Source organism: Nicotiana tabacum, chromosome 21 (assembly GCF_000715075.1).
Source record: "Nicotiana tabacum cultivar K326 chromosome 21, ASM71507v2, whole genome shotgun sequence".
Classification (NCBI taxonomy): Eukaryota; Viridiplantae; Streptophyta; class Magnoliopsida; order Solanales; family Solanaceae; genus Nicotiana; species Nicotiana tabacum.
Genome location: NC_134100.1, coordinates 82,801,851 through 82,873,939, shown reverse-complemented (window position 1 = coordinate 82,873,939; position 72,089 = coordinate 82,801,851). Strand labels below are relative to the sequence as shown.

Below are 72,089 nucleotides of genomic sequence, written 5' to 3'. Positions count from 1 at the left end.
ACCTGTCTTTCCTTAACTGGTACTTAGGTTGCATTGTAAAAATTTGTGCCATAACTATTGAATTATATTGTTTTCATTGCATATTTACTTTGGGACTATGGAACGGTATTCCGGGAGATCCTCTTGTACTGCATATTTACTTTGGGACTACGGAACGATATTCCGGGAGATCCCATGTACTGCATATTTACTTTGGGACTACGGAACGGTATTTCGGGAGATCCTCCTGTACTGCATATTTACTTTGGGACTACAGAACCCTATTCCAGGAGATTCTCATGTACTGCATATTTACTTTGGGACTATGGAACGGTATTCCGAGAGATCCTCTTGTACTGCATATTTACTTTGGGACTACGGAATGATATTCCGGGAGATCCCCATGTACTCCATATTTACTTTGGGACTATGGAACGGTATTCCGGGAGATCCCCATGTATTGCATATTTACGTTTGGAACTACGAGACGGTATCTCCGGAGATCCCATGTTGTGTCTCTGTGTACTGAGCTGTTACCTTCTATGATTTCATTGTTGTTAAATTTCAGCCTTTATTGCAGTATTACACTCTATCTTGTTTTATTATATATTTACCAGTAGGGCCCTGACCTGACCTCGTCACTACTCGACTAAGGTTAGGCTTGGCACTTACTGGGTACCGATTGTGGTGTACTCATGCTACTCTCTGCACTATTAGTGAGTCGGGACAGCTTTGGAGACTTCAAGGTATATATGTCGCGTCCGCAGACCTCGTAGTCGCCTTCTACTCTTCCCCATGTCCATTATCTTCTGTGGTTTTCCTTTGTTAGACTCTGATGTATAGAGACACTAGATTTTCCTTTTGTAGATTGTGATTCACGATGTTCCGGGTGTTGGGATTGTTGTGTATTTTTGAATAGTTGGTTGAATTTATATTTTTATTTTATTATTCCGCAAAAATATTAGGCTTACCTAATTGTAGAGACTAGGTGCCACCACAACGTCACATGGAAGGGAAATTGGGTCGTGACAAGAACCCTTTACAAAACATACGACCATTCCTATAACAACTCCATCGTTCTCGTTCACCGTTGGATCCAGAACTACATACGGCCTGATTCCCATAACACCAAGGATATGTAGGCAACTCAAGAACCAGGGTCCGACCCCCATTTTTATTTCAAATCACATCATCCCTCACTCAATTCGACCAAAATTGGTCATCATATTCTTTACCCGACAAGTCTTTCATCATTTTTGAGTTATCCACAATAGTTGTTGATACCCAATTTTACCCTCATATTTTTTCAAAATATATACATGCCTTCAAAATAGCATTTTATGCATAATTATTTAGTTTACAAATCTATACAAGCATTTCCTATAATTTTCCATATTTTTAGAGCTCTTAAATTAATTTTCTTGTATTTAAATTATATAAATATCTAGTAATTATCCCTTTAAATTATTATTGATGACTTAGTTACCTAATTATTATTTTGCACCTATAATATATGTCTGAAATATTTTTATTTTATTTCATATAATTACATTAGCATTGTTTAAGCGATTTATCTAATTTTGCAATAATGACCTATATTCATACACAATTGCTCTTTATTTTATATTATTTGTGTCAAAATAACATATTTATATTTTTATAATACAAAGTCATTATTCTTAATCATTTTAGTGCATAAAAAATATTTCACTCATTTACTAAATATTTTTATAAATTATGTTTGCTAAATTACATGTGTTTAAAAGGCTGACCCAATTTTTAAGTGATTGTTCGGACTAAATTAGCCCAGTACCTTAGCCCAATAACCCCAGCCCAAATCAAACAACCTTTCTAACCCAACCCGGTCGTGACCCGTCTAATTAACCAGCCCCAATCCCTTTTTAAATCTTGGCCGTTGATCTCAAAGATCAACGGCCCACAACCCTACCCTTTTATTTGCCCAACCCCTAATCCCTATTTCCCTCTCACCCGCCGCCCTGGAACCCTTCCCCTTCTTTGAAGAACCCTAAATCGCCTCTCCTAATCCCTCTCATAATGGGATTCTCCTCTCATTTACTTGACATATCTGTGCTTTTCCGCTACTGGTTGTTCCTCAATGGTATCACTTAGTACTTGCCTAAACATGGCAAGTACTATCTCTCTGATCCTGCCCATTCAATTTCAATCATTTGAATCTGGGCCATAACTCGTCTGCATACGTTCAATACTATATTGTGTGAGTCCGATTTCGTTTGGATTTCTGCTGATTTACACTTTTCCTAAAAAAACTAGGGTTTACCGAATTTCTCTCTTATATCGATTTCAAATTGATTTTCATGTTTTCTTTCCTTATTTGTTGTTTAATTTACTCGGTTTCCTTATGTGTTTGTTTGATTTTTTACTGCTATATAAACCCCCTCATTTTCCCTTCTGGGGGGAGGCTTTAAAACAAATCGATTCTTACTAAAATTTGGGGTTTTTGCTACTCTCTTGCTTGGTATTCTGTACTGGCTAGCTGAAAGCCAAGGCCATTAGCATTTTGTTACATGTTCTTGGTACGAGCATTGCCCTGAGTTCATTGAAGCTCTTGAAAACTTTGACGCATCGAGGTTTCTGGGTTCTTGTGGATCTTTTGTTCTTTATTGTTGTCCGTTAACAGGTAAGCTACTTGACTTTTGCAATTTCATCCCTATGTGCCTTTTATTTGCATGTGTTCTAGCCTTTGAAATTCCTGGCTTAATATGTTTTTCTGGATTACTTTTGTGCACAATTTTGTTAATTCTACTTTGTTCTAAGTCTTTTAGCATCTAACTTCTTCCTAATGCTACTAGTTTTGAGTATGCCTAAGTCCAACTTGTATAATCTGATCCTCTTAAGTGTATGGGTGTCTGGATGTTCCCTAATACATGCTTACTTGCTTTGTCCTTAATCTCTATAATGAATGCTTCATACTTGTGTTAGAACTTCTTCTGTTAATTGTGACATGTTCACCTGTTCTTTTGTCACTCGGCATGATCCCCCAACCCCATTAGTGATTGACTAAGATCTTACCAATTATCTCAACTTGATCTCTCTACCTTGTTTGAACTATTTTGCTTTATGACATAACTTAGATCTTCTCTAGTAGATTAGTCTATTATATCAATCCCAGAATACCTACATGTGTTTGCTATCACACACTGTCCTGAATCTCTGCAATGTCTGTCTTGCATGTACAATGTGTTGCAATTTGTATTAAAACCATTTTCTATCGACTATGATCTTGCTTCCATGCTAATATGTTTCCAGTCTATCTTTTGTTCATTTGATACCCTGTCTCTTCCACTCCTGATGAGAATTAACATGTTTGGTCTTATGATACTAAGATGCATGCTTAGCTTAATCTGAACCTCTTAGGTCTCAATTGGTTTAATGTCATGAATGATAATCTATGTATATCTTGCAAACCTGTTTCTTCCCCAATTTCTTTCAATATGAGGCTATCTATGTGGTGCTTTGCTGTCCTGCTGAACCTACTGGCCTATTTGATTAATTACTCTATATGCTCAATTTGGATATGTCTACTTTAGGATATGAATGTATCTCCTAGCTTCTGTCCATTTTCCTCATTAGCAACTTATGCTATTCTGAACTCTTCATTCTTAGCCGGCTGAAAGCCAAGGCTACCTAGGTTCTATTATTGACCCCCCTAGTGTGAGCATTGCTCGGGGTCCAATTGAGACCTTGTGAACTATGGCACACTAGGGCTTGGTCCTTAGTCACTCCCTCAATCTCAAATTGTTCCTATTCACTCTACTTCACCCTGTTATGTGTTGTGTACTTGAATTGGCTGATTTAAAATGGTGCAACACTTAGTGTCATGGTTGAGTAAACTAGTACTAGACTCCTCTATGGATCCCTGAGTCGTGTATTGAATGTGGCTCTTTGTTGAAGGCCTGGGTATGCTATGTAAGAGCTATTGAAGGCCCAGTCAATGTTGGGTATTTATTAGGCTTGTTATGGGCCTCTTATCATTGTTATGTAACACTGTTACGTTTACTCATTATTGGGCATATAATAACCTTTGTATAAACAATTGGGGTGTTAGTAAAAAGGGAATGGGTAGAATTTAATATCTATGTGCAAAGTGGGTAGATGACATGCCTATAGGACTTGATAATGTGTTTGCTATATGTGTTGTTCAATTACATGAGCATCGTAGAGATCATGACATTAGGAGAAGCGCACACACACTACCTGTTTACCACTAAACATTAGTTCAAATGCTATGTTTACTGCTACGTGTTTATAGACAGCATGCCTATAGGAAGTGAGCACTCTTTCAATTTGCATGACTGCTTTCAACCGCATTAGAAACCTGCCTATAGGAACAAATTAATTTTCCTTCAATTCACTTCAGTTATTCACTAAAAATCATGCCTATATGATTTTGATCACTTCATTTGCTATTGTATCACATTGTTCACTAGAAATCTTGTTTATAGGACTAAGTATAAATAAAACAAGCTCTAACGTACTATGCGTTAGAGATCCTGCCGATAGGAAATAATTGCTCGCTATAATTGGTTAATGCTAGACCATTCAAACACTGCTTCATGTACGTCGTATGAATAATACTAGGACTTTTTCCCTAGTAGATTTTTTTATACCCAACTACGTAGATCACCTAGATATGCCACATATAGGATTGGTAACTTAAAACTGTTAATAATTAGCTTATAATCCTGTATTATCCCGCCTATAAGCAATATCCTGCATCTGAAATTTACCTCCATACTTTGATCGCCTAGAAAACATGTCTATAGGTTTAAGATTCTCGACTATGCCAATTCCTAATTGATATATGTGTTTGTGTGCACTTGCTGCCTAAGTGTGAAGGTCAGTGTGAGCCTTTAATTGCATCCATGTGAAGTCTTTAGATGTTTTGTTTGTCGCCTAGTTTTTTACATTTTTGAGCATCCAAGATAAGGTCTAGAACCATCCAAATAGAGGTCCAAAACCTCCTGGACCATAGGTATGGGATGGGTAGTGCACGCATAGGGCACGGCTTAGGATTGAATTAGAGCATTTTTAGGTAAACAACTTCAACATAGTAATCGGGTAGCAGGAGATGATAGTCTGTGCTCGCTGAATAATATGAGTAACACCCCATCTCGAGGAAGTTAAGAAATATTATTTATATTGCACGGGGTGATCCTTTAGGCTAAAAAACTTAGGACCCCCCCCCCCTATTTTCTTTATTTTTTATTAATAGTTGTACCCTTTTTGTTCAAAAAACTTTTTTTATAATTCTTAAATTGTGTGCTCTCTCTTTGCTTACTTGATCACATAGACTAATCCATATGATTTAAGTTTGGTCGGGACCCACAGTTGTGGACCTCGAGGAGTGCCTAATACCTTCTGCTTGAGGTAACTTGAGCCCTTACCCGATTTTTGGTGATGTAAACTAGTTAAAACACAGTTATTTGCAAATAGGCGCCCTAACGCACCTTAAAATCATTAGGTGGCGACTCTCCTATTTTAATACCTCCTTAAAAGAGTTGTCACACGTCGAAACCCGATTTCACGAGAAAAAGGGGCGCGACACCACTGTGCCGCACTGTGTCCCTAAGGATATACAAATGAGGTTCGTCATACTGTCGATCTCTAATACGCTCAGTCAAAGAAGACTGAGCGATTGTGCAAGCTAGAACACAATTGGGCTCTAAAATATCCAACCTCACAAACCGGTTGGCCAATGTCTGAACATCGGACGCTAGTGGCCTCTCACCGATTGGAATGAATGCAAGGCTGCCCATACTCGCTGCCTTCCTACTCAATGCGTCGACCACCACATTGGCTTTCTTGGGATGGTACAAGATGGTGATATCATAGTATTTCAATTTCTCCAACCACCTCTTCTGCCTCAAATTGATATCTTTTTACTTGAACAAATACTGAAGGTTGTGATGATCCGTGAAAACCTCACACGACACGCCATAAAGATAGTGCCTCCAAATCTTCAACGCATGAACAATGGATGCCAACTCTAAATCATGGACATGGTAATTCTTCTCATGAACCTTCAACTACCGAGACGCATATGCAATCACCCTACCCTCCTGCATCAATACTGCACCGAGCCAAACATGGGAAGCATCACAATATACCGTGTAGGATCCTGAACCTGAGGGCAACACCAGCATCGACATTGTAGTCAAAGTTGTCTTGAGCTTCTGAAAGCTCGCCTCACACTCGTCTGACTATCTGAACGGGGCACCCTTCTGGGTCAACGGGGCTGCTATAGATGAGAACCCCTTCACAAATCGACGGTAATAGCCCGCCAAACCCAATAAACTTCAGATCTCCGTGGCTGAAGTGGGTCTAAGCCAGTTCTGGACTGCCTCAATCTTCTTAGGATCTACCTGAATGCCCTCCGTTGATACAACGTGGCCCAAGAAAGCACCTGAATCCAACAAAAACTGGCACTTCAAAAATTTAGCATATAATTGGTTGTCTCTCAGAGTCTGAAGCACAATCCTAAGGTGATGCTCATGCTCCTCTCGACTGTGGGAGTAGATCAAGATGTCATCAATAAACACAATCATAAATGAGTCCAAATAAGGCTTGAACACTCGGTTCATCAAATCCATAAATGTTGTTCGGGCATTTGTCAACCCTAAAGACATCACTAGAAACTCATAATGCCCGTACCGAGTCCGAAAAGCTGTCTTAGGGACATCGGATGCCCTAATCCTCAACTGATGATAACCCGATCTCAAATCAATCTCCCAAAACACCTTGGCACCCTGAAGCTGATCAAATAAGTCATTAATCATCGGCAATGGATACTTGTTCTGGATGGTGACTTTGTTCAACTGCCGATAATCTATACACATTCTCATAGACCCATTTTTCTTATTCACAAACAACACTGGTGCACCCCAGGGTGAGACACTAGGTCTAATGAAGCCCTTATCAAGCAAATCCTGATAAATGTTCCTTTAATTATTTCAACTCTGGTGTGGCCATCCGGTATGGCGGAATGGAAATAGGTTGAGTGCCCGCTGCTAAATTAATACATAAATCAATATCCCTGTCGGGCAGCATCCCCGGCAGGTCTGTAGGAAATACCTCTGGAAAGTCACGAACAACTGGCACGGAATTCATGGAAGGAACCTCTACACTATAATCACGAACATAAGCCAAATAAGCTAAACACCCCTTATCGACCATACGCCGAGCCTTCATATAAGAGATAACCCTACTGGTAGAATGGCCAGGAGTCCCTCTCCACTCTAATAGAGGCAACCCGGCAAGGCTAAGTTCAATGTCTTTGCGTGACAGTCCAATATAGTGTGATAAGGTGACATCCAATCCATGCCCAATATAACATCAAAATCAACCATATCGAGGAGTAGAAGATCTACACTAGTCTCAAGACTCCCAATAGTGACCACATACGAATGAAATAGACGATCTACAAAAATAGCATCCATCACGGGTGTGGACACATATACAAGGGAACTCAAAGAATCATGAGGCACAACCAAATATGAAGCAAAATAAGATAACACATAGGAGTAAGTAGGCCCCGGATCAAATAAAACTGAAGCATCTCTACTACAAACTAAAATAGTACCTGTAATAACAGCATCTGATGACTCAGCCTCAGGCCTGGCTGGAAAGCATAACATCGGGAATGAGGCCCACCACCCTTAACCATATCTCTGGGATGACCTCTAGCTGGCGGGCCTTCACCTCTAACGGCATGACCTCCACCTCTAACAGTCTGGCCCCTACCTCTAGCTGCCTGACCCCTGCCTCTAGCTGGCTGAGCATGAGGTGCAGCAACTGGTGTCGGAACCATGGCACAAGAATCTTGATGTTGTGGCGGAACGCCCAATAATCTCGGATAGGTCCTCTTGATATGCCCATAACCACCACACTCGAAACATCCATCCTGATACTGTGGCTGTGGGAACTAAGGACTGACCCGAACGGGCTGACTGACCATGGTAATAACTCTGAATAGGAGATGCACTGATGGGAGCTAGTGATGCATTGTAGGCTGGCTGCCCAGAAAGAGGCATATAAGGACCATGACTCCCTGAAGCACTGTAGGATACCTCAAGCATTGAATGGAACGGCCTGGGAGGATGGCCTCTACCAAAAGTACCCCTACCTCCAGATGAGGTGTCGCTGAACCCACCGGTATGACGAGGTCTCTTGTCAAACCACTGACCTCCCTATGAAAGAACCATCTCGACTCGCCTGGAGACACTAGCAGTTGCCTGAAAAGAAATCTCGACTCACCGGTATGACCAGGTCTCTTATCGGCCTTGAACTCTACCCCTCGTAGGAGCAGCTATTGGAGGCTCTAGTTGCTGCTCAGTTTAAGAAGCGGTACACATTCTCTCCATCTGCGAGAGAATAAGAGTAGGAGAGTTCAATCAGTATTGAGAAAACAAGGTCGCACGATAGAGATGAATAAAAGTGAATTTTTTCCTAAACTTTATAGCCTATGGGAGATAAGTACAGACGTCTCCATATCGATCCCCCAGACTCTACTAAGCTCGTTCATGAATTGTGAGTCCTAGGAAACCTAGTGCTTTGATACTAACTTGTCACGACCCGGAATCCCCACCATCGGGACCGTAATGGCACCTAACATTACACTTGCTAGGCAACCCAACGTGAGAGATTTATTAGCCAATTCTCTTACATTTAGGTGATTATCAGTAAACAAACTATAATAAGTCGAAATGAATGCGGAAATATAAAAATAACAACTTTGAATATATACTATTAATGCCCAGAATCCGGAGTCACAATTCACGAACATACTAAGATTTTACTACAAGTATTTGCCCGAAAGAAAAATACAACTATTTGCGAAATAAGGAAAACAGTAAAGTATGGGGGTATAGGAGGGGACGCCAGAGCCTGCGGACGCCAATAAGAAGCCTACAGCCAACCTTGGGTCTCCTAGTAGTGAAGCCTACAGCCAACTTCTCAATCAGCCCGAACCTGCTCCAAAATCTGCACAGGAGGTGCAGAATGTAGTATCAGTACAACCGACCCCATGTGCTGGTAAGTGCTGAGCCTAACCTTGATGAAGGAGTGACGAGGCTATGGCGGGACACTCATAATGTAATTTGCATACGGTATATAATAAAATCAAAAAAGAAGACAAAATAAAGTAAAGTAGTAACTTGCAAGAAGTAAATACAGTACTCAAAGTATTTCATCAGTGTTCAGCTATTACCAATCCTTAAGTGCAAATTAAGACTACCATACAGCTAACACAGTCAAGGAAAAGTATAAACATATAGATTGTTGCGACGCGCAACCCGATCTCACCATACATATAATATTCCTCCCTTATTTCCTCTCAATAACATAAACATCAGAATATAAATAAAAGTGTTGCGAGGTGCAACCCAATCCCACCATATCACAATAATCACAATCACGTTTCACCCTTATTACACCTGTTGCGGCGTGCAACCCGATCCCACCGTACAATATCAATTCACCCTTATTCCTCCTTAATATATCACCCTTATTTCACTTGTTGCGGCTCACAACCCGATCCCACCATATCAGTATCAATTACTCAGTAAGTACAGAAATTTCACAATTCAACACAAAACCCTTCACGATACTTAACTTCAAATGAAAGCAAATGGAAAGCTTGTGCAGTACGAACTTCACACAAATAATACTACTCAGCGAGACCAATACAGAATATATCATAAAAGCACTAATGAGATAGCTTAAGAAAATAATAAGAGAAAATGAACCCACGGGATAAATAATACCTTCAACAAGGAGAAACAATGTCTAACAAGTAGCAATTAGGCATGGAAATATAAGTAAAGCATGTAACAGTTAAGACGGGAAAAGAAACAGTATAAGAATAACGGGAAAGAAACAAGAAAAACAGATAACTTGGCAGCGCATAAGTACTCGTCACATCACATATACGCCGCTCACATGAATTTCATATAGCAAATAGGTCGAGGGTTCCTAATCCCCCAAATCAAAGTTAAACACAACACTTACCTCGCTACACATGCCACTCAATGCTCAATTACCACTTTTCCTCTAGTATCCACCTCCGAACCACTCGTATCTAGCCACAATTAACTTAATAATATCAATTATTGCTAAAGGAATCAATTATAATACATAAATTTTGATTTCCCAAACTTTTCCCCCAAAAGTCAAAAATCGACCCCAGGCCCGCTTGGTCAAAACTCGAGGTTCAGACCAAAACCCATTCACCCCCGAGCCCGATTATGCAATTAGTTTTGAAATCTGACCTCAATTTGAGTTCTAAATCCCAATTTCTCAAAAATCCCTAATTCTACCCAAACCCCCAATTTCTACCATGGAAATCCTAGATTTTGGGTTGGTCATTCATGAAATGTGATGGGAAATTGAAAAAAAGTAGGTTAGGATCACTTACCAAAGTTTTGGGGAATAATTGGTCTTGGAAGAATCACCTCTAGGGTTCTAGGATTTGAAGAGTTGAGAAATGAACCAAAACTCCCGTCCAAAAATCATTTTTATCAGTTGCAGGTGTCGCATTTGTGACCTGGGGTTCGCAATTGCGAGCCCCGCAAATGCGAAGAACCTATCGCAAATGTGAAGGTCTCCCATTCCTGCTACCTTCACAATTGCGAAGAAAATCTCGCAAATACGAGCCTGATCATTTCGCAAATGCGACCATTTGATCGCAAATGTGACCATTTGATCGCAAATGCGATCACTATCTCCCCCTTCCCAGTTCGTAAATGCGAAGAGCTTGTTTGCAAATGCGAAAACTATGAGGCCAGCCATTCTTCGCAAATGCGAGAAATAGCTCGCAAATGCGAAACCTGCAGGGGTCGCAATTGTGATGCCTGATCTCGCAAATGCGAGATCAGAGGCCTGCACCAGATATTGCAACACCAGCTATGTTCTAAGTCCAAATTCCACTCTGTAGCCTATCTGAAACTCACCCCAGCTCTCGGGGCTCCAAACCAAATATGCACACAAGTCTAAAAACATCATACAAACTTGCTCGCGTGATCAAATTGGCAAAATAACACCTAAAACTACGAATTTAACCCCAAATCACATGAAACTTTCAAGAAAACTATGAAATTTCTATTTTCCCAACCGGACGTCCGAATCACGTCACATCAACTCCGTTTTTCACCAAATCTCACAGACAAGTCATAATTATGGTATTGGACATATACCAGGTATCGAAACCAAAATACAGTCCCGTTATCCAAAAAGTCAAACTTTGGTCAAACATTTCAATTTCATTAAGCTTTCAACTTTCGAATTCCGACATAATCCGATATCTCGGGCTAGGGACTTCCAATTTCGATTTCGGGCATACGCCCAAGTCCCAAATCACGATATGGACCCATCGGGATCGTCAAAACATCAATACGGGTCCGTTTACCAAAAATATTGACCGAAGTCAACTCAAATGAAGTTATTAGGCAAAGTTTCTTATTTTTATCAGTTTTTAACATAAAAGCTTTCCGAAAAGATGCCCGAACTATGCACGCAAATCGAGAAAGGCTAAAACATAACTTTTTAAGATTTTGGATCATAGAATTAGGTTTAAATAATAAGATGACCTATCGGGTCATCACACAGAGACTGATATATAATATGCAAATGAATAAATATGACTGAGTATGTAATTTAAGCAAATAACTCACAACAACAATGACCTCAGTCGGTCTCAACAAATTAAGTATATAGCCTAAACATGATTTCTAACATGGATCACATCTCAATTACTCTAACACGTAGGAAATTCATGGATAAAAACAAGATAGTTAACTACATAGTATCATAGAATCAACCGAGTCCTAATTCACACGGTACACGCCCACACGCCCGTCACCTAGCATGTGTGTTACCTCAACACCAACACATAACACATATATATTTGGGGATTCAGACCTACAACACCAAGTTTAGAAGTGTTACTTACCTCGAACAAGCTGAATCCAATACCAAGCAAGCCAAACAATACTCTAGAAATGACATCCCATGCATACCAACCTCTGGACGACTCGAAACTAGCTAAAAGCAACTCAAGAACATCAATAATGCCAAAGAAAATAAACTCAATCAATAAAGGAGGAATCTTTAATCAAAAGCCCAAAGTCAACCAAAACGTCAAACCCGGGCCACCTCGAAATCCGAAGAAACTCACAAAATCCGATAACTCATTCAATTACGAGTCTAACCATACTAGTTTCACTCAAATCCCACTTCGAATCGATGTTCGAAACTAAAAAATTCACTTTGTGAAATTTTAGACTAAACCCCACAAATTTTACTTTGAAATCATCAATCAAATGCCAAAAACAAAGATGGATTCATGAAATATAACCAAAACCGAGTATAGAACACTTATCTCAATCCATATGGTGAAAATCGCCTCCAAAATCGCCCAAATTCGAGCTCCCAACCCAAAATATGATCAAACGAACAAACCCTCAATATTATATGCTTCTGCCCAGTTGCTCTGCCTCATTTTTTGTGCCAAACGATCATGGAACTTATTTTTTATGCCTCCAATGGATTCCTTGTGAAATTGCAGTCAAGTTAGGCTTTTGAATCACTCCATTGACCTTATAATGAAGGAGATATGTTGGTTTTAATATTTGAAAATAGAGCAGATTTTTAAATACGAATTCAGTAGCAATTTTGTAATTAATCTAGAAAAAATCTAGCGACCCAATTCTTTGTAAAATGACTATAAATTCCTCATACGATGTCGAAACTAGATGATTCCAGTTGCTATGATTCCAAAATTGCGATACGGATATTATAGTTTAGTCGAAACATGAATTAAAGGTCGTTTGCTCAATATGGTAAACTTTATGATCAAATCGACGTTAAAATCGAAAACAATCACCATACAATCCAAACTTATCCAAAACTCATCGGAATTTAACCAAACTTTGTGGACATGCCCAACATCATTATACAGACTTATTAGAATAATTAAAACCTGATTCCAAGCCCGTTTACCCAAAAGTCAAACCTTGAACATCTTTTCCAACTTAAAACTTATAAAACGAGAATCATTCTTCCAAATCAATCCCGAACTACTCAAAAATCGAAACCAACCATACACGAAAGTCATAATACATAATATAAAGCTACTCAAAGTCTCAAACCACCAAATGGAATGCTAAATCTCAAAATGACTGGTCAGGTCATTACAGGATTGCCTACAATCTTCGAGGAATTTCAGTTAGGGTTCTTTCCAGTCAGTTATACCTACTTAGACTACTCGTAATACTTAGAGTGTTGTAGGTACAGGAAATAGAGGTTGAGGTGCTGGAGATCGTACTACTGTGAATCAAGGACAAGGGAATGTTGGTATAGGTCAAGCGAGAGTTTTTGTATTCACTAGACTGGATGCTCAGGCCTCGAATGTTATGGTTACATGTATTCTTTCTGTCTATACATTTGATGCACTTGTGTTAATTGATCCGGGATCTACTCATTCTTATATGTACTCATACTTTGCTTTGAGGTTATGTAGTGTAACGACCTGACCGTTTATTTTAGGTATTGTTTTCAAAACCCTAACCTCGAAAAGCGTGACCAACGCTCAACCAAGTGGACCCAGTCGAGCAAGCCTATCAGACACTTTCTACCCAACTCACTTATGATCAATAGAAGGCATGTTTTCATTAATTAGACAGTAGGAAGATCATATATACATTACTAAATCATTTCATTAGTTACATCACTGTTAAGTTTCAAAATACACACATTCTTATGATTGAGTGGAACAAGAGTCCAAAACACAACATAATCTGTTTGACATTTCTAGCAGCCATATACAACCCACATAGTGTCTACGGAGCTTCTAAAGATACAAAAGAGTGTTAAGATAGTGTCGGCGATAAGGCTCCGGCTATACCTCAAAACGTGACAACAATATGAACAAAGATACAATACATGACCCCGGGATGAAGTGGGACTCACCGAGTCCGCTGGGAAGAGGATGTACCACTATCTGTGATCAACATTGTCTGTTATGGAACCACCTGCATCCATTTAAAGATGCAGCGCCTCCGGCAAAAGGGACGTTAGTACTATCGAATAGTACTAGTATGTAAAACTAAAATACCATCTCAATAGAATAAACATTAATACAAGGGGGGAAACAATCATGAATTCAATAAGAGCTTCAAACAATTCTAAAACATCAAGTAAGGATCACATAAGTTCTCAAGTCAATTTTCATCTTATTAGGTTAGGGAATCTTTAGTGCCAAAATGCCATAAATCACAATACTACCGTGTTCTTACACGGAGTCCGATCACGACCCGATCGTCTAGGTCATTTCATTTGAGACATCAACCATAACCATAATTCCAATTATCATTTCCAGCATAGTTACCACCATGTGTGTGGTATGGCGTCCGATCATGGCCCGATCGGTTAGGCCATATCACTCGAGACATAACCATTTCAATCAATCATCTCACTTCATACTACTTTCCCATCTTTTCAATACATTGACACGAGTGGACTCAATTATTAAGTCATTCGTGGCACTTGGACGTATTTTATAATTTTAGTTTTCCCTTTTTACATTTAACAACATTATCATCATCAACAATAATAAGACCTACCATTTAATACATTAATACACCTATGAACAACTTGGGAATCCTAAGCACACAAAGGCTTTTCATATAATTTGGCATAACAACCTTTATTCAATTTTGACATGAAGTCTTAACATTTCTTAACACATATTCTACATTTTGAACACATCCTCAAATGGAAAGATGACATGATAAAGCATTTAGAATAAATATTGAACATGTATCCTTCAACACAAACACATTCGGAATAGCCCATTCTATAATGATCAATTTGGGACTTACACCAATTACATGAACACCGTGAGATTTGATTCTAAGATGAAAGAGGTTTAGCCAACATACCTCAATTGAGATCCCTTACACTCTAAAATGTTCCGGGAATCTTAGCAACATCAGTCTATTTTATAAATATAACAAATTGAATTAAAATTAGGAAAATGATAATGGTTCTAGCTCATTTGAGCATTTATCAACCACCAAGTGTGCACTAAGGTTTTAAGGCTCTTTTATGAAAGACTTCACCATCCCACACCCCATTCTTTATCATTTTAGCTCACCATCCTCCATATACTCGCTTGTCACACATGCATGCAAAATAAACAACTCCCCTACCCAAGAATTGTCTTGCGAATTACCCATTTTTTGTTAATTTACGAAATTAAGGGCTAGGGTATAGATTCTTACCTCTTGGATGGAGACATAGTGAATTTCTCCTAGTTAATCTTCAATGATTTGAGCAAGAATTTATGTATAATTGATTGAAGATCACTACCCCATTCTAAGCACTCTCTCTCACTATAAAAGTATCAGGTTTTCCAAGAAAAACGATCCACAATGTTTATATAACGAGATTGGGTCGGGTTATAATAATTAGAAAAATAGGAGCCTGACACAGATCTGTGGTCGCATATGCGACCGCATAATGCTTCTGCGGTCCATAGAGTGGGCCGCATAATTAGCCATTCAGAGCTTACATTTTCTTCTTCAGTTTGCGACCAGTCTACGGTCCGCAAACCTGTTCTGTGGTCATATAATGCGGTGCAGAACCACCATCAGAAAAATCTCAAGGTTGGATATGCGATCAGAGTGCGGCCCAAAAAAAATGACCTCACTCTGCGACTATTTTGCGGTCCGCAAATTGATTATGCGGCCGCATAATAAACTGCAGAAACGCCCAATTCTGCAAAACATTTTCCTTTAACTCTTTAGCGTACTGTTCAACCCAATATATCGCGTCCTCTATGTTGCGGGGCCTTACAGTTTTTAGGTAAAGGTTTGCGGGGCCTTGTAGTTTTAGCCCTGATCCCCTATTTATCGTGCCCTCTATGTTGCATTGTGGCTATGTCACTTGCTGGGGTATTTGGTTTTGGTTTTGGTAAGTTTCGGAGTGAAATGAGACATATAGTCCCTAAGTTGGAGGCTTAAGTTAAAAGAGTTGGTCGTAGTTTGACTTTTATATAGACAACTCTGGAATGGAGTTATGACGGTTCCAACAGCTCCGTATGGTAATTTGGACTTAGGAGTGTGTGCGGATGTTGATTTGGAGGTCTGTAGGTCGTTTCGTCTTAATTTGGCAAAAGTTCGAAAGTTGAAGATTTGTAAGGTTGAAAGGTTTGACCGAGAGTTGACTTCATTGTTATCGGGGTTGGATTCCAATTTCGGAAGTTGGAATAGGTTTGTCATGTCATTTATGACCTGTGTGCAAATTTGAGGTCAATCAGAGTTATTTTGGTGTGATTCGGTGTTAGTTTTGGAAGTCGGATGCTCATAGTTTCAATAGGCGTGAATTGGGGTGCGATTCGTAGAATCGATGTTGTTTGATATAATTTTTGCCTCGATTGGGTCCATTATGTGTTTTGGAACTTGTTAGTATATTCGGATGGGGTCCCGGGGGCCCCGGGTGTGATTCAAATTGAATCTGAAACAATTTAGGACCTGATGGATTTCTAAACCTACTGTTGTTCTGGTGTCATCGCACTTGCGAAGGGTTTGGCCGTAGGTGCGGACATGCAGGTGCATGAGGTTGATTGCAGAAGTGGCCATTAGTGAGCTTGGCTGGGATCGAAGGTGCGAGGTGATTTCCGTATCTGCAAGTCCGCATGTGCAGAGGAGCTGGTCGTAGATGCGGACTGGGCCAACTTGGTCTATTATCGCAAAAGCGGACATCGTCGCAGGAGCGCGTGCGCAGAAGTGCCCCTATATCCACAAGAGCAAAAGTGCATATGCGCGTTTTGTCCGCAGAAGTGGAGAGTACTGGACCTTAGTGAGGACTACATCTGCGATGGAAATTCCGCAGATGCGGCTGTGGGTTCGTAGATGCGAAATCGCTGGGCAGAAAAGGTCTTAGGTCGAGGGTTTCATCTCATTTTCATTTTTGGACCTAAAGAGCTCGGTTTTGTGGCGATATTTTGAGGGATTTTCAAGGAAATCATTGTGGTAAGAGATTCTAACTCAGTTTTGGCTATATTACATGAATCCCTTGTTATTTTCATCATTTAATTAGTGATTTGAGTTGGAATTTAGGGGAAAATTGTGAAAACTTCTTAAATTAAATTTGGGGGATTTGAAAGGCGGTTTGAGGTAGGATTGGAGAAATTCTTGTATGGTTGGACTTGTTATTGAGGGTGTTCGGATTTTGTAGTTCTGGTCGAGTTTCGAGACGTGAGACCGGGGTTAACTTTTTATTTCTCTTTAAAGATTATAATTTTATTGTTCGGATTAGCTTCCTATAGCTTATATTTATGGTATGAAGTTATTTTGGCTAGATTCGAGTCGTTCATAGTTGGATAATCTAGGGAAAGGCTTACTAGTAGATTGAGTTAGTGTGTTTTGAGTTAAGTGTCTTGCCAAACTTTGTGGGGGGAATTACCCCTTAGGATTGGTGTTGTTTTGTGTTAATTGTGAAATGTGAAAGTCGTGTACACAAGGTGATGAGTGTGTACACGGACTAAATGTGACAATTTACTGGTTCTAACAATGTAGATTCCTTTAATGCCTTTATTTGAGTTACCATAATATGTTATATTCAACATCTTTAGTCTATCTTCACATGCTTTACTTGTCTTATCTCTTACTTGTTAATTGTGTTTATATGTTTAGTTGAAGTTATTGTTTCCTCTATTCCTTATTCATTATTTAACTGTTGAGTTCCTCACTTGAAATTGTTATTCTTGGAATATCATGTTGTTGAAATTGGTATTGAGTTATTAAGGTCGTGATTTACATTGAGGCAAAGTTGTAAAGTTGTGAAATACTATTCTTGTCGAATTATTCACTTCTGGTTGTTATTGTTGATACTCGTGTGCATATTGTGGTTGAGCCATGGGCTATTTATTGTGGAAACACCATTATTGTTGACTTCTTTGGCAAGTTATGATATTGTGCACTTGATGTGCGATTTGTGATACATTGTGATACTGATACGCATGTAGTGGTATAAGGATTAGGGTTGAAACACATGCAGTAAGATAAGGTGGGCTTGATACGCGTGTTGCTAGTAAGGGAGCCTACTAGAAAATCTTGACAAAGCTTGGTATTAGAGCCTAGGTTCAAGAGTCCTATAGAGTCTATGAAGTCGTGTCCAGTGGGGTCACTTTTATGTGTGTGTGCGCTATACGTGTAAACAGTGACACCAAGACATCTAGGATTGTTTCATTTCTTTCATACTCTAGATCGTACAGTTAGAGCTATGCTTTCAGGTATCCTTCTACAAGAACGACGTCCCGCGAGAGCGTATCAAGGCTATTTCGACAAGAACGGCTTGGGGTATGACCACACTTTGAAAATTTTGCCATATTATTATTTTTAGGTTATTTTTGAAAAAATGAGGCCATACCCGATGAAGGTTGCCTACGTACCTCACCACCGGTGAGAATCAAACCTTCGTAGTTTGGTAGATTTTTCAAAACTGGGGAAAATGACATGTTTGAAAATTTGGCTCATTTTGTAATAACTAATAACCTCATAAAAAATCGACAGGGTTTCAATATTCTCTTCGTTTTTTTTTTCAAATACCGGAATTTTCAAGAACCGAGTACATTTTCTCTCTCGTGGTTTTCTTGATTTTCTTTCCCTATTTTAGAAATCAGTCAATATGCAAACCAGATCAAATAAATGCACAAGTGGCATGTAAGAATGCATCGAGTTGGTCTTTTATTCTTGGGTACACTGTCCTAGACGGACCCAACCTTGTGTTTAGTCCCCTAAGTCAAATGCACGTGATGCAAACATATGTACCTACTAGGGATCCGGCATGAAGTAATGTTCATCTAGGGTAAAACCTTAAAATGTGTGGAGTTCTAGGCCTGACTTACCCAAGCGGACAACTCGAGTCGGGGGAGGGGGATGGGGGAGCGCACCGGAAATACAGAAGCTTCACCAGCTTTACAATGGGTTCGATCGTCGTTCTAAAATTAGGGTGTGACACTTCTAACAGAAAAGAGCCACGCGTACGTGCGCTCCCAGAAGATATAGAAGACTCGGAGAGAAGAAGGGTGGCGTATCAGGTTTTATACAATTCAAATATTTATTAAAGCGGTAAAGAGCGGTCTTTAGTATAATAGGATCAAATATGTAAAATCGGACAATAAACAACAAAGTCAAGTATAAAAGTCATCTAAGCTCGAATTCTAATCCCTGAACCAAAAGTTCTGGGTTCGTTTCCTCAGAGTCGTGAAACTATGAGTTCAATTACCATCGTTGCTTATAAAACTATTATGTTATTTAGTCAATTACTTTATATCATAAGCTGGTAGCCCATAAATTAATTGAAAGGTTATTTGGTTATGAATTTTAACTAGGAACTAGTTTATGTGAAGTTGTCCAGGTTTAACTTGATGGCCTTAAGGCCGATAAGAGTCTGGGGATGGATAGTAGGCGTTTGAACATAATAATTGTAAAATTGCAAAAAAATGGTGAAAAACTTTTTCAAGTGAAAATGGTATTTAAAATTTAGAGTTGTGTTTGGACATAAATTGCAGTTTGGGTTATTTTTTATGTTTTGTGAGCAATTTGAATGAAATTTTTGAAAAATAATTTTTGAAGTTTTTCAAATTTTTAAAAAAATTCATTGAAAATTTTATGAACAAATGCTGATTTCGAAAAAAAGTGAATTTTGTTTTTGGAAAAAAAGAAAGAATTTTTTTTTATGTCCAAACGGGCTCTTAAATTATCAATCAACACATTCATTTTTCAGTAGTCAAATAAGACGATTTGATAGGGAACAAGAAACACTACAAGGAATTACACGATCTAACGAACATAGCAAATGACGAAAATTACATTCTTAGTTCAGGCCTGTTCAAATGGGCTAACTTCAAGGCCCAATATCCTCCGAAGATCAGACTTACCTAATTAACCCCTTATTGGGCCATTAATGCAAGTATGACCCATTGTGTATTAGGTTAAACTAAATTAGCCAATAATCGTACTAGATTCCAAACCATAACTCTATAATCCTTTAATTTTAAAATACAATACATGAACTACATGAAATTGTTTATCATAGCTGAATTACATATGGATAGTTCACATGGAGCATTTCTGTCCACTGGCCACTCGTTTCTTCAGGCTTGCTCATGGTTTTGCAACAAATAGCCAGGGGGCTATTATTGCCAACCACCTGACATATCAGATTAACCCATTATAAGTCACAAACAACCTCCATATTATAAGTTGATTACATAATTTCACACATAGATTATGCATGTTAACAAATTCTGAATCATATTGAACACTCAATGTTTTTCATGACGTATATTAAAATCATACCGAAATAGTTAGACTCGTGCACTAAAGGATTAATTAAATTTCATATTGGAATTAAACACATCATTACAATCAAACAAAGCATTCAAAATTCTATGAACATTATGTATATAGCACAGATTAAAGGAATACCTAATGTGATGAATTACAGCTGAGAAAAACCAAATAAAGGTAAGGAGATCAGGTAGTTGAAGCTCTGCAACACAGATCCAGCAATAAACAGCATAATTGGACAGTGATTTGAGTCTGAATTGTTTTCTAAAACCAGAAAGTATAGAACAAACAACAGCAGTGGAAACAACTTGAGAAATCTCTTTTGAAAGCTAATTATCTTCTGTTTTTAGCCCTTTTTTGGCTTTTCATATCTGGTTTTTGAGCCCTTTTTTGAACTTTTGAAAGTTGTTTCAGCTAGGTGAATGTGTGTGAGTGAATCTCCAGATTGTGAATGAGTATGAATGCCTATAGTGCGAGGATGGTCATCTATTTAAGCTGATTTTCAAAGCTGCTCTTCAAAAAATTTCTATTCTTTTTAATCCTTTTTTCTTTTCTGTTTTTACTCTTCAAGTCCCTCCTCAGCAGACCCCTGCTGGTTTTTCTTTCCTAGAAGCTTCCTAGTGGTTAGTTATAAAGATTCTCTAAGTCTAATCCCCTTAATACCTTTTTTACCTCCGTTACTTTCTACTCTCAAAACTACAGACCTTCTTTCACTTCTCTTTTTACCTTTCAACTCTATAGAAATCATGTGAGCCTGAACCTGGCTTCATTCTTAAAACAAACTACACTCCTAAGTCCAAAGTAGGCTAATCAAATCCTAGAAAGCTCGTGACTCACTAATTGATCCTCAAGAATAATATTGTTATACAAACACTAAAACAAAAGAAATTGTCGATTTAACAAGGAATTAAAGCAATTAAATATTATTTCAGTGATACCTAATCATGTGACTACTTAAACAACAATCGAAAATTCAATAGCTAACAGTTAATCACACTCAAAACAGATATGAATCAAATGATCAATTATTTGCTCCTGCTAAATTAAGCAGAGATGACTGGAGACAAACAAGTAGAAAGAAGAAAGGGAATGAGGGAAAAACATAGAAGAAGTAAAAGAAAAAGGAACAGAATATACATGCTGGAACTCAAAATGGATCGATAAAAGAATTCCAGCAACATGGAGGAATTGTTACACAAGCACTAACCATAGTTGCTTTACACCGGCCAGTGCTACATGCAATAATATCCCTTGCTAAGCCTGAGAAAATGACACCATGGCGATATGGGTGGGAACTGGCCGGTCAACCAGAGTTTGACTAGATTCCGATGGTCATGAAACAAGATAAACTTACCATCAATCGATAGCTCTCATTGAGAGTAGTCTATTGATGTTGGTATTAACCCCAAATAGTCCGAGATGTGAGGAAAAATGGAAAAGGGGATGAATTCAGGTTTGTGATTTCTTACATCTACTAAACGAATTGTTTGAGACGGATTTGAGGGAAACTGGTGGTGGATTTGGACCGAGGAGGGGCTGGGGATTGTACGGTTTGGGGTGGTTTGGAGGTGGCCCGCCGCTACCACGATTTCCGACGGACGGTACGCGGCGGGGAAGGGTGGAGAGGAAATAAGGTATGAGAGAGAGGACTTGGGTAGGGGTAAGGGCTGTTCCGACACTTTCAAGAGAACGAATGGCCAGTTATCTCCCGTTGGATCAAACAACAACGGACGACCGAGATTAAGCTTGATCCTTGTGTCGTTTGGCATATGGGGGATATTTGGACCGGATGAATGTGTGGGCTTGGACGGGCATGAACCGAATTAAGGTAACTGGGCCGTCCGATTTGCTTGGCCCAGTTCGAATGGGGGATTTGCAGTCGTACCCTATATTTGTGCCACCTTTTAACTTGTAACCCTATTTTTTAAAATTATTGATTTGGTAGCCATCTCACAAAAAATCTGTAATAATATGACAATTATACCCCTGACAAAAGATATAAAACGATCTTCTCCTCTCCTCTCAGCAACTTTATAAAAAAATTAAAAACTTGTCTAGATTCATCTTCAGAATCACACTTGCATGAAGTTGTTTCACCTTGAAGCTAAAACTTCATGCTAATATAGCATGAAGTTGTTTCATGTTGAAGCTAAAACTTCATGCTAATATAGCATGAAGTTGTTTCACATTGAAGCTAAAACTTCATGCTAATGCATGCTGAAGTTATTTATTCTGCAGTCTATAGTTTTGCCATTAATTTTATCTGAAACTTCACTCTAAACATGTTGAAGTTATTTAGTTCATTTGCTAAAATTTCAGACTAAACATGCTTAAGTTATTTAGTTCATTTGCTAAAACTGCAGACTAAACATGCTTAAGTTATTTAGTTCATTTGCTAAAATTTCAGACTAAACATGCTTAAGTTATTTAGTTCATTTGCTAAAATTTCAGACTAAACATGCTTAAGTTATTTAGTTCATTTGCTAAAACTTCACACTAAACATGCTTAAGTTTATGTCTTGTAGTATGTGATTTTCTAATGAGTTTTTGCTAATGCATGTTGAAGTTATTTAGTTCATTTGCTAAAATTTCAGACTAAACATGCTTAAGTTATTTAGTTCATTTGCTAAAACTCTAGACTAAACATGCTAAAGTTTTTTAGTTCATTTGCTAAAATTTCAGACTAAACATGCTTAAGTTTCTGTCTTGCAGTATGTAATTTTCTAAAGAGTTTTTGCTAATGCATGCTGAAATTATTTAGTTTTATTTGTTAAAACTTCATACCAAAACATGCTGAAGTTTTGTAACTCAGTCTACAGTTTTGTCTTGAGTTTTATCTGAAATTTCAGTCTAAACAAGCTGAAGTTTTTTAGTTTATTTTCTAAAACATCAGCCTAAACATGCTTACGTTTTTTTCCTGCAATTTGTCAATAGTCTTTTATTAAAGAAGGGCAAAATCGTCTTTTTAAAATACTTTTAACAAAAAATAGGTATGGATGCAAACGGAAAAACAAAACGGGTATAAGTTAAAAAGGGGCGACCAAATATGGCGCCCCATGCAATTTTTACGTTCGAATGTGAAGCTTCTCTTATCAGATTTTTCAAAACCAGCTATTTGAAATTCTAATTTAGACCTAATTTTGCATAACTAATCTAGTTATCTATTTTATCTAATGATTGGCTAATTAACTAATTTAATTGAACCTAAAATTCAAAAACAAAAGCGAAGATGACTAACGTTTATTTGTGATTTTATGTATTTTAATCATGCGTTTAATAATGTAATTAAATCCTAAAAAATGCAATTAAAATCTAAAAATGCAATGAATAAAATGACATTTTTTGACAATATTATGATTTAACACTATTTCGAATTAAGCAAATACAACCAAATTCCATGAAATGCAAACAAAGATATATAAAATCAAACAAAATAATTTAAAAGCTATGTATTTGGCATTTTAGGAGTAGTTTTGTGCAGGGGCAAAAATTACGTGCTCATAATAGATGTTCTTTTTCTTCTAAAATCCTTGAGTTTGACTTTAAATCTGACTCTAGATCCGGCCGATCCAATTGGATCTGCAAGGAAGGAGAGAGACATCACCGGAGAAAAGATTCGACCAGATTCGATGCTAGTTCTGATATTTTATTCTTTTTTTGTGTGTGTGTTGGAGATTTTGGTGTTGAAATGAAGGCAATGCTGGATATAAGGTATTTTTTAGTGTTAGTGTTCATAACTTGTGTTATACACACTTATACAAGGTTGAAGTGAGCTTAGCGTCTAAATGTTACCTGGTATGTTTCTAATGGAAGCAAAACCTGCACAAACAAATTCGAGGGTAGGAGTTGTTATTTTCATAAAATAATTCAAAGAATAACAACTTAGTATGAGTTAGATAAATTATAATAATGAAATGATATAGAATGAAAAAAGTGAACTTAGCCATATTTGAGAGCTGTAAGTAGAATGATGGCATGGGCATATTCTAATAGTATTTTTTTGTTGGAGGGATACACATGAAGAGCAGATGAATTAGATATCATGGATTTACATCCCCATCAAGCACATGAAGAGACGATCATCCTCCAAGGAATTTTGTAGTTGGCAATAATTGGATACTTAGGATCTTGCATATGCAGCTTGATACTTTTCTAATGTTCAACTTAAGAGCAGTCACACTCTCTGCACAGAAAGCTACATTATCAAACATGTTTTTCATATATACTTTTGGACACTTCAATGACAATAAAAGTACAGTGTGGTTACAGATCTTATCTCCCCCAAACAAAACCAAGATCACATTATTAATACAGCTATTATTGAATTTCAAATTATAACTCATAGTAGTTCCATACTGAGTTGAAAAATAGATATCTGTATTTGAAATCTTATAGGTGTCACAAAATTTCAAACTATGATTCATGAGAATTACTGGACAATTAAAGGAACCATAAATCTGTAATCAAAAGCTGAGTGGACGCGACAATACAACCAAAATATTAACAAAATAAGAGGGAAAATATTCAAAGTTTTGAGTGAGAATCAAAGTTGAGTAAAGAAAAGAAAAGGACAAGGTGAATAAACATGTGATTTCATAATCAATGTTTTACAGTTTTATGCACGTTCCTAAGTAAAGAAAGATAGGAAATTCAACCTGAGAATCCAATACAACAATAGCGGAGCAAACATCTGAGAATTCAGTATGATATCGAATTCCAGTCTCCCTCTTTCAACCCAAGTTATCAGAAATAAAATTCTGAAGCACAATAAAAAGAATGCATAGGGGGATAGTAAGAAGAGAAGATTCCAAGTTTTACTGTGCGATAATACTTCGGGGCATTAATTGTAACACCGTAATTATGGGAGAGAACTTATCTTTTGTGCTAATTCAGCAACATCATCATAAATTACATTTTACCATAAATTGTAAAGTGAATTACAGTTAACTCTTTGAATTGAATTATAAAAGAAATTAGGCACAGTAACAGAAAGCTGATAAACCAACTGAGACCACGAGCAGGAAAATAAAATTAGTATATCATGTTGGAATCTCTATTTGAATGATTCCATGATAACCCAAGCGATTATCTTACCGCCCTCTCTGCTTTGCTAGGTTTTGAAGATACCAAAAAATGCAAAACTCGATTTTACAATCAAATACATAGATACAACAACAAAATATGCAGAACAAATCAAATCAAGCATTAACACATAAAATAAAAGGGGAAAAGGAAAAATAGAACAAAGAGGACGAAAATAACAATCACAAAAGAAATAATTTCAAAATAGAATCGAAGAGGAAGACGCAGAAGAAGATCGCGATGGTACTTTTGGGACTCTCTGATCGGATTGAAGAAAAAAAACATGGAAGACAAAGGGCTTATTGAAGGAAAGCAGATGAAAGAACTCTATAGAACGATAAAAATAGGAGTAAAAGCCATGTAATATAAACACGTAAGTGGTAATTAGAAAATCCGGAGCAAACCACCGTACACCCCTAATATATACTAGTTTCTCCTTACACATGTATGTATTATATAATTTTATAAAATAATATCAAAATTATTAAGATAAAGCTTTAAGTAAACGATTAGACATGAAAGAATAAAGTACAAGGTTATATAAATAATCAATATGAATCATGTTATGTTGACTTGTTTGTCGAGGTCTGTTACTCCTAAACACACATGCAAGTATACGTAGTCGACAAGTAATATATTGTCACGATCTGAAATTACCACCTTCGAACCGTGATGGCGCCTAACATTTCACTTGCTAGGCAAGCCAACGTTAGAATAATATTATCCATTTTTAAACCAATTTTTAAACAATCTTTAATTTATTAATAATCAAATAAACAAATGCGGAAGCAAAGTTTAAAATATAGTGAATAATCCATAAAAATAATGGTGTCTAAATACCATCCCAGAATTGATGTCACAAGTGCACGAGCTTCTAGAATTATACAAATAAAGGTCTGAAATAAAATAAAGTTGTCTGAAAATAAACACACAGCTAGAGTAAAATAGATGGGGACTTCAGAACTATGAACGTTGTGCAGCTATACCTCAAGTCTCCTCTGAGTAGCTGAAATCCGAGTAAGTCTATGGTACGCCGTCGGGACCAACTCCAAAATCTGCACAAGAAGTGCAAAGTGTAGTATCAGTACAACCGACCCCATGTGCTGGTAAGTGCTGAGCCCAACCTCGACGAAGTAGTGACGAGGCTAAGGTGGGTCACTTACATTACCTGTACGCAATATTAGTAACAAAAATAATAATAGAAATAAATCAGGTAATTCATTTATAATAATTGAAGCCAACTCAGCAGTCATAACCAGTTGTCATTTCCATCAATTCTGTTGCAGCGTGCAACCCGCTCTCACAATATATTCATTTTTAATCAAGTCTGTTGCGGCGTGCAACTCGATCCCCCAATATATATATGTATGTTGCCTTTTAAATAAGTTTGTTGCGGTGTGCAACCCGATCCTCCAATATGGACTTTTAATAAGTCTGTTGCGACGTGCAACCCGATCCTCCAATATAGACTTTTAATAAGTCTGTTGCGACGTGCAACCCCGATCCTCTAATATAGACTTTTAATAAGTCTGTTGCGGCGTGCAACCTGATCCTCCAATATAGACTTTTAATAAGTCTGTTGCGGTGTGCAACCGGATCCTCCAATATATTCATTATAATCAATTTTGTTGCGGCGTGCAACCCGCTCCTCTAACATATTCATTTACCAATTCTTATAGAAAAAATTTTCCCAATAAATGCAACAACTAATATAAAATTATAAGATAACAAGCGTACAATAATTATGGTTTAATTATGAAACAAACAAAGACAAATAGCAAATTATTATGGAAATCTGAAAGAAAATATACAATTTAATAATTAATATGCTAAATGTCAAATAACAATTAAGGCACATAATTCAAATAGCATGTAACAATTAATGTAGGAATTTAAGAATTAATATTTGACAAAGAATAGGAGAGAAACAATTATTGTAATAATTAATTTATGATTTTAAAAATAATTTATGATTTTTCAAGTAAACAGGCAAATAATTAATTTGACGACGTATAGACACTCGTCACCTTGCCTATACGTCATTCACATTCTATTCACATAACAAATAATTTAAGGGTTCTATTCCCTCAAGTCAAGGTTAACCACGACACTTACATCGCTTTGTAAATTTCAATCAATTACTCAACCACAGCTTTTCCTTTTAAATTTGTCTCCAAAAGTTTCAAATCTATTCACAAACAATTTGATATATTCAATACGAATAATAGGAATTAATTCCATATGAATTTACTAATTTTTTGGATAAAAAGCCAAAATTCATTAAAATATTCGACATTGGGACCCTACGTTTCAAATCCCGGAAAAACTCGCAAAATTCGAATACCCGTTCCGATACGAATTCAACCATACAAAAATTGTCCAATTGCGATATCAAATGGACCTTCAAATCTTAACTTTTCGTTTTTGGAAGATTTTATAAAAATTCCAATTTCTTCCATCTAAATCTGAAATAAATGATGAATATAGACTTAGATTTATCAAATATAATCACTATATGATAAAGAACACTTACCCAATTCGAAATCGTGAAAAACTCCTTTAAATCGCCCCTAAGCCGAGTTCTAATTGAGGTTTTGTGAAAAATGGAAAAAATCCCGTTTTGGTTCTGTTTTAAGTCACAGGCGTCAGGCCTTCTTCGCGTTCGCGAAGGTCCTGTCGCATTCGCGATGAGTAGCAGTCCGTGGCTTTCGCGTTCGCGAGTCCTCCTTCGCGTTCGCGAAGGCTTTTTCCCCTTGGCCTTCGTGTTCGCGTGTCAGTGCTCGCGTTCGCGTAGAAGGGCAACTGACCCCTCCCCTGGACCTCTAAAGCTTCGCGTTCGCGTTGAGCTGGTCGCATTCGCGAAGGGTAAAGTCCCCATAGCTTCGCGTTCGCGGCCCAACCTTCACGTTCGCGGAGAAGGAAAATTCAACCAGCCCAGTTTGCTCTTTGCGTTCGCGAGAGTACATTCGCGAACGCGATGAAGGAAATACCAGAAGCCTAAAGTTGCAGAAAAAACAGTTTTTCTAAGTTCAAAACATCTTGTGGCCTATCCGAAACTCACCCGAGCCCTCAGGGCTCCAAATCAAACATGCACACAAGTCTAAAAATATCATACGAACTTGCTCGCGCAATCAAATCGCCTAACACCTAGAACTACGAATCGGACACCAAATCAAAGAAAATTTCCAAGAAAACTTTAAAACTTATATTTTTACAACCGGATGTCCGACTCATGTCAAATCAACTCTGATTCTCACCAAATTCGGCACACAGATCATAAATATTATAGTGGCCCTATACCGCGCTCTAGAACCAAAATACGAACCCGAGGTCAATAAATCCAACATCAGTAATTTCTTAAAAGTCATTAAGCTTTCAAGCTTTTAATATTTTATCAAAATTCCATATCTCGGGCTAGGGACCTCGGAATTCGATTTCGGGCATACGCCCAAGTCCCAAATCACAATACGGACCTATCAGAATTGTCAAAATACTAATCCGAGTCTGTTTGCTCAAAATATTGACTAAAGTCAACTCAATTGAGTTTTTAAAGCTCTATTTCACATTTTAATCTATTTTTCACACAAAAACTTTTCAGAAAATTGTACGGGCTGCGTACGCAAGTCGAGGAATGATACATGGTATTTTTTGAGGTCTTAGAACACAATATTACTTATTAAATTTAAAGATGATATTTTAGGTCATCACATATAGGATTGTAAGTACAAATATCGTACTCTCGGGGACTTGTGATTAACTATCAACTAAATTAAACTAAGACAATTAATCTACTCAAGCGATCTTCTAAAGTATAAATATTTAACTAAAATTAATCTAGAATAGTAAACTATGAAATTAAAGGAAACAAGTCTGCAATCTTAGAGATGAATTCAATGAGAGAAAATATTCTAGAGCTATGGGTTAGCTAACAATCCCGTTGAGTTTTTTACCTAAATCGTCTAATTAATTTATCTGGTTTATTGGTTGACTTGGTTAATATTGCTCGTAGCCTTCTCCCGAAGTACTACTCACATATTCAAGCTAATCTAACACATATATTCTCATGGAATTAGAATTAACAAGAACGCATTAATAATTCCTGTGTAGTAACCAAGCAAAGCGATTAGGTATATTCCTATCCTAACCTTAAATTCGCCCCCCACTCAGAGTTAGGATCTTGCTCTATTCAATCTTATATGCAATCTATAATTTCATCTCCCGAGTTCAATCCTAGATTCGTGGATAGTATTCAATTGGTGATCAAGCAATCAAATAATTAAGTGCAAGATTGAATAAATAAACCAATATGGTAAAATAATAAGAACAATTCAAGCTTCAAACTACAACGTTCATGCAGCACCCAAAACTCTATAACTAATAAACTATAAGATTAAAAGAAGGGAAGAGAAGAAAAACTAGTTAGAAGCCCCCTCCAAGCGTGGTGTGTGTTCCCCTAAGTGAATTTTCCTTCAAAGTATATTTGATATTCTTCAAATTAGGTTTAGAACCCCTTTTATACGAGTTGGGACCGTATAGGGCCGAAATAACCTTGTCCCAAACGAAATAGGAAAAGTTCCCGCCCCCAACGTCCAGACTAGCCGCGGCGCTGGAGGCAGAATGTTTCACGCCAATTCCTTTCAATATTTGCTTTGCTTTTCATCTCTTCCTTTCTTGTCTTCCACTTGGAGGGACAAAACTCAAAGGTGTCCCCCCTCCCCCCCCCCCTCCCCATCTCATCCTTTTAAATTGTTTTATCTTTCTTTCTTTTTTTTTCCTTCCGCTTTTTATTCAATTTTGCTCCAAATCTCTTCATCTTCACACTGCTTTATTCCTACACAATTAAAACATAATATTAAGCACAAACATATAATTGATGCTCAAAAGACGATTAAAAGTACTAGAATGTGAGGAAATAATGGTTAAATATATGCATTTTTGGCCGAATATCAACATCTCATACTTAGACTCGAGATCTCCTCGAGTAAGCATTAAAATCACTCTCAATAAATCAAGCTTAGAAACACCACGACTTCGGTTGATACTAACAATTAGGCTCTATAGCAACTCAAACCATCAGATATACACTTCCTAATCATCGTGCAAGATATACAAGTCACAAACAAACAACAAACTTCTAACCTCGTAACCTCATAGAGGGACTATAACTCACCAAATTTAAGCTCGCTCACCTACTCTTTCAAATAAAGCTAATAACATCACTTATATATCATGAAACGAGTGCCCTCACAAGAATAAATAGCTCATACACTCAAATCAAAGAATGAATATAATTTAAGGACTTAGCATCAAAGAATAACTCTCGCACTCACAAATAATTCACATGTATGCACAAAGAACAATAGGCTTGCCCATTATGTACATCTCTACTAATTAAGTATGCTCGAATAGAATCAAATAGGACTTTGAGTGGTTGTAATGTTGGCTAGGGGACGAGTAGGAGAACTATATAATAATGACTTCTTCTCTAAACACTTTGCACTTTTAGACTTAATCACCCATTATTTTCATCTCTTAATTTTATTTTTCAGCCCTCTCTTCATCGATTGTTTCACAGGTATTTCCCCCATATCAAGAACGTTTAATTTTTTTTTTCAAAGCAATTTTTTTTTTTCATTCTCTTGTTTTTTTTTCATGTCACATTCTTGTCAAGAGGGTCTTTTCATCACTTTTCAGCTATCGTTGGTCACCTTTTTTCACTTAACCATCCCTTTCTTCAAATTTATCAATTTATATCATAGTTTATGCAACCATGCTCAAGGAAGCAGGGTGCAAAAACTAGGGATTCAACAAAAGGATCAAGACAAAAATACGGCTTCCAAACAAAAGGTTACAGGCTCAACGGGCTAACTAGTGGTACGATATCTAAAGAGGCTAAAATTCATAAGATATATCAAAGAAAGCCTATTATCATCTTCTAAATAGAGCAACACTTTTATTTTACTTCAATAACGTGCATGACAAGTTCTAGACTAAGATGCATTACATGGAATATATGTAAGAAATTTTCACCACACATGGCACTAGTATCAATCAAGATGGATCAATTGTACTCTAAGACAGACATGATCATAGCGAACGATAAAATAAGAATAAGTTATATACAGAGTCACAACCCTGAGCAAAGGTGTCGGAAAGTCTGTTATTTTATTCATTACTCAAGCACTTAGAGGAAAGTACTACTCAAGCTCGGGCCAAAATATGCTAGTATCAAACAGGTAATAAAAGTTTTTGTCGTCTCCCTTTTTTTCTTCTCCTAAAAAATATCTAATCCTAAAAATAAAAAAGTTTACCCGGTTCAAGTTACATCTATTGGAAAAGAACCGATGCAAAAAGAAAAATCAAAGGGGATTATTACCTACCCAAAATTAACTAGAAACAAAAAGAAAATCTATTTGGATTTTTTTTAAATTATTGGACTTTAATCCCTCAAGAAAGTTGTCCACAAAATCCATCGTTGATAAAAGTCCAAAATTTCTGCTTTTTAATTTTTTTATTTTTCGTTTTTATATGTTTAAAAAAAAAAACACAAACTACTACATTAAGAGAAAATTGTTTTTACAACTAAGTTAGGATAACACAGAAAATCACCCAGACAATTTTCTCACCCATACTTAAAATTGTGCAATATCCTCAATGCACACTGAAAATAACAAGAGGTAAAAGTGACTCCCTGGTAGGCCAAAGGCCGAAGTATTAGCAGCTCACGAGATGCTCACACTTTACCCAGGTATGATTCTTTGTGCGGGTACCTCACACTTAGTTTCAACCATCTGCTCGCTTTTGCACATGCCTATTGGCTTTGACTCCATGCCCCTACTCCTACAAAACACAAAAATAACACTACACCGATTACACACACAAAAAAAAAAGAAGAAAAACAACAACAAAAAAATAGAATTGGTTTGCCTCCCAACAAGCGCTTGATTTAATGTCGCGACACGGTGCCATCACTTTCACCACTTTCCCTTCCACTTTGATGATATGAATTGCGCCCCCAATTTCGCATCAATTTTTCTATCACGTTCCTAGGGCGGTGGTGTAAATACAAAAGAACCAAGTAAACAATATCGCATCTTACACTTCTTGACCTTTAAGTGAGAGATGTCGTTTTGTCTCTTTGGTATGGCAAATTTTAGGATATAAGCACTTTGTTCCTCATCTATTGACTCCTCCATATGCTCGAATGGATTAATTCCCATGTCACCAACCAAACACAATGTTGAAAAGTGTTTAGAATGAGGTCCAATACGCTCCAACTCCAAAACTGCATTATTATTTACACAATATAATTGATACTCAAAAGACGATTAAAAGTACTAGAATGTGAGGCAATAATAGTCAAATATATGCATTTTTGACCGAACATCAATGTAAAAATTATTGAATATATATGTGAAATGATGCAAGAGATTTTTGTTTTTAAAAAAAAATACAAAATGATGTGCGCTACTATTTTTTAGGATTGAAATTTTTCCACATGGTGTAAATTGTTAAATAAAAATTCTACTCTCAAGAACAGTGCAAACTCAAAAATTAAAGTTGTATTTTAAAATTTCTTCTAATACAAAACCCAACCCAATTAACAGAAATTAGAAGTTGGAATATAAGATTGAAGAAAACGGAAATGTCAATATATTTTCAACGTTAGAAGGAATGACGAAGAAGAATTTGACAGAATATTAGCTCAGAAGAATGACTTTTTTTACTATCGGCTTAATAGAGGAAAAAGCTTTTATATAAACGTATCTCTTGATTTTAAAGGGAGCCAACGGTTAAAGGAAAATTTTAAAAATTGGTTACAAATAGAAGCATCGCAACCCTTAGAAAATACACCTTCTTTATCAGTATTTTTATCATAATTAAATAATATTTATAATTATTATTATATACTATATGATATTTGCCCACTTATTATATAATAATTAATATATTGGATCAAAATAATGGAAGGAAGATGTTGAATATTTGTATAATACATAACTAAAGGTAGCTAACCAAACATTAAAGCTTTGGAATGAAAGATTCTTTTTCATATTGTACCTAAATTCTTGTTGTTCTGTAATGGAGGCATATGAGACTTGTACTCTATCATGTTTTAACAAGAATATTAGGATTTTCTATTAAATTCATTGAAAGTGGCCTCTCTCTTTGTTACATGTATAGAAAATCTCATTCAGAGTGTCCCACAACAGCTCTATCTCTCTATTTTAAGCTATAATTGAGAAAACTTTAGTGCCATGAAGAAATGTACAAAACAAATAATATATTTTAGATTTTCATGAATCTTGTTTTTCTTCTACTTCTTCAAAATAATATTAACCAGTAACTTCAATATTGAATTTTAATCATAACCCTAATATCCCGTACTTTAAATTTTTTAAGTGCCTGGACAACCTAAATCATATTGTTAGCAATTGGAATGCCCAAATCATTAACATTTTATGCCCAATCAAAGTATCTCTGTCTCAATGTTATAATAATTTTTAGATATATATACAATCCATGTATAAAGTACTTAAAATATATTATTTTTATATCCCAAGATAATTATAATGTATTATTGTAAGTTTTATTCATGTGTAAAAATAATATTCCAAACCATATCATGCATAAGTAAAACACAATAATTATGAGATCATGACCATTATCCTAATGTTTATAAACATTAAATTGTATAACTCATAGATGATTGATAATTGTAATGTAAAGGTAGTATAACCTGATTTTATCACTTTCTTCCTCGTAATCCATTGCTTCGGTGCAGTTGTTTTTGCTATGCACTTTATAGTCATATCTTTGACCATTAATATATGGATGCACCATTGAAAAGATTTGAGAGCCAAAGAGTTCATCCACGTTGCTTTTAACACATTTTCTCCTCTGATCTGCTAGCGACGTAGCTTGTTAGTGCAAGATGGTCTAATTATATACATAATAATAATCTATATAAACCCAATGCATCTCTTTTCTTAATGCTTAGTCTAATCAACACTCATTCTTGTGAACATGATTCAATATGTATTCGAATTATGCTTACATAATTCTATTAATCATAATGCAATTAAAAAGTTGATACTAATAAAAATTCAAGCATAATATACTGAATATTTGAGAATAAAATAATTAAACTAAATATTGAATTATATTCTAAGATCTTTTTGAATATTTGGATCTTTGTAACAATTGTTGATAAATGTGTCTACGAAAGGACCTATTAAAAGAAGACATACTACTTATTAGTAACTACTATTTATAAATTTTTCATGGACGTAGTACTATCATTTGTCATTTATTTACTATCGAAACGAAAAACCATCCGAATGAAAAGGAATTCTTACAGTGCACTCACCGCATGTCAACAAAATATCGGAAACCTTTAGAAGTTTTTGAAGAAAAAATATATATACACACATTATTTTTTTTATTAAAGGCAGCGTTTTGTTTTTCAACTAATTAAAGCAACGAATGAACAGAGTTCAAATTTGGATATTTAGTTACATACTAAAAAGCCATAACCTTTTAGAAAGGGCACTTAAAATTAAATTAATTTTTTATTAATAAATATTAGATTTTTAAGAAGAGTATTTCAGTAATTTAACTTTTATCGAAAAGTATCAAAAGAATGAAAAGTCATGATTTGTTTCTTTAGCCTTGGTTAGTAACGATTTATTTGTTTATTAGATTAAGGAAGTGATGATTTATTACTTTTAGCTTTGTAATTTGAACGGTTGTGACTATTAATGAAGGGGTATGAAGCACTAATATAGTGATGTTTGTAGCGTTGTATTTTTTAAATTTTCTAAATAAATTATAAGTCATATAGAAAGGTAATTTGATAATTCAACTTTTCACTTTTGAACTTCCCGCTTTTATAATAATTAGTCTTAGTGTAGCGTTGCGCGTGTCCCTCGTGTTAAAGAAAATAGATTTTTAAAAATAACATAAATAATTTTCAAATGATGTGTTTCTATTATAACGTAAGAATTAACAAAAACTTACAAGTTCCAAAATGATAATATTTGGGAGTTTGATTTACTCTAGTGGTTTTTCCCTCAATTTGTTCGCTTACTTGCTTCATTGTATAAAAAAAGTCATGAAAGCAGCGTTGATTGAAAGGTAAAAAGATCGTTCAACTTTGCCTGAGCACTTGCTTAGGTGTATTGCATGTATATGGTATGTTACTTATTACACGAATTGTGTTAAAAAAATTGAGAAACTTTTTACCTATATTTTACTCATTTTAATGGAATTTCTAAACTATAACCTTATTCTATTCATGCCTAAATAATCATATAGGCATCCGAACTCGATTATTATAAATAATTTTATAAATTTTTAGCTCGATCGTTATCTTATTTTACCTTGGTTCTTTTCTAAAGTACTTTTATTTGCTTCTAATTATATATATACGTTATTTTTCTATTCTTATTTCTTTGTCCAAAATATTGATCAATCTTTTTACCGTTTAATATAATTTCACATTTTGAAAAGATTGTCATTTGATTTATTTCTTAATATGTAGACAATAAAAGTGGACAAACGAATTTGAGTATACTTCAAATTCTAAGTCCTTCTATTAGTCAAAGAAAAAAGTAAGTCCTAATTGCTAAGTCTAAATTCATATCATCTCAATATAATGCTTCCATATTTTTTTAATCAAAACTAAGTTTTAAATGTATTTTTTGTACGTGCCTTAGCTAAAATAATTGGATTATAATTGTTACATCCTAATTGAACTGTACCTTTTTTAACTTTATCTGCATGCAGTGAAAATAAGTATATTAGACAGCTTAACCCTTCGGAGTTGCCCAGTTGATTTGGAGGGTTGTCATATATACGGATGACCTGAGATTGAATCTCCCTTAATGTTTTATGGATTGAGCCTGTCGCACATGGCTTGCCTAGTGCGGTTTACCTCCCCTGTGTGATTTGCAGACTATTACACAGGGGGAAGTTTACCTAGTGCGCACTAAATGTAGCGGCCTCGGGTTTCCCTCTTATAAAAAAAAATAATTGAAATTTATTTAACACTTTAAATAAGAAAATGGCTTATATAAGTAAATGTTTTCTTGATTTTGTATTCCTAAATATTAGAAGTTCCTACATAATTCCAATTATGAAATGAAATTTTTAGTTGATTTTAAAGTCCTAAAAATTAGAAAAATTAATTTATAATTGCTTGATCACTATTTTTTCTTTCTTACTTACTTAGAAATAATATTTAATTCATTATTTAAGTAATTTAATAATATAGATTTTTTTTTAAAATCACGATATTAAAAAATTAAAATAAAGCTTGATCATAATAATCTGAGCTTAAAATATTAATTTAAAAATTGTTTTGAGATAGTAAGGACAAATGTATTATGTTGTTCAAAATTGGAAGGTAACTTTGATTGTTATATTAAAAAGTTGGAGAGCAAAAATAATTTTATCGGGAAAAAACATGACACTAATTTTGAACCAATATTATACCTTAAATAATATATAAATAATTGCTAGACATTGTTACAGCTAAAATGATAATATGAGGGAACTATCTAAATTTAGCATTAGAGAAAACTGAATCAAACAATATTAGATGAAATCCTAAATCTATATGTGTATAGTTCATAAATGTTGAACAATTCTTTCATATTATTTACTTTTAGCCAAAACTTATTGCTTGGAATGTCAGGTCCACGTCAAATTGTCTAACAAGGAGTAGTAGGAAATTATTTAAAATTCGATATTATTGAAACTAACTCAAATTTCATAGTGTTATACATCATGCACGACAATAGTGTTAAATTATAAACAAAAAATAGAATAGAATTAAAAATTAAAAATACTAAACGAATTAAGGGACAATCTTATAATACTTTGGGGAAAGGATAAGATAAAAATTATAAAAGGAGTTAGATTCAAGGGATAGCAACACCGATTCTAGGTGGTGGGAGAAAATGCTATTTGTAATTCTAAAAGTGAATAACAATGATTACTTAATTGTAGCTTACACGATTCTAACACGGACTTAAAATTATTCTATTTTAAATGCCTCAATTTTAGGAATACATACATGATACAAATAAGTAAATATTTAATAATCAAAATTCTAAGTGATTTTAAAAATTTAAATATTAGGAACATAATTAAATTACAAGTTTGTCCAATATGAAATCGATTTTTGAAGGATAAAAAGGACGAACGATATTTCGTTAAGGATCTTCGTGCTTTTAATATATATATATATATATATATATATATATATATATATAGAGAGAGAGAGAGAGAGAGAGATAAGAGAAATAGATAGTAGTAAAGTAAAGTAAAGTAAAGTAGGAGATTGAAGAGAAATAAAAAGACAGTTTGGATATATAAACTCATAAAGAAAATTATTATAGGGATGAGAAAGGCAAAGAAAATATTGTAATAATTAATTTACAAGTGTGCCCCCGGCACTATTTTTCTATACTACTCACTCCTATAGTATATATATTTAGCATATATGGGAAATTGTTGGTACTAGGGTTTGGTCGATAGTTCCGAAGAAATGGCCGATAGTGAATCGAGGCAATTTTCACCTGATAAGGAGCCATGTTTTGCAGAAGAACTACTTGACTGGCAGAGGAGGGAACTGCCCCGCAGGTTCTTGTCTGGTCAGGTTGTCTGGGATGACGACGCTTTCATCCCCGAAGGCGCTTCGGAGAAGCACAGGGTTATATTTCGCAGAATTTATAGGAAATACTTCCTTCAGATTTTTGCTTCGGATGTTCGTCTTCTTTCACTACTCTTTTATTCTAATCTTGCATTATATGTATACACACACATCAATTAGAGCTGGTCAAATTTCTAATTAGAGCTTACAATTGTTATCACTTTCAACAATTCCAAGTTTTTCCCAGTTTTACTTTTAGTTGGCTAAGGCTGTTCTTAACATTAGGAGTATATTTTTAGAAAATTAGTTGTTTAGCCTGCTTATTGTCTGAGCATTCTTAACAACTAATTTGTAATATCCCAAGCTCTGCCCAGTCTGAGCTCCTTAATTTTGTTTAGAGCCTTAAGTGTGGCAGACAAGATTATGGGGCTTACTTGGTTACGTGTTAAAATAAATTTAGGAATTCATGGCTGTTTTGGTGGTACTTTTAGCCATAGTGTTCAAGTGATTTGATTAGCCCCTGTTCTCTTTATTTTATTTAGCAAATAGACCAAATTCTAAAACAGCATGTTAGCTCCACAAATTAAACTTCTTTACTTGATTGAATATCAGCTTCTTTGACTTTCGGCTTCAATTATGACCCCTTCTTGTTATCGCTTGAGTATGAATTCATGACTGATTGGCTTATTTGGCAGGGTTTCGACATTGACATCTATCCGGGTAAAGCCAAGGCAGCTATGCTTATACCATACCTGGATTTTGAGAAAGAAATTGACTTGCTGATGGAACTGGCTAACCATGCTATTCAGGATTACAACAGTAAAGAAACCAATGTAGGCCTTTATTCATCTTATCATCTTTGCTCTGGTTGAACAATCTCCCTCACCCCAAGTGTCCTTACAGTATTTTCTACGTACCTTGCAGGTTTACAAATACGAGGTCTTGTATGTTGAAAAAGTGAACTTTATTTTGGCCGAATGCCGCGAATTTTTTATGACTGTTAAAGTTAAAAATCTCACTCTGCGTTCACCTAAAGAAACTTTTCAAATCCATGCATATAAAGGACCAGATGGGGAGAATATTTTCTGCCTTTGCCGGAGAAAATTGCTGGTTTGAGGTATACAGATTTTGAATGAATCTTAGTGCTATTTGTTTACGTTGTTTCTTTGGCTTTGGTTGTTCAATTTTTGTGGATATGGATATCAGATGATTTACCTGTGGATAGGCGTTCCAACTATGTGATTGTCCAGCTCTCCATTGTTAGGTGACTGGGTGAGAATTTCTGCAGTGTGTAGCCTGTATATAGACTCACAATGTGTTAGTGGTTCAGAGATTCCACCATTTTTTTGCAGTGAAACTTATTCTAAAGTATTTTCCAACATCCTAAAGTTTGACTATCCTTCATAAGGGAAACATAGATTGGTCCAGAAGGCCCGGTGATGCTTCCCACCATTCTCCATGCCTGACCAGAAGAATCTTGCAATATATTTTTCAACAATGTCAATAGTTAATAGTTCCTTTAAAAGGATGAACAACTGGCAGAGTGTGGAGTGTGGATGTTCAGAGCAAGTAGAACGTGTCTTATATTCCTTTACTCTGTTAATTATTGTACTCACCATTTCAGAGAAGATAGAAAGCTTCTTCCTTATTTAAGTTCAAGGACATGCATGATGTTTCATGGGGAGTTTATCAAATCTCATTCCTAAGATTCTTCCCACTCTTCAGATGACTCTTTGGGATGTATTAGGTGCCATAGTGTAGCGACTCTTAGTTCTCTTTATCAGATGCCCATAAAACATTCTCATAACTCGCGACTCACCATAGTATTGAGAACGAGTTGTACTGAGATGTCACCTCCACTGCTAATAATTATAGTATCATTAACAGAGGTTAAATGATTAATTTAAGGGCCATAAACCCATAGCTGCTCATAAAGCTATATTTCCTGCTGTTGTGCAATGCATTAAGCATGCAATAGTAACTCTGCAGTGAGGACACAAAGAGAGGGTGTTAGAGGGTGGTCACCCTAGATCCCTCGGTGAGTTGAAGAAACCATGTTTGCTACCTAGGAGTATCAATTGTTTGAGATGAATTTGTAAATGAGGTTGATCTAGAATTCTAAACCAAGACACTTTACTGTATGTTTTGGCCATATCTAATTGATCACCACATTGCCACCCTTCATAGGTTTGCAATATCATCTACAATCTCCTGGGCTAGTGGTATATTGTCCGTAATAACTCTCCCCTTGACAAAATCACTCTGATTTTGAGTAATTATTTTGGGCCGTGTGATATTGAATCTGGCATTTAACACCTAGCAATGATCCTGCTAGATACATTGCATAGGCTGATAGGTACTAATATCTGTATAGCGTTTAGGAGATTCAATTTGGGTAACATGTCAAGGCATGTATGAGTAAAGAACTTAGGGAGTGTAGCTCCAAGGAAGAAGGCCATACCTGCTTCATAAATATCTTTAGCAATAATAGGCCAGGCTGTTTGGTAGAACCTTTCATTGAGACCATCTGGACCAGGTGTACTGTTTGGATATATTGAGAACACACTTTCCTTTACTTCCTGCAGTGTAGAAGCTGTAAGGACTGCATTGTCCTCCTCTGTGACAACTTTCTTCACAACATTTAACACCTCACAATCTCCAGAGATGTCTTCAGCACTGAAGAGTTGTTCAAAGAACTTCACAGTTGCTTTTGCCACATCTTTAGTACCATCCACCCACTGTCCATCTCCATCTCTGATTTTCTGTATGTTCAGCTTCTTAGTCCTATCTTTATTAACCCCATGAAAGAAAACAGTGTTGGTATCTTCCCCCTTAAGCCATTTCACTCTTGCCTTTTGTTTCTACACTATCTTGTAGTTTTAGAATCTGGTAAACTCCGCTCTTGCCCCTGGTAAATTCATTCAATTCTCTCGACTATTATCAGACACAACAGCCTCTTCCAAACTCCTAATTAGAACTCCCATACTCTTTGGCTCTTCACGAGTATCACCAAATGCAGTTCTAGACCATATACTAAGGGCGTTGCAAACTCTCTAGTTTCTTGGTGCAGAATGAGAAGAGGATTACCTGCCACGTCGTTAGACACCAAGCATCTTGGGTTACTTTGGATAATCCTTGTGATCTACCCATATTTTTTTTATAAGTAATGATATTTTATAAATGGTATAACTGCACTAAGACAGTGTGTTAAAAGTTACAAAGTTTGCAATGCCTGGATCATATCTAACATGGAATCACACAGTTTACAAAGGCCATGTTGCACCAAAAAGCTAGCAAAGAAATACATTTGTGTTTAAGACTATGTATGTTGTTAACTTTGCCTTCAAAAATTCTATTGTTTCTTTCAGTCTAAATTGTCCACCAAATAACCATGGGAATAGTGTTGCACTTTTCAAAGCTTGTGTGTCTTCCTATTGAGACCATCTATTCTCCAGCTACGTAAGAAATCCCTTAGAGGATATTAAATTTAATTTTAGGAGGTTGCAGATGGAGTTTGAGTATCAAGGGAATTACTCACCTTACAGAGTATTAAACCAAAATTTAAAACCGTTGAGGCCAGGACACTGAATAAACTGTCAGTAGGAACTTCACAATTCTTTATGGTTCAGGTAAAGAGTGCAGAATCGGAATCCTTAGAACTAATGGAACAACAAAAAGATGAACCTACGCTAGTTAAAAGATTACTGGAAGAATTTAAGGGAATCTTTGGTGAGCCAAAAACACTACCCCCTTCAAAGGGTGTGTTTGTTGATCATATCCCTACAATGGAAGGCAACTCTCATGTCAATTCTAAACCCTACAGATACTCACATGTTCAAAAAGATGTCATTAAAAATATGGTCCAAGAGATGATAAACCAACAAATTATTCAGTACAGTTCAAGCCCTATGCTTCCCCAGTGGTTCTGGTGGGGAAGAAGGATGGGTCATGGAGGCTATGTGTGGACTACAGAGCTTTGAACAAGGTGACAGTGAAGACAAGTTTCTTATTCCTGTCATTGAGGAGTTATTGGATGAGTTGGGTGGTTCTCAAATCTACTCAAAGATAGACTTGAGAGCAGGATATTATCAGATCAGAATAGCATCTTCTGACATTCAAAAAACTGCTTTCAAAACACATTCAGGACACTATGAATACTTGGTCATGCTCTTTGGGTTAACCAATGCACCCTCTAGTTTCTAAAGTCTGATGAACCTTGTCTTTCAAGAACATCTCATAAGGTTCATCTTAGTGTTTTTTTATGATATATTAGTATATATCAAGAGCTTAGATGACCATTTGCATCATCTCAGAATCACCTTTGAGTTGCTGGCCGAAAATTAGTTGTTGGCAAAAAAGAGTAAATGTGTGTTTGTTGCCACCAAGGTAGAGTACTTGGGTCACTGTATCTCAGCAGATGGGGTAGCTACAGATCCCAGAAAAAGTAGTTGTTGTGCAAAACTGGCCTCAACCTGCATCCTTCAAGCAATTGAGAAGTGTTTTGGGGCCAGGTGGGTATTATAAATGGTTTATAAGGAACTATAGAATGATTAGCAAGCCACTCACTGAATTGCTCAAGAAGGACAGCTTCAATTGGACAGAAAAAGCAGCTAAAGCGTTTAGCAAACTCAAGGAGGTACCCACTTCAGCTCATGTGTTGGCACTTCCTGATTTCTCCTTACTTTTTATAGTAGAGATAGATGCTTGTAATATGGGGATTGGGGCAATGTTGATGCAGAAGGGTCAACCCATTGCCTTTCTCCGTAAGGGACTCTCTAGTCAACAACAGTCATTGTCAGTGTACAGCAAAGAACTACTAGGTTTAGTAATGGATGTGAACAGGTGGTCATAATACCTGACAGGAAGAAACTTTGTGGTAAAACAGATGAGAAGGTTCTCAAATTCTTGTCAGAGCAGAAACTACACATTGGAACTCAGCTGAAATGGATCACTAAATTGATACAGTATGACTTTACCATTGAGTATAAGAAGGGAAGGGGGAATAAGGTTGCAGATGCCTTGTCTAGAATGCATATGATAGAATTGTCTATCGTGACCTTATCAACTATGAAAACTGAGCTCTTAAACTTAATTGTTCAAAGTTGGAATCAGGATTCAGAGTTGGCAGAACTAACAACAACAACAACAACAACCCAGTATAATCCCACTAGTGGAGTCTGGGGAGGGTAGTGTGTACACAGACCTTACAACTTCCATGGGGTAGAGAGGCTGTTTTCGATAGACCATCGGCACCCTTCCTCCAAGAACTCCCCGCCTTGCTCTTTATTAGTTGGCAGAACTAATAAAAAGATTGAAGGAAGGAGACAGAGAGGCCAAGGGGTATACCTGGATACACGATCAATTAAGAAAAAATGGCAAATTTGTAGTAAGGGCTGATCGAGAACTCAGGAGGAATATTATAAACCTCTGGCATGACACTACAACAGGTGGTCACTCAGGCATTGATCATACTTACAGGAAGTTGGCTGCTTTGTTTCATTGGAAGGGATTGAGGGAGGATGTCCAAACTTATGTCAAGGCTTGTGATGTGTTCTAGAGGCACAAGTATGACACTGCACCTTATCCAGGGTTGTTACAGCCTCTCAAATTACCAGAATCAGCCTGAAGCAGTATCAGTATGGATTTTATAAAAGGCCTACCAAAATCTAAGAACAAGATAGTGATATAGGTAGTGGTCGACAGACTAACTAAATATGCACACTTCATACGATTGTCTCATCCCTACTCAGCAAGTGGTGTGGCTAAATTGTTCATGGAGCACATTCATAAGTTACATGGGATGCCTAAGGATATAGCGAGTGACTGAGACCCCATATTTACTAGCAAGGTATGGCAAGAGCTCTTCTCAATGATGGGGGTCACTCTCAATACCTCCACCACCTACCATCCTCACTCAATAGATGCCTAGAGACTTATCTCAGATATTTCTGCTCAGATTCTCAGAATGATTGGTATTTATACCTAGCTACAACTGAGTGGTGGTACAATACCACATTTCATACCTCCATCCAAACTACACTTTATGAAGCCTTTTATGGGCAACCTCCCCATCTACAGTTGCCATATGATGCTGGTGATTCTGCTTTGGATGAGGTGGACAGGAGTTTACTCACTAGGGAATACAAACTTCAATTGTTGAAATTCCATTTGTAGAGAGCACAACAAAAAATCATTGATCAGACTAACAAGAACAGATCTGATATGCAGTACCAGGAAGAGGACCGAGTTTATATGAAGATACAACCTTATAGGCAGGTTTCTATGTCTGGCCACCATTTTTCTAAGCTTTCTGATGGGTATTATGGTCCCTACCAAATTCTCCAGAAAGTGGGGAGTTGTTGCATACAAATTATCTCTGCCCTCTCAACTATTGCTTCATCCCACTTTCCATGTTTCTCAACTGAAGCTATACCACAGTTTACCTAAAGCAATTAACCATCCACCTGTTGTGGAACTTTCAAGTCCATATTGCCCATAACCTCAGAAGATTCTGGAAAGGCGTATGGTACGGAAGGGAAATAAGACAGTCACACAAGTATTGGTGCAATGGGATAAAATTCCACCTGATTATGCTACTTGGGTGGACTACCAGACCTTATGAATTCGTTTCCCTAACTTCCTTTCTTGAGGACAAGGAAGTTTTTAGGGCGGGGGAGGGGAACTGATATGAATATTATACAATAAGAGTGTAAAGAGCAGTACCAGTAACTTTGAAGTTGGTAGGATGTTAGGATGTTTTGTCCGGCAGTGGGGTGTATAAGACCCTTTGTAATTATCTTAATTGGACAAGAAATGAATCTATCTTAGCTAACCCTAGCTTCTTCTTATTTTCTTCTTAGTTGTAGCTCGATTCTCTCTTAGATTCCAGTTATCGTAACAGAGAGGGAGGGGAGAGCTGTGTTAGAGTGTCTCTATAAGTTGAGGTAGTTGCATGTTGTCTCCAAATATTAGATATTATATGAAGCAGTCGAAATGTAGAAGTTGTTAGAGTATTAATTTTAGTTAGTTATTCCCTTCTTCAAACTATAGCTGTTTAATAATTTGAAATGGTAATACCAGGTCATAATAGTACGAAGTGGTTGTTGTGGATTAGTTATCTCATGCATCTTGTTTATTTTCCTTCATTTACTTTCTATTATTTACCTCCTACTTAGTTCCTAATAATTTGTCAAGTGCTTATTTCTTTAAATTATGAATAGCAGAATGCTCAATTTGGGCCTATTAGAACTTAATCTTATTTGAATTTGACTAGAGACTCAAGTGAGAGAATCCAGAACATTTCACAGAGACAACCTATCAGTTGGCAGCGGGCGCATAAGCAGTGGCGGAGCCATATGCTTTTAAGGGGTGTCAATGACACCCCCTTCAACGACAACAATAATAAAAGCCCAGTGTAATTTCACAAATGAGATATGGGGAGGGTAATGTATTCGCAGACCTACCCTTACCTTGTTAAGGCAGAAAATTTTTGTAGACCCTTGGTTCAAACAACAATGAAAATAAAGTAACAGACAGGAACAACAATAATATAATAAAAGCAAATAGCACAACATGGTATAGTAAAGAACCAGGAATAAGAGAAATACAAAAATAGTACTAGTACTACTGGATAAGACTAAGTGACACTAGCGACTACTTGTCATCCTTCCACCTTAATTCCCATCTTTAATTTTTTTCTATCGAGGGTCATGTCCTCGGTAAGCTAGAGCAATAGCATGTTCTGCCTAATCACATCACCCCAATATTTCTTAGGCCTACCCCTACCCTTCCTTTGACCCACCATGATCAACCTCTCACACATCATGACCGGGACATCTATGTCTCTCCTCTGCACGTGTCTGAACTATCTCAACCTCGAATCTCGCAATTTGTCCTCCACCTGTCACGACCCCAAATTCCCTCTGTAGGATGTCGTGATGGCACCTAGTCTCTAAGACTAGGTAAGCCTATCAATGCGGAATAATAATAAATATCTGAAATAATTAAACTACAATTCAAACAATTTCAACTCTCAAAATTCGGTAGTAATAAGTCACAAGTTTCTAAGAATTTATTCTCAATGTCTCTATATATCAAGAAGAAAAATAAGGAAGCAACATAAAAATGATAGAAGGGGACTCCGGAGTCTGCGGACGCTGACAGATATACCTCGAAGTCTCTGTGCGCAGGTAACTCACTAACGTCTAGACTGGTAAGATTTACATGGATCTGCACAAAAAGATATGCATAAGCGTAGTATGAGTACACCACAGTGGTACCCAGTAAGTGCCAAGCCTAACATCGGTAGAGTAGTGACGAGGTCAGGTGAGGCCCTATTGAAATATAATAATGGCATGGTAAAATGTTTAACAATATAGTAAAATAAAATGACATTGGAAATGAATCAAGTAGTGTGTCACCATTTAATTAAGCAAAATAATGGTAAATAATATCTCGTGGAAACAAAACAGAATTTCCTTTCAACTTTAAGAAAATCACAACAAATAATCAAGGCAACTGCGACCATAAATCAATATCAATAAGGGCACTCCCGAGGTACCGCCTCGTAATCCCAAATCATAAACAAATTCACAATATCTCATTTCCTTATCTCACCGCGGGAGCCTTCACAATTTATTTGAAAGAAAATATTTTTTCCGAAATAGCATCCCGCGTTTTAGCCATCCTTATCACACCGCATAACTTCTAGTAGCTCCCCGTACTAGCCACGCGTATCAAGCCACCATTATCTCACCGCATGTGTTTCAATACCCAGACCTTATACCACCGCATGCGTATCAATATCACAATTTGCACCTCAAGTGCTCAAATAATTTAACTTGCCAAAATAATTCAACAACAATATGTTTCCACAATAAAGAGCTCACGGCTCATGCCAAAATAAATTATCAATAATATTTTTCCACAATGAAGAGCTCACGGCTCAAGTCAAACTAATTTAACAATAATATTTTTCCACAATAAAGAGCTCACGGCTCATGTCAAAATAATTCAACAATAATATTTTTCCATAATAAAGAGTTCACTGCTCCATCACAATGAGTACGAAAATCTTACAAAAATATTCAGGAGTAAATAATTCAGGAAAATGATATTTCAAAATCTTTAATACGTTGCTTCAATATCAAGTTTAAATATGCCAAATACTTCATATTAATAATATTTAATTTAAAGAAAATCAACCTTCAAATAATGCACAGAGTAAAAGAAACCAAGTTCCAACTAAACAGATAAAACAATTAGCAAGAAAAGGTCAAGCAAATTTAAAATATAAACATTAAATCAATAATGAAGAATATAACAAAATAAAATAATTTAATTAATGCGCAACAGTGATCTACACAATTTTAGACATAATATTTCATATTTAGCCCGTGTACACACTCGTCACCTCATGTACACGACTTTTCATACATTACAATTATCAATCCTAGGGGAAATTTCCCTCACACAAGGTTAGACAAGTCACTTACCTCGACTGGCTCCAATTTAACCAAGTATTATGTTTTTCCTCGACTTTCCGACTCTGATCGACTCGTATCTAGTCATAATTAATTCGATACAGTCAACAAAAATTATAGGAATCAATTTCATAAGAAAATACTATATTTTTCAATAAAATCCTAAATTAGCTCAAATATCGTCCGTGGGGGCCACATCTCGGAATCCGGCGAAACTCACAAAATCCGATAAGTCATTCAATTATGAGTCCAACCATACCAGTTTCACTCAAATCCGACTCCGGATTGACACCGAAATCTCATAAATTTGTTTCTATGAGATTTCTAAAAGTTTCTCAAATTTCTATTTCAAAACACTAATTAAATAGTGAAAACAACGATATATTCGTATATATTGACCAAATCCGAGTTAGAATCACTTACCTCCAATGTTTTTCCTTGAAAATATATCAAAATCGCCTCTCCTCATGCCCCAATTCGTCAAAAAGGCAAATGGGACGAAGTCCCCTGTTTTTATAACTTACAGATTGCCACGGAGCTCGATTTTGTCAGGGAGCTCGATTTTGTCAGGGAGCTCGATTTTGTCAGGGAGCTCGATTTGTCAGGGAGCTCGATTTGAGGGAGCTCGATTTTGACAGGGAGTCTGATTTTGACAGGGAGTCCGATTTTGACAGGCAGCCCGATTTTGACAACATTTCCAGCAGAAAAATAGCAGCAACTTTTGCAGCAGCTAAGTCCCACTTTTGATCCGTTAACCATTCGAAACTCACCTGAGGCCCTCGGGACCTCAACCTAATACACCAACAAGTTCTAAAATATCATACGAACTTATTTGAAACCTCAAATCACATCAAACACCGCTAAAATCACGAATAATGCTCCAATTCAAGCTTAATGAAACTTAGAATTTTCAACTTCTACATTCGATGTCAAAACCTATCAAATCAAGTCCGATTGACCTCAAATTTTGCACCCAAGTCATAAATGACATAACGGAGCTGTAAAAATTTTCGGAACTAGATTCCGACCCCGATATCAAAAAGTCAACTCTCAGGTCAAACTTTCAAACTTTAAATTCCTATTTTAGTCATTTCAAGCCTAATTTCACTACGGACTTTCAAATAAAATTTCGATCATGTTCTTAAGTCCAAAATCACCATATGGAGCTGTTAGATCATCAAAACTCTATTCTGGGGTCGTTTGCACATAATTCGACATCCGGTCACTATTTGAATTTAAACTTTTAATTTTTTTTTAAAATTCCATATCTCGGACTAGGGACCTCGGAATTTGATTTCGGGCATACGCCCAAATTTCAAATCACGATACGGACCTACCGAAACTGTCAAAAAACTTATCCGAGTCCGTTTGCTAAAAATGTTGACCAAGGTCAACTTAGTTGAGTTTTAAAGCTCTAATTCACATTTTAATTCATTTTTCGTATAAAAACTTTTCGGAAAATTTTACGGACTGCGCAAGCAAGTCAAGTAATGATAAATAGTATTTTTCGAGGTCTTAGAACACATAATTAATTATTAAATTTAAAGATGACATTTTGGGTAATCACACCGCCGAAGCAACACTCATCTTTTCCCTAATAACTTTATTCTTAATCTTGTCTTTCCTGGTATGCCCACATATTTATCTCAACATCCTCATCCCATCTACCTTCATCTTTTAGACATGGGACTTCTTGACGGGCCAACACTACGCTCCAGACAACATAGTCGGTTTAACCACCACTCTGTAGAACTTGCCTTTAAGTCTTTTTGGCATATTATTATCACAGAACCCCAGAAGCGAGCCTCAATTTCATCCACGTTGCACCAATCTGATGTGTACCATCAAGTCAAACTCCATGTTGCCTTAAGTTACAGACCCAAGATATTTGAAACTATCCTTTCTAGGGATGACTTGTGTATCAATTTTCACTTCCACCTCTGCTTCTAGCATCCCATCACTAAACTTGCACTCCAAGTACTCTATTTTCGACCTGCTCAACTTGAAACCTTTAGACTCCAACGTCTGTCTCCAAACCTCTAACCTAGCGTTAACCCCGCCTCGCGTCTCGTCAATCAGTATTATGTCATCAACAAAAAGCATACACCGTGGCACCTCCCCTTATATGAGCCGCTTCAGCACATCCAACGCCAAGGCAAACAAAAATGGGCTAAGAGTCGATCCCTGATGTAACCCCATCTCCACTGGGAAATGCTCCGAGTCACCACCCACGGTCCTCATCCGAGTCTTAGCTCCCTCGTACATATCCTTAATCACCCTAAAGTACGCTATCGGAGCACCGCTAACCTCCAAACATCTCCGTAGAACCTCTCTCGGGACTTTGTCGTAGGCTTTCTCTAGATCAATGAACACCATATGCAAGACATTTTTCTTCTCCCGATACTGCTCTACCAATCTCCGCCTAACCCTTGTTCTATTGGTTTGGTGGTTGCTACCAAGAAGATTTCTTTATGCCCATCAAAGGACCTCGAGGAAACATGAGTTGATCCATAATGAGTATTAGATTGAAGTTCTCTTAAAGAAGACCGCCAACTCCTATCCCGAAGATACAAAGCGCCCGGTCCTCTTCTCTTGTGTCGAAGTGTAGTGTAGTGTGGTGAGGTTTTGCCTCACAGAAAGAGTGGGAAATTGGGAGAAAAAAACGAAGAATTTCGAATCTAAAAAAAAAAAGAGATCTTTTTTTCCCCAACGACAAAGGAACTTACGGGCGGGGCATTTTCGGGGACTAGCCCGCTTCCCATTACTCAATAGGGCAATTCCTCGCACATAATCTTAGGGGTTCCCCTGGGGCAAGAGAATACAGCTCTTATCGAAGACTGCATTACCACGGTCCCAAGCCCTTTAATCAGAACTGTGAAAGGGAGTAAAAATCTCTGGTTTATAGCTGGTAAGGAGATCTTGGAACCCCATTGGAACTTACCCTCTGGGAGCCCTTCTTTCTGGAAACGTCGAATCGGGTATTTTATGCTTAACGCATTCTACCCCGTGCTTAACACATTCAAGCCGGGTGCCTGTGAAGCGCACAAGGTGAAGGGATTCGATAGTAGACCGCCCCAACATAAATCCGAACTGATTCTTGGAAATAGACACATTTCTCTTCACCCTTTTCTCCACCACTCTCTCCTAAACTTCCATAGTATGACTCGGCAGCTTGATACCCCTATAGTTATTGCAGTTCTGGATATCACCTTTATTTTTGTACGACGTAATCATCAAACTCCACATCCAATCTTCAGTCATCTTCTTCGTCTTGAAAATGACATTAAACAAACCAGTAAGCCACTCCACGCCTGCTCGACCCACGCTCTTCCAAAATTCTACTAAGATCACGTCCGTCCTAGTCGCCTTACCCATGCTCACTTTCCGCATTGCGTCCACAACCTTGATACGCCTACAAAATCCAAAATCACTCTGTCTCTCTCTAAGTTCTCCAACTCATCGAGCACGATGTTCTTGTCCCCCTCCTCGTTCAAGAGTTTATGGAAGTACGTCTGCCACCTACGCCTAATACTCGCTTCGCGAAAAAATAATATTGTATAACTAAATAAAAAATTATTTTTTATGTATAGATATTATATGACTTCTTCGTGCATTTACTTCTTTATATTTTGACCCCATAAGTAAAAATTCTGACTCCGCTTCTTGTGACATTGCATGCAAAAAAGGCCACAATGGTACTGATGAGTTTGCTTTAAAACCAGCTTTAGAAGTGTTCTGCTCTACTAAGTGTTATGCAATGGCACGCACCCTCTGGTACAATGTATAGTCGGAAGAGTAAAGAGAACCTTGGTAGGGTGAGAAATCCCTAAGGGGACTTTGAGAAAGTATTAGAGAGTACACGTCTTAGGATAGCTTTGAGAAAAGAAATGAAAACTGTGCGAACAGATAACGCTCGCCTGACCTGAAGGAAATTATGAATCCACTCGACCCGCACAGCATTCGTTTGTGTCGAGCAGATCCAATAGTATAATATAACATTCGCTTTTCGAATATAATTTGTGGAGTACTTGTAAGAAAAATGGGCTTACACAATAAATATTTTATTTATAGTCAAATGCCCTTGTTTGGTGATAGTCCATAAACTTGTCCATAAACTTGAACACACTTATAAGGGTGGTAATTAGTTATTAAGTTGTGCATTTTATGTACTGGGTAGTCTAGGTGGTGAATGTAGGCTCAATCCGATAAGGCCCATAATGGGAAGGCTTATTAGGGTTTCATCAATTGCAGCTATTCCCTTGTATAAATACAGTCGGTTGGGTGTGGTAGTTGTCTTTGACACCGCTAGTCGGAATTGGAGAAAGGGTAATAAAAAGAAAGACCTAGTCCTTTGTCAATAATGCATGATATGGCTGAAATAGGTATGCCACTATTCTTGCTAATCTAAAATTGTTTTTTGTCCTAATATCGTGTTTGATTTTGGGTTCATATTATGTCAATACTATTAAAGTATGCCTTTTGTTTCAATATTTGTGGTATTCTTTTCTATTTAGTCTATTCAAATAGGAATGTCGCTTTATATATTTAGAGATAATTAAACTTTAAAATTCAATTTTTATCTTTAGTAAGATGGTTTATAATCACACAAGTATCTAAGATTGGCTTTAGACCACAAATTTCAAAAATCTTATAAATTGAAACAACAAGTACACATACACTAGAAAAAATACAGTATAGCGGATTCAACTGAACCTGCTCCCTTGAATGTAGGTCCATCCCCATTCCCCGCCTCTATGATACTGCAAATCCAAATGACACTTTATAGTGTAAAATGGTGTGTTCATTAGTCTGTCTTGTATATAAGTTAAAGGGTATGTGCATCTCACAGAGCAAATCTTCGAATGACCATATATTTCAAGAGTCCGGATTAGTCCGGAGTTTATTGTTGAGATTATCATGATACAGAAAATGTATGTGGGGGTTAAGTGCTCTTGAAAATTATGGCAGCCATGCTAGCTTTGAATTAACATTGAAAACAAGGATCTTGGACATTAACATTGAGCCACAAGTTATTTCAAAGGCATAAGCAACTGATTCATTTCAAGAATTAACTTATTGAAAAATAAGTGATATTTAGAACAATATAAAGCACAAGTGTACATGTGCATTGCAGTAAACAAAATGGTCATATCTCGGTGCTTTCTTTTTCCTTCGTCTATATATAGTGATTCCAAGAAGTGATAATACTTTAGTCTGGTCGGACATCACTAACTATTTCTGTTCTTAAGAAACATTACCAAATTTAACCCCTAGTTCAGATTCTTACCCGACTTAACCCATTTTGTACAGCAGTCCAACTTCAGCCGACATTGTGAATGAAGCTGTACTGGACCCAGATTGGTTCTTCTGAAATTTAGCTAAATCTTCTCCAACTCACTTCAAATGTGAATTTCCAACTCCTCTTGATGTTTCTAACCTATTGGAGCAACATACAATCCAAACAACTAACAAACTTGATTTCCAAAATCAATCCTTGAAAGGCCTTTAATGATAGACTTTTATTAAGTTTTTAATCCACCACGATAAAGAAAAGCTCAACCTCAGTTCAGGCGAATTTTTTATATGTTCAAGGAAATGTAATCATTTGCCATACGTTCGTGTAACCTAACCTCCGCTGAAATCCTTACTTTGTTATGTGATGATCGACAACAGTAACAACTTATACACAAGTAGTTTTGTTTCTTGGCCACCTTATTTCCTAACACTTCCTCGCTTACATTATATGAATATTGAATCAATATTCATAGAGCACAAAGCAGAGATTTCGCCTCAAAATATCAATTCTTATTTTAGAAAACAATTATGAAAACAGATCATGATATGCAGAAAGGAAAACAATAAATTAAGAAATTATTTACTTAAGTTGTATTGGGCCCCTGCTGATTCTGCTCGTTAACATATAAAAGGCTGACTAATAAGTAATACAATCCCCTAATGCAACTCCAGGCAACACAACAATCAATTTACATGTAAAAGGCTGACTAACAAAATTGACTTAATAAAATTGAATACTCTATTAGGTATTAAAACATTACTCAGATTCCACGCCAAATCATACATAAATAGAAAGACTGCACATGACACATGAAAGTTAGACAGCTGTCAATACCGATGTTCCAAGAGAGTTCAACCATAAATAAGACTACCAATAGTTTAAGGGTGCAACTAACAGTTTGTGCCAAGTTTAGTGGTGTCTTCAGGTATTCTACAACTAATAAAGACATCAATCAATATTAACCGCTTTAGTATAGTAGAATGAAATCAGTTTACCGGGCTAACTACCATGCCAACACAAGTAGTTTTAACTCATCACTACCTAGTAAGGGCGTTGAGAATTGTTTTTGCTTTTTTTTTAATGATAGTGGTTTCAACTTTCAAGTAGTACTAGATCTAGAAAGCAATAGTTCAACTGCCTCTTTTCTTGCCTCCGGTGAAGCTTCTTAATTCAACTTCGCAGATAAACCAACTGCACATTAGTCCAAGAAAAAAAACTAAATTAGCCATCACGTATAGATGCAAACCAAGGCAAATCAGCCATCAAGTATAGGTCAATACTGTTACTTCAACTCTTTGACAACTAAACCACCACCACCAATTCAGGGCAAGTCATCAGTTTAGTAATTATATTTAATCATATATTCCCTAAAGACAAGAAGGTCCAGTAACAGCTATTTTCATGTTTCAGTGTCATACCAAAATCTCAACTCCTACAAAAGTGTCTCAAGATGAAGTTCAGGTAAATGTATGCAAAGGGGGGGAATCCAAAAATAAGGTGAATGGAAAGGGAATGTTTTTTTTTTATATTTTGCACCGGGTGTCCAAGTCTCTTTGAGCCCCGACTAATCCTGGGGGTGCACAGGCCCTCGGCAAGGAGTTTCCCGCAAGTGCACCACGGTTAATTCAGGTTTTACCCAGTCCGATGGCCCTCAGAAATTGTTTGCACCCAGTAAGTTTCGAACTTGAGACCTTGAAAGGGAGCAAACCCCAAGGCTCAAGTCAATTGCCACCAGGCCAACCCCTGAGGGTTATGGAAAGGGAATGTGCGGGCATATAGAGCTAAAAAGGGGCAGAAGCAGTGATAGTAACACACGACACACAATACAACCGGAGAAAATGAACACATGGTTGTTACAGCTAGCTACAGAGAACTACCAGTTCAAGGTTCCCTCAAACCTTGACCAAGCTACACATGAGCATATTAGAATTGACAGAAAAAGAAACACAAAGAAGAAGAGGAAGCCTAAATTTCAGAAGATCAGGAGAAACGTGAGCAAAACAAGAAAGAGACAGTATTCCCTGATCCTGAAGATCAATGCAACATCATGAATAATTATTTTGTAAATCTGAAGCAAGTAGAAATTTTCTTCCGGAGTGGTAATTCCTCCTGAGGTGGTCTTGGGAAATGAAGGCCAGGTGGAGGAGATGAATACCAACTAAATGTTCCCTTCTTTGGTTTAGATGCCCAACTATCAGAAAAGAGGTGCTAGGGACAAAGCTAAGGAAAGGGAACATGAACATCCAGCTGGGGAAGTTCAGAGATTAAGGGCCAGGATGAACTTCTTATCAATGATGCACAAGCTGCAGATGGAGTACTAGAGGATACTGCCTACAAAGACTGGTCAGGATATTGACATGGACGGAATGTGGCTTATTTTAATAATCTCTCCAAGGGGTTTTCTAAATTCCACTAACGGGCAAAATGAAAATCCAATCGGTGGAGGGATAAACGTCAGAATTAGTAAGGACCCTAACCCTACTGTGTCCCGTGATTATAGCAATCTCATGGAACGTTAGGGGCATAGTGTCCCAAGGTGCTGCTGCGAGACTCAGATTAATAAAACAACAAAAAAAAAAACTTCATTTTCTTGGACGAACCAATGGTGAGGGCTAAGAACATTGACAAGTTTAAAGGAAGTTGGGACACTGATCCTGATTTGACAACTGCTCCAACAAAATTTGGATCTTCTGGACTGGTGCACGTGTGATAGCCATTCTGGAGGATAAGGAGTACAGGTTTTGTTACATACCACCCAAGTCCAAGGGTCAATCTCTTTTCACATTACTGTTGTATATGGCAAGTGTGAGGTGCATTTGAGAAATGAGTTATGGAATGAGCTCAGGGCTACTGAGAGTAACATTGATGGTTAATGAGGGGTTGTTGGGGGACTTCAAGCCATTACTAATGCAGAAGAAAAACATGGAGGAAGACCTTTTAGGATCGAGGTATGTTTCAATTTCATATCTTGTCTATCTCACTAATCTGTGTACGAATGGCATGGTCAATTTGGTGCAACTACTGCCGCATATCTGTCAAGATCGTTCAAACCATGTTCTTTTGCTGATACATGTGATATGAATGATTAGAAGATAAGATATTTCAAATTCCATTATGCAGCAGGTGTCCTCTCTGTGAAGAGAGCCCTGAAGATACTCGTCATCTTTTCCTACACTCCAAGATAACTTATCAGATTTGAAGCTTGTTTTTTGCTATTTTGGGCAGATCATGGACAATGCCTCACTCTAAGGGCACAACCACTGTATTCCCAGAACTACGTCACTCTTTCCAATAAGGAATAATAGAAAATCATCCTGAAACACTGCCCTTTGCATCAACCATTTGAATCCTTTGCACATTTTGTCACTTGGTACCTCCCTTCCACCAACCACTTGCACTAGCTAAGGTTTTATCTTGGTAATTTCACAACCCAATCTCATAACAACCTCTTCATCAATAAAATCATGAGTTGACCCACAATCAATGAATTCTTCAAGAGGTTTTTGTTCTGTGAAACCCCTGAGTCTCAAGGTTTTGAATCCCATAGTACCATTGAGTTCTTGTAAAGAGATATCACAATTTTCCAGAGTCTCTACTGACTTTTTTTCCTCCTCTACTTCACCTAGTTCTTCCATTGTCTCCTCCTCTTCGTGCTCTTCACTCTGTCCAGTTCTAGTTAAAATAAATGCCTCTTTGCCTGACACTTGTGGCCAGGGAAGAACTTCTCATCACGAAAAAAATATAGGTCCCTACCCCTTTTGTCATCCATTTCTGGTGGGGTTAATCTTCTTCTCCTGGTAGTATCCATTTTGGCAGTAATGGGCCTTTTGATAGTACCTGTGTTGTTCCTCTGCAGGTTATTTTGATTGTAACCCACTATTATTTTATTCAGAGGAGCTCCTGAAGAGGTACCTCTAATAGCTTTGCTTTGTGCTGCAAAATTAGATTCTTGCAGTCTTGCTAGATAGTAGGCTTGGGGTAGGGTGCATGGGTTTCCAACCTTTACTGCATTGCTCAATTCAGGTTTAAGGTTGTTCAGAAAAATGCTAATGGCATGCTCCACTGACAGGTTGATCCTGGTCATAACACTATTGAAAGCCTTTTGGTACTCTTTCGTTTAACACTCATGATCTCTGTCATTGCATCAGAGTACTCAGCTCCAAAGCAATCAGATAAAGCCCATAGGTACTCCTCCCAGCTTGGAAGAGGCATTTGTCCTCTGCTCCTCATGTAACTTAGATGCCACTGCAAGGCATCCCCTTTAAAGTGTAAGGACACCAATTTCATCTTCTGTTGGATAGAAATGTCCTCTTCTGCAAAGAACTGTTCCACCTTGTATAACCAAGTTCTTAGATCCTCATTATTAAATTTTGGGAACTCCACCTTGGTATATTTGGTAAAGGGAATATTGGGTAAAGGTATATTATGGTGGTTCTGGTGGTAAGTGACCGGAGGTATGTTCTGATAAGGAAAATGGGTGGCCATATATGGAGCTTGGTGGTATAAAAGAGGGGGCATATGAGTGGGTTGGACATTGTAGGCAACTGAATACTGAGTACTATGAGCATAAGGGTTGTAGGGAACTTGCATTCCCAAAGAGATTCCTGGGTTTTGAGGCTGATTGGATGGATAATACCTACCTTAGTTAGGTTGGATATGAAAGGGTTGAGGTTGACACAATGGTGCTCTTTCCTGTGGAAGGTTTTGGAAGCTCAAATGCTGGGAGTGTGGGGTGTAATGGTGTTATGTTTGGGGTGTGTACAATGGAGTAGCGACGGTGTAATTTAGTGATGGATTCATATTATATTGAACATAACTACTTTGGGGATGGCTGCTTGGCACAACTGTATTTTGGAAGCTCATGTTGCTTGTGTTGGTCACATTTAGGTAGTTAGGGATGGGGGATTGACAATATTAGATTTGCGATTTGACAGAATTATCACCACTTGTTTGCAAACTAGAATTAAGAGTTGTGGCTGATACAAAACTTTGCAGTGAAACAATTGTTTTCAATGGAACAGTACGTGAAAGGGAAACATTGGGAGATGGTTGATGTTATCAAGTATTTGCGGAACCGTGAACATTTAGGGAACAAGGAGATGGAACCATCAAATCCCCAATTACCGGTAGGGTACCCGACATAGAGTATAGCTCACTACCACTGGGAGTTGGATCTTTACCCCTTTCGGGCCTTTTACCTCCATGAACAACATCTTGAAGTTCTCGCAGAGCTAATTCCTGAGCTCGGATGGCTTGTTCCTACCTCACCTCAACTTGCTCCTGCATGTGACTGAAATGGGTTATATCAACCGACATTTTGTGCTGGACATTAATCACCTCAGACATCTCGGCGGCCATGGATTCCACAGAGCCAAGAGCTTGCTCTAATACCCTGTTACGACAATTGGAATCTAAGAGAGAATCGATCTACAACTAAGAAGAAAATAAGAAGAAGCTAGGGGTTAGCTAAGATAGATTTCATTTCTTGTCCAATTAAGATAATTACAAAGGGTCTTATACACCCCATTACCGGACAAAATATCCTAACAACTCTCAGGGACTATTCTACAAATATTGAACAGTAATAAAAATAACTACCAAGGGACTAAAGTGTATTCACTAGAATACTTAATTCTATTAACTAACTTAATGACTAGTACCATCTTCAAAGCAGCTGGTACTGCTCTTTACACTCTTCTTCTATAATCTTCGTATCACCCTCCCCCTCCCCCTACCCCTCATCCAGGTTGCGTATCCTGGAGTATTGGTCTGGTTCTAATACCATGTTTAAAAATGGATCTTCAACCGCAAAAACTAACTCAAAAGGCGAAGATTGTTTAATAAAATAGAAGGAGATAACACCATACACTCTCAACAAACATGGGGCACTCTAACGTGTAGAGAGCTACCAAAAGCTTGAAAATACTAACCAGAGGTATAAAGTCCTAATGAGAGGATCTTCATGAAATACAGGAGAGCAATGGAAATGAAAATACTAACCAGAAGTTGAAAATCAGGAGAAAGCAAAAGAAAGCAAGGAAGTCCATCAGTATACAAACAAATTGGAGTATTCATAAAATACATTAAACTTGGAAATTAGGACTTCCACATCAAAAAGGGAGCAGACTTAGAATAGATCAATGGCTACACCCGGTTCATACAACAAAGTTTGGCCAATATCATCAGCGAATTCCAAATTCATTAGAATTGTTATCAAAAGTTCCAAACACTGCAAATAGGGGGGTTTATGGTTCGGTTTGAGTCGGTTTTTCCCTAAAAAGAAATCAAATTAAGTAAGTCGGTTTTTCAAATATTGGAACCAAACCAAACCAATTAAGTCGGTTTTTTATCGATTCGGTTTTTCGTTTTTTCAGTTATTTGTCGTTTTTTTTTAAATATGAGACATACACTACCAAACGCATATTCCAGCGAGTACATTTTCAACGTAACGCTATCAAACCAATTGCTCTTTGAGAAATCTATCATTTACCAAGATATATTGATGATAATTGACTCAAATAGTGATGAATAACTTAAGTACTCAATTAAAATTCGATTATTTTTAATATGAAATAAATTCTTGTACTTAATAAAAAAAAACTACCAATCAAACTAGAAGGCAAAGAATTAGATTATTATAATAGCAAAGAACTAGAATAAAAATATAAATGACTAATATGTACCATAAAATTTTAGAAACTTTATATATATATATATATATATATATATATATATATATATATATATATATATATGTATAATAATAAATTTAAATAGCTACTTTTATAGTCGGTTTGGTTCGGTTTTTTTTTTATTAAAATCAAAACCAAACCAAATTTGATCGATTTTTAAAATTTAAAACTAAAACCAAACCAAACCTAAAAATATCGATTTTTTTGGTCGGTTTAGTTTGGTTTTCGGTTTGGTTCGATTTTTCGGATTTTTATGAACGCCCTAACTGCAAAGCTCAAGGTGGGAACTAAAGGAATAGCCAGTCCTGCCAAAGTGGCAATGATAAATTTTTCATTAGTGCCTGTCATAGCTAAAATCTTGTACATCTCAGAAGCTCTTGTGCAGCAAAATCTAACACTGCCATTACTTACTTTGTCTAAATTGGAAAAGGAAAAAATAAAAGAGCTGGTCATTCGAAGAGGTTACACCATGATTTTAGTTGTTGTCAGCACCTCCCCTAAGGCGTAAGGTCAAACACTTTATAATCCCTGCGGCAAAGGTCCAAATATACCCCTCTATGTTCGAAAATGATCTAAAAATACCCTTCGTTATACTATTGGGTTATCTATACCCCTGCAGTCATACTTTGGGTTCAAATATACCCCTCATTTAAACGGAGGGACACGTCTCATCGTCATGTTGGTCAATTCTAAATATCTACTAATTAATTAAAAAGACCCATTATTTAGTATCCGAAAAGCAATTTTCTAAAGTAATTTTTTTTTGTAAAAATTGAAAAAAATTGAAATTATTTTTACTAAAAACTAAAAAAAATGAAAATATTTTTTCCCCCAGTTTTTACAAAAAAACTACTTTAAAAAAAAGTGAAAAATATCTTTCTAAAACAATTTTTTTTTTCAGTTTTTAGTTAAAAACAATTCAGTTTTTTTTCAGTTTTTAATTACTTTAGAAAATTATTTTTCAGTTTTTTTTTTCAATTTTTACAAAAATATTATTTTAGAAAAATAGTTTTCAGTTTTTTTTAAAGTAGTTTTTTTTGTAAAAATTGGAAAAAAAATATTTTTATTTTTTTCAGTTTTTAGTAAAAATAATTTCAGTTTTTTTTTTCAGTTTTTACAAAAAAAGTTTGCTTTAGAAAATTACTTTTCGGGTACCAAATAGTGTGGCTTTTTAATTAATTAGGAGATATTTAGAATTGGCCAACAGGACGATGACACGTGTCCCTCCGTTTAAATGAGTGGTATATTTGAATCCAAAGTATGACTGCAGGAGTATAGATAACCCAATAGTATAACGAGGGTATTCTTAAACCATTTTCGAAAGTACAAAGGTATATTTGGACCTTTGCCGTAATCCCTATTCTTACAAACAGATTTAGAAGGAGAATTATATCTTTCATCGTAGTACGTGCTATTATACTTCACTACTGATGCGGTATATCTACAAACATGAGGTTTACCAACTATATTAAGTTTCCAGTTTTCTAAAACACAAGGTTATGTAGAATTGAATGTTCTTATTTTGCAACGATTGTATCTTTAAAAAATTTTCTAAACAGTAAAAGTAGAGTGGATATAATCTGGTTAGAGAGCTACTCCAAGTTACTGCATCTCAAAATATTCAAGGCATGTTAATAAATGGAACATATATATACCCTCTTCCGTTGGAAGGGAGCGGGATGTTGGAATTATATTTCAGGTACTGGTTTATGCTCAGAAATTAAAAATCTTGTAACATGTAAGCCCTAAATCTTATGATCCCACTCTACCCTACTCACTCGCCCCAATACATCGAAACTACTAACTGATTTGAGTGAAGAGAGCAGATTCTCTAATATATTTGAATCCTAATTCATTTACAATTAAATAGAAATGAGCATAAACAACCTCTGCATATAAAAAAGGAAAACTCTTAAGTAGAAAGGAAATGAATGGTAAACCATCAACTAAGTACTTAACAATTCTCAACGTAGCGACAATTTTTTTCCCATTAAACAGAATTGTTGCTGTAGTGACAACTTTTTTCCCATTAAATATTAACAAAAAATTCAGCACGATGGATTTTGTTTTTGCCATTGTTGTTTCTGTTGGTTGTAGACCACTATACATTCCAAGAGCCATACACCAAATGTAGATATACCGAAAGCAAACTGAGGCAAAAAACTGATCTTGAAGTGCCTCGTTATTAATGCATTTAACAAAAAGTACATGACAATTGCAGTAGTAATCTCCCACAATTCTTCACCCTATTTACTATATACATTAGTTCACAGTTCTAAACAGAAGAAATACCCTTAGAAGTTAGATTGATAGGAAGAGTACATGCATTCAGAGATTCACATAAAAGATTGGGAAAGGATAACTATTCAATTACCCCATGCTAAAATATTCCATCATCTATATTTTAAGGAACTTGACAGAAATGAGTTTACGACGAGATCTGAACTAAGACTATACCTTTTGATAAGCAAAACATTTTAAATCAAATAATCCCCCAAAAAGGGACAAGTTTACCAACTGCTCTTCTGGATCTTATCCTATGCCTACTTCTTTTTAGGTGGAAAACAATTCCCAGAATATCCCCATTGGCATCTACCATGACACCTTTTGGCAAAGCTTATACCAAATTTTTTTGACACCAAATATTAAAAACAGATCACAGATGTGCAGAATCAGTTAAGAAACCGCTTACACAACCAAGAGGCCAGCAGTTGAAACTAATTTGATCTTAAATATGAATGTTTCTTCACAATCCTAACTATAATTAAATAAATTACACCCCCGTTGGGTTTAAGCCCCTCTTAGAGCTTAAAGAGGGTGAATGGAAAATTAAGGAAAAAATAAAAATTTGAATGTTTCTTCACAATCCTAACTATAATTAAATAAATTACATCCCCTGTTGGGTTTAAGCCCCTCTTAGAGCTTAAAAATGGTGAATGAGAAATGAAGGGAAAAATAAAAATTTGACTTTCCCTTCTTGACAAAGAGACATTGTCTCATATTGAAGAAGGAAAAGACTTTTAATGGGTACATATACAATTGTTCTTCTTCTAGCTTTTAAAGAGTTAAGAAGAAGGCAAGGCTCGCGCCATCGCTCGCTCGGCTTCGGCTTCAGAAAAGAAAGCAGTAAGTGTGATTTACTATTGTTCTTTGAGTTCATTGGTCACTGGGTTTGAAGTACCGCTACACCAGTGAGGTTATCCGTTCTATCCCGAGAGGAAATAATCCTAAATCTCGAGGTACTAAGAGGAGATTAATTTTCTTAAGGAAACACTGTGAATTCAGTGGGCTCGGATTCATTTTCTGTTCTTCTACATTTCTGATTTTTTTTTTATTGCTGTTGGTTTTGAATATATTTTCGAATACAGAATAATAATAAGCTTAAGAAACTTCATTTATTTTTCTGTATTCATCTTATATTCTGTTTGTGAGATACTAAATCCTAGTGATTTCTACTCTCAGTTTGGAGACTAAAATTTTCGGATTTTCTACTCCTTTTGTATTCGGTTTGAAGAAATAAAATCTTTACCGTTGTATTTAATCTGTTTCCATTAAAGTTATTCGATTTGAAGATTTTAAATACTTCACCGCTGATTAATTTTGTTTCTGTTTTGTGATTAACAGAAAGCAAAAATGACAGAAACATGAACTCTCGTGGTTGGCTCTACGAGCAATGTTGTTTCTTTCAGTCATTCTGTGCCACCACCGGCTCCGGCGAAAAAGTCCGAAATTTTTTTCGGGATTGAGTTCAAACGGTGGCAATAAAAGATGTTCTTCTATTTGACTACTTGGAGTCTATAGAAGTTCATCAAAGAGGGCGTTCCAGTTCTGCCGGAATCAATTCCTGAGAATGAACATTTTTTAGTGACTGAGGCATGGAAGCGCTCATATTTCTTATGCAAGAATTACATTCTTAGCAGACTGGAGGATGATCTTTACAACGTCTATAGTAATGTAGAAACTTCGAAAGAACTATGGTAGGCGTTGGAAAAGAAGTATAAAACCGAGGATGCCGGTTTGAAGAAGTTCGTTGCAGCCAAATATTTGGACTATAAGATGGTAGACAGCAAGCCTGTCATTACCCAAGTTCAAGAGCTGCAAGTTATCATTCATGATATCCTTGCTGAAGGTATAATCCAAATTAATGCTTTTGTTGAAAGTATTAATTTTGTTACCAATTATGAATTTTTTGTTGAAGGTTTGGTCATCAATGAGGCGTTTCAAGTTGCAGCAATGATTGAGAAGTTACCCCTTTTATGGAGGGACTTTAATAACTACTTGAAACACAAGTGCATGGAGATGAAACTCGAAGATCTCATCGTTCGATTGAGGATCGAAGAGGACAATAAAGCTGCAGAAAAAAAGATACGTGGGAACTAACCAATTATGGGAGCAAATATTGTTGAAACTGCTCCAATTAATCCGAAGAAGCGGAAGAAGTCTTCTGGACCAAACAACTATCACATCAAGAAGAAATTCAAGGAAAATTGCCACAACTGTGGAAAGGATGGACACAAAGCTGCAGAATGTCGTGCTCCAAAGAAAGAGAAGAAAATGGTCACGCAAATATGGTTCAAACAAATGATGATATTGATGATTTGTGCGCTATGTTGTCTGAATGCAACTTAGTGGAAAATCCTAAGGAGTGGTGGATTGATTCTGGTGTCACTCGCCATGTTTGTGCTTTTAGAGAAACATTTGCTTCATATGCCCCGCTAGACCCGACAAGACCATTTTTATGAAAAATTTCTGCAACGGCCAAAATTGAAGGGTATGGAAAGATATTTCTGAAGATGACCTCTGGGAAGGTGGTGACTTTGAACAACATAGGTCATATTCCTAAAATACGGAAGAACTTAGTTTCTATTTCACTTCTCGTCAAGAATTGGGTTAAGTGTGTTTTTGTTTCAGACAAAGTTGTAATAAGTAAGAACGAGATGTACTTAGAAAAATATTACCTTACTGAGAGCCCTTTTAAGCTGAATGTAATGATTGTTGACAATAATAAAATTTCAGCTTCTTCTTACTTACTTGAGTCAAATGATTTATCGCATATACGTTTGGGACATGTCAATTATAAAATCTTGCGAAAAATGATTAATTTGAATGCGACAAATCAAAATATCAATATGTGTAGAATCTAAATATGTTAAACATCCTTATAAGTCAGTTGAAAGGAATTCAAATCCTTTAGACTCAATTCATACAAATATTTGCAACATGAAGTCAATACCATCTCTCGGTGGAAAGTAGTATTTCATAACTTTTATTGATGACAGTACTCGATATTGCTATGTTTACTTACTTAATAGTAAAGATGAAGTAATAGATGCATTCAAGCAATACAAAAATAAAATTGAAACACAACTTAACAAGAAAATCAAAATGATAAGAAGTGATAGAAGTGGTGAATACGAATCTCCTTTTGAAGAGATATGCTTAGAATATGGAATTATTCATCAAACAACGGCCCCTTACACGCCCCAATCCAATGAGATTACGGAAAGAAAGAGTCGATCATTAAAGGAAATGATGAACGCTTTGTTGATAAGTTCTGGTTTGCCACAGAACTTGTGGGGGGAAGCCATTCTTACGACTAACTGGATACTAAATCGAGTACCCCATAGCAAAACGCAATCCATTCTATATGAAAAGTGGAAAGGAAGAAAGCCCAACTTGAATTATTTCAAAGTGTGGGGGTATTTGAAAAAAAGTGTAAGTTTCTAAATCCAAAAGGGTAAAGATAGGACAAAAAATTATTGATTGTGTTTTCATAGGATATGCGACCAATAGTAAAGCATATCAATTTCTGGTGCATAAATCAGAAAATTCTGATATTCATAATAATACGATTATAGAGTTAGATAATGTTGAGTTCTTCGAGAATATATATCCGTATAAAAAAGAATGTGGGTTGATTGCTGAAGGATCTAAACGACCTCGGGAAGAAATAAAATAAAGTATGTATAATCAGGAGGATCCAAGACGTAGTAAACGCCAAAGAACGTCTACTTCATTTAGACCAGATTTTGAGACTTTCTTATTGGAAAATGAGCCTCGAACATTTAAAGAAGCTATATCTTCTTCGGAATCATTATTTTGGAAAGACGTAGTCCAAAATGAATAGAATCCATACTGAACAACCATACATGAGAATTGGTTGATCTTCCTCCAGGCAATAAACCATTGGGTTCTAAATGGATTTTTAAGAGGAAAATGAAAGATGATGGAACTATTGACAAATATAAGGCAAAACTTGTGGTCAAAGGGTATAAACAACGAGAAGGTATTGACTATTTTGATACATACTCTCCAGTTACAAGAATTACATCCATACGAATATTAGTGGCATTAGATGCGGTATATGGTCTTGAAATTCATCAAATGGACATTAAAACGACCTTCTTAAATGGAGATTTGGAGGAAGAAATTTATATGAAACAACCTGAAGGGTTTGTAGTTCCAGGTAAAGAAAAGAAGGTATGTAGACTTGTTAAGTCACTTTACGGACTAAAAAAAATACCCAAACAATGGCATGCGAAATTTGACCAAACAATGTTGTCAAATGGTTTTAAGATAAATGAATGTGATAAATTTGTGTACATTAAAAATGTTGAAAATCACATACTCATTGTTTGCTTATATGTGGATGATATGCTGATAATGAGTAATGACATTACCAACATAAATGCGACCAAGCGTATGCTAAGTAGCAAGTTTGATATGAAAGACTTGGAAGTTACTGATTTAATTATGGGTATTAAGATCCATAAGACATCTCAAGGTCTGGCTTTGTCGCAATCTCATTACATAAAAACAGTACTTGAAAATTTCAAGTACTTAGATTTTAAAGTTGCTAAGACTCCAATTGACGTGAATCTTGTACTTTCAAAGAACAAAGGCCAAAGCATATCACAACTGGATTATGCTCGTGTGCTGGGATGTTTAATGTATATCATGAATTGTACTCGATCAGATATAGCTTTTGCTATAAGTAAATTGAGTCGGTACACGAGTAATCCAAGTCAATCTCATTGGATGGGGATGAAATAAGTTTTGGGATATTTAAAATATACCCAAGACTTTGCTTTATACTACAGTAATTATTCTGCGGTGATTGAGGGATACTGTGATGCAAATTGGATCACCGGTTCAACTGATTCTAAGTCCACAAGTGGATATGTATTCACTATTGGTGGAGGAGCGGTATCTTGGAAGTTGTCCAAACAAATGTGTATTGCCCGCGCTACAATGGAGGCTGAATTTATAGCCTTAGATAAAGCGGGTGAAGAAGCTGAATGACTCCGAACTTTATTGGAAGATATTCTATTTTGGCCTAAACCGTTGGCATCAATATGCATATATTGCGATAGTCAAGCAGAATTTGGAAGAGCTGAGAGCGTTATGTATAACGGTAAATCTCTTCATATACGACGAAGACATAAAATCGTTAGGCAGCTACTCTCTAGGGTGATCATCACAATTGACTACGTAAAGTCAAGCGACTATATGTCGGATCCACTTACAAAAGGCCTAACTAGAGAGGTAGTTTAAAGATCATCGAGGGGAATGGGACTATGGTCGAGGACAAGTCATTGTGGCGGTAACTCTACCTAAAAGATTAGAGCTCCCAAGATCTAGGTTCAAGGAGATCAAACAAAGTCATTAATGACGGTTCAACATGTCAACAAAAATATTTTGATCCATAAATAATGTATCTACGGGATGACACGTTTAGGAATCACCTATGTAAGTGTGAAGTGTTAGCCGCTTCAAGGAGAACTTTGTAAGGCCATTTCTCTATGCACTTATGAAACCAGGCGGTGTTCATGGCTGAAACGAACACAACAATGAGAATCAAAGACGGTTAAGGGTTGATTGTATGACTTATGATTGTCCAGGTATACACTAAAGTTCGACGGTTCAAAGATACCAAATCTACCGATTGATCGAGTATATCCGACAAAAGTTCACTACGGAAAGTTCCAAGGAAAACCTACTTATCCAGATGCGATTAATCCTTGCTTGTAAATCACACAGTTTTTCATGCATATTTCCGTGATATAGCCATTCCCCATTCATGTAGGGGATTGTTGGGTTTAAGCCCTTCTTAGAACTTAAAAGAGGGTGAATGGGAAATGGAGGAGAAAATGAAAGTTTGACTTTCCCTCCTTGACAAAGGGACATTGTCCCACATTGGAGGAGGAAAAGACTTTTGATGGGTATATATACAATTGCTTTTCTTCCAGCTCTTAAAGAGTTAAGAAGAAGGCAAGCCTTGCGCCGTCGTCGTCGCTCGCTCGGCTCGGCTTCAGCTTCAGATTCGGTCAAATGATTGATTGATTAATTTTTGGACCAAATTTAAGTGTTAATATTAATGCAATATTAATTAATCCAAATTAGACCGTTATCATAACAATAATTCAATTTTTCTTTGTTTTAATTTTTCCGTTATAATTTGAATTTGCCGGTTTGCATAAATGGTCGTTTTACAAAACAACCAACCATACATGAACTCTTCCTCATATTTTCCTTACGAAAAATTCTGATTTCTCCTTCTTTATTCTGCATTGTTTTAACAGAAAAAAAAAGTAGTACGTGTGATTTACTACTATTTTTAGAGTTCGTTGGTCACTGGGGTTTGAAGTACCGCTACACCAGTGAGGTTATCTGTTCTATCCTGGGAGGAAATAATCTTAAACTTTGTTACTATGAGGGGATTAAGTTCTTTAATAAAATACTGTAAATTCAGTGGGGTCAGATTCATTTTGTCTTCTTCTACATTTCTGATTTTTTTTCTATTGCTACTATTTTGAATATATTTTCGAATACAGAATAATAACACCCCAACATCTTCTATCTGAGCAGATCAAACATTAATTTTAAGGAGGCAATAGCCAATTCAATCTAATAATTCATCTTAACCGATATATGTGGCAAATAAACTCTGCGTAACTCTGACCTTTAGCAAAATCACCTAATCGAGACTTCTTCAAATCCATGATCATTTAGGACTCGTTTGACCATAGATTTTGTCAAAATATATTTAGGTTTTTTTGGCAAATACATATTTGGCCATAGATTTTATTTACATTTTGGTAAATTTCCAAAACCCAAAACCAGTTCAAGAGCTGATTTTGGCCCAAAATATCACTATTACATTTTTTAGAAATTGCCCCAAACTTTTGTATTTTATAAAAGAGCCCATCATTTATTATTTTGTAACAATGCTGCTTCGTCTTCTTGGTCATATGATAGTGTAGTATGTAGTTCATTATAAAAATCATAATTTTATACCAAATTTATTTATGCTCAGGACTATGATTTGTGATAATATAGTAAATGTTATTGATAAAGGTACCGTTGGGTATTTATGATAATTTTTAGAACTTGTAGGTATAAGTCATGTTTCATGTTTTTTTTTATTTAAAAAAAGTGAAATATGTTTTGAAAATTTATGTCCAAACACATTTTCATCTTCAAACCAAACTTCACCCAAATCAAATTTTTCAAAATAAATTTAAGAATATATGGCCAAACTCTAGTTTCTCTTTGTCATCTTGGCAAATTGCTTGACGCTCAGCCGAAAGCTGCCGAGGTTCCAAGACCTCGTTTCCATGACCTTCAATCCAGAAATAGCCAAAACCATTCGTACAAACTCACATACATATTCCTTATCGACCAAGATTTACTGATTTAATAGTCCAAGCTAACAGAATTACAGACAATGATAATAGAACTTTCTAGGAAACAAGAATACTGCTTAGGATATGCCTGAAAGAAACAACAATATAATGTGTTAGTGCGGTAAAAGATGTTTGATTAAATTCCACAAGTGTTAGGTCAATGGTCAAGCCTCTTATGATTTATCTACACTCTCGTCCCATTGGAGCTAATCTTACCACCAATGCAGAAGACTATAAAAGGCAACCAAAATAATTGACAGAACATAATTGCGCTAGTAACCTTTGAATATTTTGTTCACATAGCCTTCATATTCTCATTGAGTTTCTTTTAGTACCGCTGACTGCTACCAAATTGACATAAACAGTCAATGAAAAGAAGCATGCGCAAAATCAATATTAAAAAAGAGCTAAAGAGCTCAATAAATTCCACAACTGCCTTCAACAAATCCATTTTTTTCAATTAGGGCAGCCGTGATGGAGAACGAAGGAGAAAGGGGAAATTCTCATTGCAGACCGCTCAGATTTCTAAAACGTCAATTTGAATAGAACCAACAAATTTGGACATGCATAAGTAGAATCAGTTAAGAAAAGAGAAAAAGGGCATGTAGTTCTAGAATAGCCATCAGAAATTTCTATACCTTCTACAGTTAGCGAACGCTGCAAATATAATCTATGGAATTCGAAGAGGCAGTGAGAAAATTTCAGAAAGAGCGGCAATTTCAGAAAAGAAAAATCCGAAGCCAATTGAGAGATGAAGGGGAAATGTCCTTTGCTGACACAAGTATACGAGACCTTTTAGCTTTTGAAAAGGGCAGTGTGTGGTCACAGTCTAACTTCAAGGGTGTAACGTCTTCCATCAGAATTCAGAAGGTATGCTACAAGTTGAAAATATATTAAGAAATACAACTAAAATAATAAATAATAAATAAAAAGGAATGCATCCAGCTTCAACCTTGCGTTTTAGGTTCCAGATGGAATAAGTGCTTATATAAATTAAGACAAAGTTACATGAGAAGACATTCGAAAGATAAAGATAATTTCCTAATGTAATATTGCATATTGACCGTGGAATACTGCGTTGTGCATACTCAATTGATCATATACATGAAGATTTTAAATTCTTATGTGTGTAATATGTTCTAAAATTAGTGATATAATAAAAGGTAATGTTCATCTTGACTTGGAAAATCTTTCTCATTGAAGTATTATTTACATCTACTTATTATTTAGTAAGTTATTTTACAATTAATAGAGTCAAACTAGCTGTTACTAGCCGTGGAGCAACGCCTATATAAACATGGTCTTTGAAGAGCTAAATACACACTTTCTAACATAACTTTTTGAGTCATCTTCTTCCTTTGAATTTTCGGCTAGTTTTGTTTCCGGTTTTATAACAGGAAGAGCTTGTTGAGTCCAATGGGATACGTCTAATTTTATTCATTGTGTGGGCTAAATATTCTTGCCTCAAGTTAACTCCTATTCTCCATAACTAATTTGTACAACAATCTTAAGGGTAGTTACCCACTTTATTCTTATGGAGAATATCAATTAAATATATTATTCTCGTTGACACTTCTGCATCGTTGCTGTTGTATTCATACTTTTGGACCTCAAAATTGGATTCTGGTGGACTTTAAACATGGTAGATTGTTCCACTTGACATATTTTTATGTGACATAATATTTAACTATTAGGTACGCGTAATTGGACAAATACCTCCTAAATTTATATCATTTTCTGCTTATTCTCGAGAATATAATAGGTAGATGAACTTTGGCCTCAAGATGATATATATAATGTCCTTCCAATTTTAGAAGTATCTATAGTTATATATTAATTGATAATATGCATGGATTTGTATTTTGTAGTTTGTAACTGTGTATATGCATTTGCATTGTGAAAGACACAACACATTAATTTCGTATGTCTTAGAGCTGCTTTTGTAGTTCTCTGGATCGTGAGTGTTTTAAATTTTCTATTAATATCTTGAAAAGGCAATATGGTATTCATTATTTCGGTAGTCGCGGAATTTTCTATTGTCAAAAGTACCGGTTGGTTTATGTTGCTTGAGATTATGAGAATAAATAACGAATTGCATAGTCAATCTGATGATCTTTGGAATAAAGTTATATTATTAGATTGTTATTTATAAAGTAGAACTCCTGAGTTATGAATAGATTATCCCCTTAACGTAAATTTTTTGCAAGTATCGGGATCGAGAATGTATTGCCAACAGTTATGTAGCCTGATCATAAGGGAAATAATGAGGAAAAATATTTATTAAAATTATTACAATGAAGTCATACAAAATTGAGATTTGTTGTGGCGAAAATTTATATTGGAAGATAAAAAATATATTGTATTTTTGGCTCTGAAAAAGTTATTTTGCTTTGGATCTTTAGTCATTTGGGTGATGAAGAAATTATTGAATTATGAACCGTTTCCTACTAATTTGAGATATTACTGTAAAAGTTAAAGTTGCTTTTATGTTTAGAAAGTTTTACTTTGGTATTTGTATATGGTAGATACCAAAATAAAAATAGATTCTTATATGTTTTGAAAGGAAATTATATGAAAGTCAAGCTTATTTTCACATGAGATGATCTTATGCCTTACTTGAGAAATACTATGAGTTAGTATTATGTATGTAGAGTTTTCACCGTATTAGAAGGATGTAATGATGATATTTAATCTTTGATTCAGATGAAAAAAAGTTCACCAATGATTGTGTGATCACCTTTTGGTGGGGTGTTATCGTATTGAAATTGCCTGGCAATGAGGCTGATTAAGCAACCTCTTGGTGAATAATCCACTAGGAATT

At 36.3% G+C, this 72,089-nt stretch overlaps 1 protein-coding gene and 1 long non-coding RNA gene across 3 annotated transcripts; one reads left to right on the top strand and one right to left on the bottom strand.

Annotated features, from left to right (window-relative positions):
* Positions 1-19,844: 19,844 nt before the first annotated feature.
* LOC107791713 (uncharacterized) lies at positions 19,845-23,208 on the bottom strand. The gene is made up of 2 exons (XR_001649319.2): positions 21,580-23,208; positions 19,845-20,232 (listed from the first exon to the last, which is right to left on the bottom strand). It is a non-coding gene; the product is annotated as an uncharacterized LOC107791713 (long non-coding RNA).
* Positions 23,209-37,961: 14,753 nt separating this feature from the next.
* Positions 37,962-51,839, top strand: LOC107791714 (uncharacterized). Of its 2 annotated transcripts, none has more exons than XM_016613829.2 (4): positions 37,962-38,226; positions 38,808-38,945; positions 39,037-39,229; positions 45,386-51,839. In XM_016613829.2, the coding sequence occupies exons 1-3, from the start codon at positions 38,008-38,010 to the stop codon at positions 39,226-39,228; spliced, it is 549 nt and encodes a 182-aa protein (XP_016469315.1). In that variant the 5' UTR covers positions 37,962-38,007; the 3' UTR covers position 39,229; positions 45,386-51,839. The 2 variants fall into 2 exon arrangements, with proteins under 2 accessions (XP_016469315.1, XP_016469314.1); XM_016613828.2 differs by lacking the exon at positions 45,386-51,839 and adding an exon at positions 39,319-39,835.
* The last annotated feature ends 20,250 nt before the right edge of the window (positions 51,840-72,089 follow it).

Coding starts and splice junctions, on each gene's coding strand:
- LOC107791714 (XM_016613829.2), top strand. CDS start 38,008: ATGGCCGATAGTGAATCGAGGCAATTTTCACCTGATAAGGAGCCATGT. Junction 38,227..38,807: donor TTCAGATTTTTGCTTCGGAT/GTTCGTCTTCTT, acceptor CTTATTTGGCAG/GGTTTCGACATTGACATCTA. Junction 38,946..39,036: donor ACAACAGTAAAGAAACCAAT/GTAGGCCTTTAT, acceptor CGTACCTTGCAG/GTTTACAAATACGAGGTCTT.